General features: G+C 39.3%; 1 long non-coding RNA gene and 1 pseudogene across 1 annotated transcript; both read right to left on the bottom strand.

Moving 5' to 3' along the window:
• Nucleotides 1-15,624: 15,624 nt before the first annotated feature.
• LOC104860872 lies at nt 15,625-26,406 on the bottom strand. The gene is made up of 4 exons (XR_779828.3): nt 26,375-26,406; nt 22,831-22,891; nt 22,498-22,583; nt 15,625-20,043 (listed from the first exon to the last, which is right to left on the bottom strand). It is a non-coding gene; the product is annotated as an uncharacterized LOC104860872 (long non-coding RNA).
• An 846-nt stretch (nt 26,407-27,252) lies between these two features.
• Nucleotides 27,253-30,289, bottom strand: LOC104860871 (annotated as a pseudogene).
• Nucleotides 30,290-66,685: the final 36,396 nt, after the last annotated feature.

Genomic DNA, 66,685 nt, shown 5'->3' with positions numbered 1-66,685 from the left:
AGTAAGATGAGATCCCAGTTGTTGATTCTATCTGCTAGTTCCCGTGATACTGAGGATTTGTTCATAAAGTCTTTTCCTATACCAATGTCTTCCAGAGTTCTGCCTAACTTACCTTCCAGCAAGTTTAATGTTTCTGTTTTAATATTTAGATCTTTAATCCATTTGGATTTTAATTTAGTGCATGGCGAAAGATAAGGGTCTAATTTTAATCTGTGGCAGGTTGATATCCAGCCAATGGTTAATGTTAATGGTACCATATACTTTAAAAGTACCAATAAACTCAATGAAAAGGAATTCTCCTTTGCCCCTTTATATCCTTCTGGCTTTTTATGCACGCATATCTCTTCACATGCTTTTTTCTCCTGTGTCTCATTCATTCTCAATTTTCCCCCCTTCCCTTTTCATTTGTCTCCATTTAACTTTTTCTCTAATATCTATATCAACCATAACCTAAATATATAACATACCCTTTCCATCATTAGGATCTGTTGCTTCCATCCTATTTCCTCCTTCCCATACCACAGAAAAGAGAACTTAAAAAATTTTTAAACTTTTTCTCCCCATCCCTCAGCATAACCCAGTCCCCAAGTCCCTAGGCTTTAGATAACTGATTTAATAAAATTACTACTGAATGCTGTTTAATCTTTCTAATGATTTGCTGCATTCTGTTTGCCGGTATCATATTGAGGATTTTTGCATCTATGTTCATTAAGGAGATTGGCCTGTAGTTCTCTTTTTTGGTTGGATTCTTCTCTGGTTTTGGTGTCAGGGTAAGGCCTGCTTCCAGGAATGAGTATGGGAATATTGCTTCCCTTTAAACTTCATTGACATTAGATTTTCTGTAAATTTCTTGTGGAATTCAGAATTGAATTCATCAGGTCCTGGGCTTTTCTTCTTTGGTAGTTTTTAAGTTATATCTTCAATTTCATTGATATTGGGTTGTTTCAAATTTGTATATCTTATTTTAGCTTTGGTAATTTATTTATTTGTTTTGTTTTTTGAGACAGGGTCTCACTGCGTCGTTAAGACTTACCTGGAACTCACTATGTAACTCAGGCTGTTCTTGAGCTCAGTGATCCTCCTGCCTCAGCCTCCTGAATGCTGGGATTACAGGCGTGTGCCACCATGCCCGGCAGCTATTGGTAATTTGTATGTATCTAGGAATCTGCTTGTTTCTTCTGTGCTTTCCATCTTACCAGAAAACAGGTTCTTGAAGTAGGTGTTGATGATCTGAATTCCTGCCGGATCCATTGTGATTTTACTGTCTCATTCCTAATTGCATGAATTTGAGTCTTTCCTTTCTTTTATTTCATAAGGTTGGTAAAAGGTTTGTCAATTTTATTTAATCTTTCAAAGAACCAATTCTTTGAGTCATTAATTCTTTTTATTGTTTTCTTAGTCTTAAATGCATCCATTTCTTCTTTGACCTGTATAATTTCCTCATACAAGCTTTGGGCCTGACTTGGCCCTTCTTTTTCTAGAAAGTTGAGGTTCAAAATTGGGTTATCTGAGTTTATTGTGCTTTTCTGATGTGAGAATTCACTGCTATAAATTTTCCTCATAGGACTGCTTTCATTGTGTGACAGTTCTGGTATTATTATTTAACTGCAGAAACATTATTGTTTAACTGTAGAAACTACCTGACTTCTTCTTTAATAACATTTGTTATCCATGTTATTCAAGAGGGTGTTATTAAATTTATATGCAGTTTTTGTGGTTTGCCATCAATCTCCAATGTCATTGCACTATGGTCTGATAATATGCATGGGATAATTTCAATTCCTTTGCATTTACTTAAGCACATTTTATGAGCTAGTACGTGGTCTGTTTTGTTGAAAGAGCAGTGTGCAGCTGAGAAGGAGTATTCTGTTGTTATGGGGTGGAGATCTACTAAGTCCATTTGTTCAAAGGTTTGGTTTAACTCTGATATTTCTTTGTTGATTTGTCTAGATGACCTATTTGTGACAGTGCAGAATCAAGGTCCCCCATTATAATTGCAGTTGTGTTTATTTGATTTTCTGTGTCCATTAATGTTTGTTTTATGTAGTTGGGTGTGCTGGTATTTGGTGTGCATATGATTGTCATCTTATCCTGTTGGACTGATCCCTTGAGAAGTATGTAGTGACCTTGTCTTTTCTGATTAGTTTTGGCTTGAAATCCACTTTGTCTGCAAATAAAATAGCTACACCTGCTTTTTTCTGGTTTCCTCTCACATGGAATATTGTTTTTCATACTTTTTTTTTTAGTCTGTGCATTTATTTTTTAATGTCTTTCTTCTATGCAGCATATTGTCGGATCTTGTTTCTTGATCCATTCTGCCAGTCTGTTTCATTTGAGTGGTGAATTGAGACCATTCACACTGATGGTTATAATGGGTAGATATTAACTTATCTTTGTCATATTATTTTCCTGTTGTTGGTTCCCTTTCTTTCCCTTCTGTTTAATGGTTTGCCTTGCCAGTAGGTTTACCCTATTGGGATTCACGTAATTGTTGTTTTGTCTTTTTCTAGAACATCCCAAATACTTTTTGGAGTGCTGGTTTCATGGTCATGGATTTATTCAGGTGTTACCGTGGAAGTATCTTATTTCTCCATCAAATTTGAAAGACAACCTCGCAGATACATCAATCTGGTTTGGAGATAGTTTTCTTTTAGGGCTTGACATACTTCACTCTAAGCTCTCCTAGACTTAAGAGTTTGGGTGAGAAGTCTCTTGTGATTATGATGGGTTTTCCTTTATAGGTGATTTGTTTCTTTTTCTGTAACAGCTTTTAATATTCTGTTCTTGTGTTGGGTTTCTGGAATCTTTCTATTATATCCCTTGGTATAGATTTTTTTTTTTTTGATGATGGTTAATTGGAGTTCTATATGCCTCACTATGTCAAATTCTTTTTCCATGTTTGGGAAGTTTTGTCCCATTACCCCCCACATGAACATGGGGTTTTTTTAAATGTCATTTGCACTGTCTCATGCCTTTTCATTGACTCTGATCGATTTTGTTATTCTTCTTTGCATCATCTAGCAGCTGTTGAATTGATTTTTTTTGTGGTCCCTTGCTATTTTTAAGAAATAATTATTTTCATAACAGCAAACCTATCTTCTAGATCTGATATTCTGTCCTCACATTGTGTATACTTTCAAGAGAATCATTAATTTCCTGGATATATTTAAATCTGTTTCATAGAATCCAGTTTTTTTCTGTTGGGCATTCATGGTTTTCATCACTTTCCTAAGCTCCTCTATTTTTAAAAAAATCTCTCCTTGAAATTCACTAACCGTATTCTTCATTATGCTTATCACCTCTTCAGTTTTGTGAGACTTGATTTTTTTTCCTAGAGTCTCATTTATCTACTTTCTTACTTCTGCTGCTACCATTTCAGCAGGTTCAGGTGGGTGGCTTTTGATTTCTTTGACCTCAATGCTCCCTGGATTTGCCTTGGGTGAACTGGAGGTTTGGGGCTGCATCTTGCTTCCATGTCTTCTCATTTTCTATTTTTGAAAATTTGTATTATTTGTTGGTGCTTGTAAATTACTTATGGTAGGTAGCATTATCTAGCATCGAGAACTCCTTAGGAAATTATTACTTTACAGCTATGTATTCTAGGCATACCTGGGTTTTGGCTTTAAGTGTGTCCCAAGATCCTGCCTCTGAAATTATTAGGAAGTTGCTGTCTATTTGGCCTAGCACCCAATTCCCCAATGCTGTTCTATGGTATTGTTTATGACCCCAAACAATTTCAGTATTGGTATACAAGGAAGAAAAACTAATCATAACAGCTATGTCACCTTGAATAAATTAATATAATCAGTAATAACATTAGCATCAAGTGTAGTCTAGAAAATGACAAACTGTGGTAACTTAATTTGTCACCTTTAACCATGTGTACAAAATTTGTAGTTATATAACAAAATCTAAAAAGAAAGAAAATTATATACAGTAAATGTCCACTCAATAGAGTGATTTTACCCACTAGGGAGAAAATTTAAAGGGGGTAAAAAGAAGAGAAAGAGATTAGAAGCAAGGCTGTAGGACAAAGGGAGATTACCCAAGTTTTGGGAAACTGGTGAAGAAGACAGAAGGGAAAGAAAGAAGAAAAAACAAAAACAAAAGCAAAGCAAAACAAAAAAGCCCCTAAAAACAGTGTTCACACTTATTAAAAAACAAAAACAATCAAGAAAAGAAAAGCAACAAAAAAAGTGAGTGATTTCTCTGTGATATCACACCTGTGGTTATCTTGTGGGGCCTACAGTTTTGTGGTAATGTCCAATTCAGAGCATGTCTCTGCTGTCTGTGGTAGAAAAAGGCAGCAGAAAGAGTGCAGATTCATGCAAGCCTGCAGTAGGGATAAGGCTGGGTGCCATTTCTGGTGCTTTCTGCTCCACAGAAGTTCAGGCTGATCTTGACATCTGGTTGTAGGGTTGGGACCTGAGTTATTCAGCCTACAGAGTCTTAATGTCTCTTGCCAGCCTGACCTTGGCTCTCTGACCCTTGATATCACCCAGTTGTGCCTCACCCATTCCCTGAGATCTATGAGACGAAGTCAATACACTGCTGCTCTGAGTCCCAGGTTCAGTTGATCCCTCCCTAAAATGGCACCTGGCCAAGCACTCTCTCCAGGGTACACGTAGACTAGAGTCATTCTCCAACTGTTGTAGTTCACAGCATCCACTGCTCCATTCCACTGGTGTTTCTCCATGGAGACCTCTGGAGTCACCCACCTTCATTGTGTCTCTGTAGATTCAAGCCTCTTCTCTCATGCCTCAAGCCAGGAGTCAGGGAGAAAATTCAGTTTGCCTTCTCCTTTGTCTGTACTGAGGTCTGTCTTTTTACTTTCCATGTGGACTCCAATTCTCCCTTCAGATTCTTCCTGGGTTCCAGGGAACCCACTCTCTCCTTTTTGTTTTCCTCTCCAAGTTGTTATACTCAGTGTTTGGATTTCAAATCTCAGAGAAGCTGGCTTAATGCTATTTAGTGCTCTACCATCTTCCTAGAAGTCCCCCATTTTTCTTTTTCCAAACATATGAACTCCTCAAGGTTTTAAACTTCCCCACAGTTAGCTCCCTCATAGCCACCCCTGTCTTCTCTAGTATTATTTGTTAATCCTCCCCATCCCAAGTCTTTGGCTCTTTCATATCTTACCTAGCTTATTTTCCTATCAACAAGTTACAACAACCACATAACTTTCCTCAATCACAAAGTAAATCCCGTTTCTCCCATCTTACCCTCCTTCCCACAAAATATCCTCTGAAAACTCTCAGTACAAATCTTTCAACTCAACTAAAAGTACACCTATAAAAGCAGAACCCATATCAATCTTTTTTTCTCATCTACCACTATTTTCCTCTTCAAACCTCCCCCTTAGTGTCTAACCCTTACCATCCAACACCCTCTCATTCTCCCTATCCTACTCACCTACTTCATTGCAGAACCACAAATAATACCCTTGGTAATGTGCATATGTAATAGACAAAGGGGAAAGTAACTGAAAGGACTATCATATAGAAACATTTTAAGATTGAATCTGTGGATGCTGTTAAAACCAGAAGTAATTCTTTTGGCAAAAAAGAGGGACATTATTTAAAGTAAACAGAGTAAATACTAACACTTGACATAAAAAGCTGAAAATTATTCATGGTGAGGCAACATCCTACTAAAATCTCCATATAAGCCACAAAGCCTTCTCACTTCTCTAGTCCTAAACCTACAGTAACGCCCTCCCCAAAAGGGGAAAAATAGAGGGCCATATAATTTAAAAATAAAAGATACACATAGGAGAATGTGAAAGCAAAGAAATAGATATCTGAAACCCCTTAATTTTCCCAAGGCAGAGCAAAAGGTCATAAAAGAAGGAGAAAACAAAGGACTGGGGATTTAGCTCAGTGGTTCTGCTGCCTGCCTCGCAAGCACAAAGACCCGAGTTTGATCCCCAGTACCAAAAAAAGAAGAATAAAAAATAAAACATGTACACAAGAAGGAGAAAACAAATATCATGTAGCAAAAACCTATGAACGGGCCAGGGATTTAGCTCAGTGGTGCCGCTGCCTGCCTTGCAAATGCAGTGTCCCAAGTTCAATCCCTGGTACAAAACAAAACAAAACAAACAAAAAACTATGAACAGTTAATAGAAGGGATGAAGAAAGTACAAGAGTTCAAAGAGGAAATGAACCAAAAGTTCACAGCAATTTCATTCATAATGCCCATGGTGAATTTTGGGAAAGTAGGGAAAAAACTGGGTGAGCTAACCAAAACAGTTCAAAATTCGAATGACAGATTCAGCAAGGTTATGGAATCTTTAAAAAGGTATCATACAGGGCCAGGAATTTAGCTCAGTAGTTCCGCCACCTGCTGCTTCTCAAGCACAAAGTCCAAGTTTGATCCCTGGTACCCAAAACAAAAAAAGATATCATACAGATCATACAGAAATACCTGAACTCAAAAACTATATAGAATTAAAACAATGAAGAAGTGACAAATGTGAATACAGAGTATCTGATATTAAGGACAAAATAGTGAATTATGATAAAGAGCTCAAATAAGCCAAAAAAGCAAATAAGAGAACATGAGAAGACTATCCAGAATGTACTAGATGACAGTAAAAAGACCAATCTAAGGCTTACAGAAACTATGGAAGAAAATTTCCCAAAATAAGGTAGATGATGTTTATAGAGCACCAATTATGATTTTTAAAAAACTAATCAAAGCACATCCTTATGAAACCATCAGATCTCCAACAAAAAGAAACTTTACAAACAGTCCAAAAAAGGGCTGGGGTAGCTCAGTGGATCCAACGCTTGTCTGGCAAGCACAAGGACCTGAGTTTGATCCCCAGTATCAAAAAAACAAAAACAAACAAACAAAAAAGACAGTCGAGAAAAGCAAAAAAAAAAAAAAAAAATCATATATAAACCAAATAGGGCTGGGGATTTAGCTCAGTGGTGTTACGCCTGCCTTGCAAGAGCAAGCTCCTAAGTTTGATACCTGAAGAACAAAAAAAAAAAAGCTAAACAGATTAGAATTACAGCAGACTACTCAATGCAAACTCTAAAGGCCAGGAGAGCTTGAAATATTTCAAACCCTTAAAAGAAATAGTTTCCAACCCACATAACTTACTCACTAAGCAAAGCTATCCTGCAAAGTAGATGGAAAAGTAAGGTATTTCCATGAAAAAGACCAGCTCAGAAAATGTGAATGCTAAACAACCTCTAGAGAAAATACTTAGAGTATTCTTAACAGACACAACCAACCGAACATAGCTAAAAACACAAAGGAAATTAGTGAGGTCAATGGATAAACAGAAACAAAGCAATTGGGAAAAGAAAAACAAAGGATACACCAACAGATAAAGAAGGCAATGAGTAAATAACCAACACAGTAATAACCCTCAATGTTAATTGCCTCAACTCTCCAGTTAAAAGACAGACTGGAAGACTAGATCAAAAACCAGAATCCAACAATCGTCTGCATTCAAGAAACTCACCTAATCCAAAAAGATATTCATAGACTAAAAATTAAAGGGTAGAAAACAACATTTTATGCACTAGGACCCCCAAAGACAAGAAGGGGTAACAGTTCTAATATCAGACATGGTAAACTTCAAGCTAAAATTGATTAGGAGAGACAAAGAAAGTCACTGCATGCTAGTTAAGGGAACAACCCATCAAGAAGAAGTAACATTTATAAATATATATGCACTGAATACTGAATATATGCATCTATCTTCATAAAACAAAAACTGCTGAAATCAAAAGATCAGATAAACACTAGCACAATCATAATATGGGATTTTAACTCCTCACTTTTGCAAAAGGATAGATCAATTAGACAAAAAAAATTTCAGGACTGAATCACACCCTTAAACATATGGACATGACGGATATATACAGAATACCCTACCTCTCTACAACAGTGTATCCATTCTTTTCAGCAGCACATAGTACTTTTTCAAAAGCAGATCATATATTAGTCCACAAAGCCTATTTAAGTAACTATAAAATAGGATTTATTTACCCCATGCATACTAGCAGACCACTGTGTAATGAAAATAAAACTCAATGACAGAAGAAATTTTGGAAAAGGCAAAAGGTCCTGGAAAATTAACAATATACTCCTAAACAAATGGATCACAAAAGAAATTTAGTATTTTTTGAAAGTAATGATGATGGTACAACTAATTAAAACCTCTAGTACACTATGAAAGCAGTTCTAAGAGGAAAATTCATCACAACTAATGCTCACCTTAGGAAAACAGAGCAAGCTCAAATAGACAACCTTATGAGAAATCTTAAGATACTTGAGAAACAACAACAAACCAGGTCTAAACTAAAATTAAGGAGGGAAATTACGGAGACAAGAGTGAAAATCAATGAAATTGAGACTAAAAAATACCAAAAAAAAAAAAATCAATGAATTAAAGAGCTGTTTGAAAAAATAAAATAAATAAGCCCCTTGCCAGACTTACCAAGAGAAATTGAGAAAAGACTCACATCAATGTAATTGGAAATGAAAAATGTGGAATCACTACAGAACTTATGGAAATCCAGAAGATAGTAACTACTTTAAAAAATTATACTCCAACAAGTTAGCAAATTTTAAAGAAATGGACAGATTCCTAGATACACACAAACTACCAAACTAACCCAAGAAGACAAAAATGTTTAACAACCCAATAACGAGCAACGAAATGGACACACTAATAAAGAAGCTACCAACTAAAAAATGCTCAAGATCTGAAGGATTCACTGCTGAATTCTACAAACAAAACCTTTAAGGGCGTTTTATTGCCAATATTCCTCAAGCTCTTCAAAGAAATTGAAAAGGACAGAATGCTCCCAAACTCATTGATGGAAGCTAGTATCACCCTGATCCTCAAACCAAATAAAGATCCAACTACAAAAGAAAACTAGAGTCCAATCTCCTTAATAAACATAGATACAAAACTCCTCAACAAGAGGACATAGCACATAGACTGCAGCACAGTATCAAAAAGGTTTTAAAAAAATCATACATTATGATCTAGTGGTTTCATCCTGCAGATGCAAGGATGGTTCAACACACATAAGTCAATAAATGTAATACATCACAAAAATAGAAGCAAGGTCAAGAACCATATAATCATATCAGTAAATACAGAAAAGGCTTTTGGCAAAATCTGATAACCCTTCATGATAAAACCCAAAGAAAACAGGTATAGAAAGACCATACCTGAATATAATAAAAGCTATGTACGACACACCAATAGCCAGCACCATACTAATGGGGAAAAACTAAAAGCATTCCCCCTAAAATCAGGAACAAGAAAAGGATATCCAAAGGCACAGATTCCCAGTGATGAATGTCATTATATTGTATACCTAAAATGTACCAATAAACTTAATGAATTTTTAAAAATGCAAAATAAAATGATGATTGGATATCCACTATCACCTCTTGTATTCAACACAGTACTTGAAACATTAGCCAGACCAATTAGGCAAGACAAAAAAATAAAAGGGATACATATAGGAAAAGGAAAACTCAAATTATCATTATGTGGAGATGACACAGAAGACCCAAAGAACTCAACCAAAAAACTTACAATTAATAACAAACTTCAGGAATGTACAAGATCAACACACAAAAATCACTAGCATGGGTGTATATCACCAATGAACAGGATGAGAACAAAATTGTGAAAACAATACCATTCACAGTAGCTTCAAGAAAAATGAAAAACCTAGAAATTAACCTTATCAAGAAAGTGAAAGACCTCTACAAAGAAAAATATAATATTTTGAAAACTAGGATATCAAAAAATGGAAAGCTATCCTCTGTTTCTGAATAGGTAAAATCAATATTATTAAAATGGCCATACTTCCAAAACCATTATACAGATTCAATGCAGTCCCAATCAAAGTAACAGCAGCATACTTTACAAATCTAGAAAAAACAATCCTGAAATTCATATGGAACCAGAAAAGACCCAGAATAGCACAAGCAATTTTGGGAACAAGAGCAAAACAAGAGGCATAGCAATCACTGACTTAAAGCAATACTACAAAGCAGTATTGATAAAAGCAGCATGGTACTGGAACAAAAAGAGATATGTGGGTAAATAGAACAGAATTGAGAATACAGAAAATTCCCCAAATATTCAGCTATTTGATCTTCAACAAAGGGGCCAAAGCATATGTTATAGCTTGTATTTAGATGTTCCCCCAAAGCCTCATGTGGATGAGGTGGGGCTTTCTTTTTCAGAGGTGGCTGAATCTAGAGTGTGTGATGCTGGGACTAAGGGTGTCTGATTACTAAACCACTACATGTGAGTGATTGGTTTGGCACCTTCCTAATCTTGGTAGTCTAGTTGGGATAAAAGGGACAGAAAGATGCTATTAAGGCCCCTTGTTGCTTTTGTTACCTTCAGGCCACCATGAACCAACTGTTTCTCATCTGCAAGGCCTGCTTCCACACCACCCTGCCTTGGAGCCAGTTAATTATGGACTGAAACCTCTATGAACTAGCTAAATAAGCTCTTCCAACTTTGGGTGTTGGGTATTTTGTCTCAGCAACAAGAGAAAAACAACTAAGACAACATATTTTGGAGGAAGGATAGCCTACTCAACAAGGGCTGTGGGGAAAACATTACCTGTATGCAGAAGATAGAAACTGGACCATTATCTCTCACCATATACTAAATTAAAATCAAAATGGATCAAAGATCTAAACATTGCTGGGGATTTAGCTCAGTGGTTCTGCTGCCTGCCTCACAAGCACATGGTCCCGAGTTCAAACCCCGGTACCAAAAAAAAAAAAAAAAAAAAAAAAAAAAACACATCTAAACATTAAAACAGAAACATTAAATGTACTGGAAGATAAAATAGGTAAAACACTTGAAGACATAGATGTATGAAAGTATTTTCTAAATAAAACCTCAACTGCACATGAAATGACAGCAAGAATCAAAGGAGATTATAACAGGTTAAAAAGCATTTGCACAGCAAAATAATCACTAGAGTGAAGAAACAACCTACAGAATGGGAAAAAAAAACTTTGCTAGCTACTCCTCAGAAAAGTAGTACCTAGAATATACAAAGAACACAAAAAATTAAACTACCTAAAGATCCAGTCAAGAAATGAACAAGAGAAATGAACAGACACTTCACAGAGGAAGAAATACAAATGTTCAACAAACATATGAAAACATGCTCAATATTTCTGGCCATTAGAGAAATACAAATTAAAACAACACTAAGATTCCATCTTATTCTAGAAAGAATGGCAATCACTAAGAAATCAAAGTAAAACAAATTCTGGCCAGGTTGAGGTGAAAAAGAAACCCTCTTTCCTTGTTGGTAGGAATGTAAACTAGTACAACTATCAGGGAATCGGTATGGAGATTTCTTTTTTTTTGAGGCAGGGTCTCACTGTGTAGTTGAGACTGACCTAGAACTCACTATGTAGCCCACGCTGGTCTTGAACTCACAACGATCCTTCTGCCTCAGCCTCCCAAGTACTAGGATTACTGGTGTGCGCCACCACACCCAGCAGTATGGAGATTTCTTAAAGGACTGAAATTAGAAATTCCATATGATCCAAAAATCTCCTTGCTAGGTATCTTCCCCAAAGACTTAAGGCAGCATACTACAGTGATAAATACATATCAATGTATTTATACAACAGCACAACTCGCAATAGCTAAATCCTGGAAACAGCCTGTATATCCATCAACAGAAGATGGGATAAAGAAAATGCGGTATCTATGTGTAATGGAATACCAAACTGCTATAAAGAATGACAGATTTGAGACATCTGTATGGAAATGGATGCATTTGGAAAATATTATGTTGAATAAAATAAACCAGACACAACAGCTTAAATACCACGTAATATCTCTTCTTTGAATGATGCAAATTACAATGACAATAATAAGAATGGATAGACGGGGACAAAGAGAAGGCAGGGATATGGTGAAAAAATGAGAACCAAAATTGGTCATGTAGAGGTACAAGATCCCAATGCTGAATGTAACTGTACTGTATACTTAAAAAGTACCAATAAACTCAAAAAATAAATAAATAAAAAAGAAAAAGAAATTGGTCCAAGGGAGAAAGCATGAGAGGAAAGGACAAGGGAAAGGAAAAATAAGAATTAAGATATGCCATGTACAGGAACTTAATAACCTCCATTAATATAAATATATGCCATAACATAAGCTAAGATTAATATCAACAAGATAGAAAAATAGGATATGGGAGTTGGAGGGAAAGGGAAGGAGGATATTTTGAAAAGAAATAAGCTGTGGTATGTAGATGAAACAATTCCCAAAGATATAAACTGCATGAAATGCAAACATGCACCAAATAAAAATACTTTTTAAATTAAAAATCAAAAAAGGTTGGAATCATAGCTCCTTGTGAAGGTCCTCAGCTCAAAGACATGTACTGCTAAAAAAAAAATGAAATTTCTGTACAATTTCATTTTAAAATAAATGTATTTTCTCACTTTGCATCTTTACAAGGATTAAATGAGTTAGACTGATAGTATTTAGAAAACAAGTAGCACAATACCTGGTAGGCAGAAGGTACTCAATAAATGCTAGTTCCCTTCTGCCTTTGAATTCTTTATTAACCTTTTTTTCCCCTCAATTTCTTTCTTATGAAAATATTGTGTTTCCCACAAAGATTAGTCACATGAATTCTTGGTTATTGATTTGTGATGGTAGGAACACAAAGAATGAAATACAAGGTTCCATGAAGATAGAAAATAAATTTACAATTGAAAAGTCACTTTGTGAGATTTTTGTTGTTGTTTTTGATAATGCACAACTATAAGAATTTGTGAAGATCTTTTTTTTTTTTTGGTACCAGGGATTGAACTCTGGTCCTTGCACTTGCAAGGCAGGCCACCAAACCACTGAGCTAAATCCCCAGCCCTTAGAAGATCCTTCTAAAAAGCCAAAGCTAGTGTGTTTAGACATAGATGAACTCAGAGACTGACTGCTGTCTTGCTATTGAATTAGAACTATACTTTTGACAGTATAGCAGCCACATCATCACTTCAATCGCCCCATAATCCACTGTCTATGCAAATAAATAAAAATCCTTCATCAGGGGGCCAGGGATTTAGCTCAGTGGTTCTGCTGCCTGCATCACATGCACAAGGTCCAAAGTTTGATCCCTGGTCCAGAAAATTTAAAAAAAGAAATCTTTCATCAAATATTTCTTAATGAGCAATAGCAGATGTGTCATTTTCACACTTCTATATGTTACAAAGTAAAATATTTTTTAAAGTTTTTGAGACAGGGTTTCTCAATGCAGTGCAGGCTGGCCTTGAACTCACTATGTATCCTCACATGGCCTCAAACTTGTGGTGATCCTTCTGCCTCAGCCTCCTGAGTTCTCGGATTACAGGCATACACCACAATGCCTGGCCAAAGTAAAATGATATAACAGTAACTGAATCAAATCATTTCTAGTTTTAGAATCAACTGATAGCTATGATTTCAGAGTACACAACAGTTATCAAGTGAACTTATTTTATATTTGTTGGGTTTTCTTTATTTTTTTGGTACCAGGGATGGAACTCAGGACCTTGTGCTTTCAAGGCAGGTGGCAGAACCACTGCCCTGGCCCATTATTTTATATTTAATGTAATGTGCCATGCATATTTCACTGTCTCATGATATCAAATGAACTTAACAAGACGATTATGTAGGTCAAATTACTTAGTAAGTCCTTTTAAGAATTGTTTTTAGACCTATTACGACTTTTAATGGTGCAATTTGTTAAATGATTGGAATTTCTAGAATCCTGCCAGGAAGTGCCGGTCAGAAACACTTCCTCTGCCCTGGTGATCTATTTTTAAAATGTACTTCTCGCTTGTGGCGATTGAAACAAAAATGGCCATAGACGCTCATTCCTCATTTTTAATTATTTAAACTGCTTCCTTCTTGCCAAGTTATAACTTGAATATTCTAATTTCAAATAAGCTTCTGACCACATTTCTCTCAACTCTATCTGAAGATGTCCTGAGTTTTCTTTTCTTTTCCCCTCAAGTATTAAATAACCCTGCTTATTTTGTGTCAGAATCTATGGAAAAGTAGATATCACTACAATCTAAACAGTTTTTAAATGACTTTTAAAAAATTTTACAGAACAGTCCATTAAAGGGCAAAGTCAATGGAAAATGATTGAAAGTCAGACTTCGACCGTGGAATACACACTGTCTGTGTTGCCTTTTGACACAGCATTTTGATTTTATTCAGTTGGAGGAAACTTACTATTCAAGGAAAGTTCCTTTCAAATGACCCACCAGAAATCACATAGTAATCCTGCCCTTTGGGAATAGGGCCTCACTATATTGCTCAGGTGGTCTTGAACTTCTGGCTCGGGGGAACCTGTCTTAGCTTTCACAATGGCTGGGACTACTGCATCACCACTATGTCCGGCACATACAGTCGTTTCTTAATTTCTTCTCTTCAAAACTTATTTCATTATGTGACTGAAAACGCCTTCAAGGTGACAATTAATTGTAAAAGTCACTATCCTTTAAACACTCATTGTACATCTCTGGCTACCACACACCTTCCACTGCAATTCTCCTGCAACTCCAAAGTGTTAACATCTCGTTAGTAACCGAGCAGTAAGAGAAACCGCTGCCTCCCAAAGTGCAGCCTCTTACTGTAGAGCAGAGAGAGCATTCTGGGGCAGGAGAGGTTCCAGATGCGCCTGGGAGATGGTGGTTCTGTTGTTTTTGCACTTGTCTCTCACATATCTAGATGGCCCTGGATGTGAGGCCCCAGGCCTCTTGGAGCCCATGGTCACAGCTAGGAAAAGAGCCTGACAACTCTTGATACCTACTCCCTGGGTTCATTCTAAGGTTTAATGAGTTCAGAGTGCACATTCTCATTTTCTCCTTCATGTCTTCAGTGAGTTGCAGGTGAGGGCAGAGTAAAAGTGGGATATGGGAGTCTGCCTGGATGTCTGGCTGAAAGTCACTATAGGAGAGTTAATTTCTCTACTTCTTTGAGCTCACATAAACTTAAGTTACTGTATCTCCTTGGTTTAAAATAGTATTTAACTTAACATAATGTGTTCAGCCAAAATATTAGGATTCCCTAAACAGAAATGTTCCCCACTCCCCCCTCCCCAGGGCCTTTCTTTGAATTTTTTTCAGGTTTTAAAAATTATTCTTAGAGTAAAATCTCAGTAGCTTCTCTCAGTAAAACATCACCAAATCCCCCGCCACCACTACTAAATTGAGGATGTTATCTCTGCTTAGTGACTGTGCAGCCTCCCAGATACCGAGTGTGGCAACAAGTAAACATTAACATTCCTGTTAAATGTGTGCTGCCTCTTATTCCTTTCCTTACACAAATTGTCTTTTTGCTCCCCTGAGTGTCATCTAAATCGAGATTATATTAACTGTGCCTTACTTGGGGCCTGGAGTGCTAGAATTGTCATTAATAGGCACATGTATTTTTCACTTATACAGTAAATGAACATTGGACCTTTCAGACATGTGACAGAAAGTCACAGGCAAGGGGGTGAAGGGAAGGCAGGGATATGGGGAAAAATGAGAACCAAGACCTGTCATGTAAAGGTACAAGATCCCAATTATGAAGTAACTGGACTGTATACTTAAAAAGTACCAATAAACTCAAAAGAAAAAAGAAAGTTACACACATAGTGAACAAACCCAACCAGAGCTCCACACTTCAGTCCAAAACAAGCTTTCTTTTTCCCAATGGGCAAGAAATAAACAACTTTTAGAATGAAAAACCAACCCTCAGAAAACAGCAACATGAGCATTGCCTTAGATGACTCCAAAACATTTAGTCTATTTCCTGTTTTGATCCAATATATTAAGGTTCTAATTTTGGAACCAATATAATAGGATAACCAGGTTGGGAGAGACAAATACCCAAAATAGAAACCTCAAAACAGTACTACTCAAAATTCAAGTTTTTTCTTTTGTTTACCGAGACAAGTAGCTGGGGATATAGCTCAGTGGTACAGTGTCTGCCTGGCAGGCATCAGGTCCCAAGTTTGATTCCTGGGAAAAATAATTATCTAAACTTGCAATCTTGCTGCTACACTTTCCTATAATGCTGATTGCAGGTGTGTACCATTTAACCTGGCTGAAAACTCTTATATATTGACATATAATCCTTTCCCATGCATATGCACTATAGTGTGATAATTCTGTACCTGCATCATGATCAAATCAAAGCAATCAACATTCCCATCTCCTTGAACCCATATCATCCCTTTAGGGGAACCTCTGAAGTCATCTCTCCTAGTTCCTCACATAATACACAATGAACTCTTATAAACCACAGTGACGCTGCTGTGCTGTAGTACAGGACATCGTGTTAAGTAAGTCAGGTGGAAACTTGTGAGAAGTAAAGAGCACTCTGTTTTCCTTCTCTGCAGACATTTATGGCTCCCTGAAGAAGTGTTTGTTTCCCACATTACAGCAGAGGGCACCAGAGACTCAGCACAGCCAAGTTGGCCAGCACCGTGAGCTTCCACTGCCTCTTACTGCACTGGCCACGGCGTCCTTCACCACTGATGTTGGCACTCAAAGGACACGGACATCTCAATTTTAAAAAATGAAGCCCCGCCTCCCCCGATCATTCTCTGCGTGTAACACGGTACTGGGAAGGAGTATTGCTTCGGGGACCCCATCTTCCACTCTGCATGGATGGCGCTGTCTCAAGAGCCCGTGTCCCCATCAGCACGGACACATTTGTGCACATAGATGCGCATGTATCATTTTTCAATCAAAACTAGAAGGCCAAAATTATTACATAACAGCGATCTGCGTCCTACGGAGGGACCTGTCACGGTGATCCTTTGGGGCTTTGTGAACATCTGTTCGGTATCAGTCAGTCCCCCATGAAGAAATTATTCTTATGCTCATTTGAAAGACAGGTAAAGTAACGGTCAGACTGGTAAGACAACTCGCAACAGATAACAAAACCAGTCTTCACTCGTGAAATAATAAAGCTTGGGCTTGCAACTAGCAAAAGTTTTCAAGGTCACACAAGCATTCATGCATTTGGAATTTGTTATTTCAAATAGCATTTAAGGATGATATTAGCTACAAAGGCCAAAAATCTTCGACATAATGTACTCCTTTCCCGAAGCTCCTGGAAAGCTTCCAGGCCCTTTGTGCTGGGTGGCAGCTCCAGCTGATTCAGAAGCATCAGCTACCAAGGAAGAAGTACAAAGTGAGTCTGAGGGCTTCCCGGCCCTTTGCAATGTGGAAGGTAGATCTAGCTGCACCTGGATTGGGGAGATTCAATCCTTATCAGAGGGACGATCCCAAGGAGGCAGTCTGTCCTGGGAAGCCTCCAAGAAAGGATTAATTTCAGAAGAAGGCTCTTTGCTGCCTTATTTGATGTTTTCTCATTCCATTCCATTGAGGGGCTCAGAGTATGGATGGGGGCAAACTCAGGTTTACAAGGTACACAGCTATTTCTCTACAAGGCAACTCAGTTTCTTTCATGAGTGACATTTTACCAAGTGGGCAGAATGGTCACCTCAGTCAACTTACCATTTCCCTGATTTGATCTGTTTTGGGGCCTACAAGATGTCCAGGCAAGCCCAACACTTGTCTTCACCGCTGTCCATGCTGCTGGCATCTGGGATGGTGGCCAGCAGCTTACTTTGGTCTTGGTAAGGATGCTATCACATGGTCCTTATTCTCAACTTAAGTCCCCTCACTTACTCTCCCTGAGCAACCCCTCTGGGGCATATGGGAGTCATTTTGGATGGCCCTTGTTCCTTCTGGGCTGCAGGGAACTCTGGCAGCTGGGTGCAGGTTCATCTGCCTGATCACACAGCCATTTCTGACTTGGGCTGCTGTGTTCACAGCCATTTCTGACTTGGGCTGCTGTGTTCCCTGGGCTTGGACTGGGAAACGGCACCAGCCTCTCTAGGACAGATTTCTATCCCAGTCTGGGTTTTCTGCTCTTCCCTCCCAACTTCCTTTTACTGTACTCTCTTCTCCAGCCTCAAACCTACAGCCAGCTTTGCTCTGTGTGTTTGTGTTTTTCCTCTCCCAAATCTAAAGTGCAGGCCAGTAGTCCCTCAGGGTTTGGGTTTTGAGACACAAAGATTCTTCTCATCTTTCTACTGTGACATCCCTCCCTGGGGCAAGGATGCCACCTGGTCCTGGTGACTGAATGAGGGGGACTCTAGAGGGAGTATAGGGGGACCAAGAAATGTAAGGAGGAAAAAATTCATTGAAAATTCTGAATATCATTTTAGCCTATATGCAATAAAATCAATCTAACCTAAAAAACAGAGAACAAAGAACACGTAATAGAAATAAAAAACCAAATCCAAAGGACATTTAACATACAGAGCATATAATATGCAGTCTCTGCTGGGGATATAGCTCAGTGGTGTGCACCTGCCTGGGAAGTGCAAGATTCTGAGTTTAATTTCTGGTTCCCAAAACAAAACAAAACAAAAAAACGTACAGCCAAGAAGTATAATATTTAAGTGAGCTTAAAATTTGCCTGGGAATTTTCTGGCAGGCAAAAGGGGTTAGGGGAGGAGGAAAGATGACACAGGCATTTTATATTATTTTCAATACATAGAAAATATACAAATTCATTAAGAGAAATCAAGAGACTTTTTGTCTCCTCTGAATGCAAAAGAATTGTCACCTGCGACCTCACAGTCATAGCTATTGTAGCATGGCAGTGGGAGTATGTGTGTGAACTTGACAGCATGTCAACCCAGAGATTATCTCAAATGGCTCTTGAGTCCTAGTCATTCTAGATCAAAAGCTCGAGGTTACAGCAGAAGAGGCCATCTGGCTGGCTTGGCCTTCTATTAGCCTGCCTGCTTGCTTTCTTTTTTGTATTAAGTACTACAGTTAATGTCTGGGATTTTTAAATGCAGATAGGAAAAAAAAGATAAAGAAACTTCAAATACGTAAAACAGGCATAAGTGCAGCATCTCCCCTTATGCACCAGGGATACATTCACCATATCCCCAGTGGTTGCCTGAGACCATAAGATCAAGATAGTAGTGAACCCAACATACTTAGACTGTTCTTTTAGGCCAGTGATGGCAAACTCTCCACAGGCTGGGTGCCCAATCTACAAACCAAAACGCAGTTTTTTATCAGTGTCAACAGTGCAATTAAAACTTAAATACCAAGGTTTTCCTTTAAAAAAAAGCCACATACATTAACATCTTTCTCCTAAAACAAAAACAAAAACATGGTAACAGAGCTTCCAATAATACAAACAACTTTTTATGGAAATGTGAGTTTGTATTTGTCGTGCTTCTGCACAATTAATGTAATCTTCACCGTGGTGTGCATGCTGATAAGTCTGTCATACCTTGGCCCATGCTTTGTTAGAGACCAACACATGCAGCAATCACATCATCCTTCAGTCTATTTCTTGTATATGATTTGATATAATTCAAAGCTGCAAACAGCTTCTCACAAACTTGAGACAATCCAAACAAAGAAAAGCAATCCCAAGTGCTTTCACTGACTTAAAATTATTTCACACAGAATTGTACACTTAAGGGTTTCATTTTCAGAACTCCCAACTGTGCTGTCCTTTGTCATCTCTTCACACTTTATCTTCACTAGTATTTCAGGCAGGTCACAGAATTTGCTTTTCCAGACACAGCTTTCTTGAAATTCCAATAGCTCCATTTCCAGATTTCCAAAATCTAACCAGTGTAAGCAGGAAAGATCAAGTTCTTCAAATTGGCTTTTTCTGGAGCAGTAAGAAAACACAGGTTTGTCTCCATCTTACAAAACTGTAAAAATCTGTTACTAAAATTCTCCTTTGCAGCTGCTCCAATGCTAGAAAATTCCCGTAGATTTCCTGATAGCTTGTAGGATTGTTTGCAATGTAGAACTTTCTAAATGCATTTTTAGATTTGGAAAGTATTTCAATTGATGTTTCAAGGTCTCTTTCAAAAATGTGAAGTTTTCTCTCAAATGTTTTGATATCATAAAACATCCTTTCTGCTGTTTTCCCTATTCTTTGTAGTTTTTTGTCCTGTGTACTAAAATGTAGTGTAAAATCTGTAAAAAAAAAAAAAAAAACAAACAAACAAAAACATGAGGTTGTTAAGTCAGGCCATATCAGTGAGCTGTGGATATCCTGCCTGTTTTCATTCATAAATATCCTACTTTCTGGTTCTGCCGCCTGCCTCACAAGCACAAGGTCCTGAGTTCAATCTCCCCAGTTCCAAAAAAAAAAACACCCTACTTTCATCCAAGCAGGCTATGAATCTCTTTCCAGGACTTAATCCTTTGGTCAGTCACCAGACATTATTGTACATAAGTAAAGCATTATACTGTGCCTGAATCTCATCAAGTGTTTGAAACTGTCAAAAAATTATGAGCACAAGCCATAATGTAATTCAGCATTTTTGTGACATCTTTGAGGATATTGTCTTAATTTTTTGTTGCTTTCTCTGGAACAAAGAGCTGCTTCTTCTTTTTTTTTTTTTTTGGTTTTTTGAGACAGGGTCTCACCATGTAGTTGAGAATGACCTGGAACTCGGAACTCACTATGTAGCCCAGGCTGGTCTTGAACTCAAAGCGATCCTCCTGCCTCAGCCTCCTGAGGGCTGGGATTACTGGTGTGCACCACCATGCCTGGCCTCACAAAGAGCTTCTTGATGTATAATACAATGAAAGTGAATGATTGTTTTGCTTCTTTAACAAAGAATTGTCCAAAACTAGATGTTGCTTTCATACAAGATGCGCCATCCCTAATAATTGAAACCATTTTTCTGGACTTAGATCTTGCGATTAAAAAAAAAGCCTCCATCACAGCACTGTTGATATCTATCCCTATGTACTTCCACACAAAGACACTAGTTTCACCAGGGTCTTCTTTCATAATGTCACCAACAGCAAAATACAGAATTACTGCTACCTTTGCATGATCATTATCTGCACTTTCATCCAATCTCATGGCTGTCTTTTGTACGTCATTGGTGAGCTGCTGATTAACACCACTTGCTTTGCACAGAACTTGATCTTTAACAGTATTTCAACTAAGTGGCATCTCGAGATGCACTGCATAATTTTACCCTGGTTTAGGAAATCAAGTAAAGGGAAATTACTCCCTGGCAACATGGCCATTGTGATAAAATTCCGATTAGAAAGGGGCTTGGCATGTTTTGCTATGCACAGTGAAATTTGAAACTGGCAGCTGTCAAAATAATTTGCTTTAGAAAGGGAGCTGCAAAATTCTAGCAATGATTATTTCCTCAATTTCCCTACAAGAAATGCTTTTTTTTCTGTTTCATCGGGCTTGGCAACACTTTATGGTTGGTGTCAAAATATTGTCATATGATGTGCAACACACAACACTTTTATCACATAGAATACATAACACTTTCCCATTGTGTTCAATCACTTCAAATGACTGTCCAGATCTCTTGGAATGATCTTCCACAATCTATTTGCAGTTTTGCTTTAGTCACTTTTTGGTATTCAAGAATTGGAATCTAGGGTAGGGATTTACCTCAGTGGTTCCGGCGCCTGCCTCGCAAGCGGCAAGGGCCTGAGTTCAATCCCCAGTACCCCCCCAAAAAAAAGAATTGGAGTCTATAAAAACACAAAATGAAAAAAATGAAGCACTCCATATAAATCTATCACTATTTCAAAAACAGCTAAAGTCAGTTAACAATATAAAATTGGATATTCCCTGAATCAACAATCTGTAGCCAGTATTCTCAACTCTAGTTCCTCTTGAATTTGCTGACCACCACAGCAAAGAGCAATTTTCCACTGACCACCAGCTTTTGCCCTGCTCTGAAAAAGGCATCTGAATGCATTTTCTACCTTTTGGGGTTTCCGCTAAAATCACAGCCAGTCCAAGCAAATAAATGTATCATTGCTTTTCTTTTCATAAATTATTTACAAACTGCACATTCAAATAACGCCAAGAAGATAGCACAACACCAAAAGAATCTCAGTCTCTTAATTAGAACATCTCTTTGCTAAATCTTAGATATTAAATTTCAATTTTTTATAAGAAAACTTAAAGTAAAAATCCTGTATGAGTGAAAAAATGCATGTCTTAAAACTCATAGCCAGGGGCTGGGGATGTGGCTCAGTGGTAGAGTCCTGGGTTCAATCCCATGCACCATAAACAAGACAAAACAACAAAACCTGTAGCCAGCCTAAGCACATATATGCATGTATATACAGATATACACATATATCCATGGCAGCACACTGACTGGCTTATAGCAGTTGCAGCTATGAGTTGCAACTTGTCTTTGTCTGGTGCTGCTAGTACTTTCTGAACATGGCACTATGGTACAATTTCCAGTTTTATCCTATTTCAATGAAGTGTGCGTGTATATATACACATACATACACACACACACATATATTTTTTTTTTTTTGGTACTGGGGATTGATCTCAGGACCTTGCACTTGCAGGGCAGTGGAGTCACTGAGCTAAATCCCCGGCCCACAATGAAGTACATTTTTAATGTGTATGATGTCACTTACTTTTGATCTTTATATTGATAGTTTTGAGTCCTTCCATTCTGGTTTGATTTCTGTGTATTTTCGGCCAGAGTATCTGGTATTGACTGCTATTAGAAATGAATTTGAATCAGTGTCCCTGTTACATGAGATATTCTCAGTTCAAATGTTTCCCCACACCATGGTTAAAAAAATTAATTCCAAACTAAAAGTTCTCAGTAAAGTCATAATTCAGAACAATTCAGTATGAGATGCTCACACCAATTTTCATTAGCTATAAATAAGTGAAAAAGCAATAAAAAAAACCCTTCCATCATTTTTATTATTAACTATTTTTAATAATTTTATTTTACTCACTTTCTTCACAGGAGCTTTCTCCTCAGTTTCTTCATGATCATGATCAAAATCATCATCATTACTGGAAATGAAATAAGCCAAGATTATTTCCAAATTAAATAAGAACTTTCCAAATTTCGAGAAACTTGACAAAAGAACTAAAGGTGGGATATAAGAGATTTGAGTACCCATGTTCACTGCAGCACTGTTCACAAAAGCCAATAAGTGAAAACAGCCCAAACAGTTGGATAAAAAAAAAAAAAAATGTTATGTTTCACACATATAATAGAATGTATTCAGCCTTAAAATAAATTCTACTATTTGTTGCAACATGAATAAACTTTCAGGACATTATGTGAAATATACCAAAGGATAAACAGTATGATTCTACTTGCAAGGCATCTAAAGTAACAACTCAAAAAGTATAACTGCAATTGTCAAGGCCTGGAAAATGTCAAGAGTCTATCTATCAACAGGTAGCCACTTTTGCAAATTAGTGGACCTGACCATGATGTCTTAGTTTGACACCAGGTACAAACACCAAAGTGCATTTCATGAAAATTAACTTTGTGTGATGGCCACCATCAAGAGAGTATAGGCAATTCACAGAATGGGACAAAATACTCCTTAATCAAATTTACTAAGATACCTATTGAAGTAGGTAATTCTTATAACTCACAAGCTTAAGTACCCAAACTTTAAAATGGGCAGAGGATGTAACAAGCTTTGCTTTGAAGACACCAAATATCTAATAAATGCATGAAAAGTTGACCATTCTTAGTCATCAGGGAGCTGAGCAAACAGCTCAGGGCTAAGCACACAGGAGGTCCTGAGTTCAAACCCCACTGCAACACACACCAAAAATTACGCATCACCAGGCAAACAGAAAATCATACCCACAATCAGAAAGTACTTCACATCATTAGGAATACTGTTACACAAAAATAAAGGCAAACGTTAAGATATGGACAAATAAGAATCACTGCTGATTCTGGACCATTCACTGCTGGTCCAAGTATAATGAAATGGTTCATCCACTCTTGGAGAACGAGGTTGGCAAGTTCCTAAGAAGTAGAATCTAGAGCTAGGGATATAGCTCAGTGGTGCTGTGCCTGCCTGGCAAGCACAAAGTCCTGAGTTTGATCCCGGGTACTGTTTAAAAAAAAAAAAAAAGTTGAACCTAGAGTTACGATAGCAATTCTGCTCCAGCTATAAACTCTCAAAGAAAACATGTCTACAAATCCTCAGACTGGAGGCAGCAAAGACCATATGATTCCCTTTATGTCAAGTTTCTAAAACAGGCAAATCCATTCAAAGTTCACTAATGGCTGAGCAGTATTTCTAAGGTGACGAAATGTTCAAAATTTGTGTTAATAGCTATACAACTGTGAATATACACTAAAACCAATGAATTAATATACTATATATATATTTTTTTCTTTTTTATTGAGTTTATTGGTACTTTTAAAGTATACAGTACAGTTACATTCATCATTGGGATCTTGTACCTGTGCATGACAAATTTTGGTTCTCATGTTTTCCCCCATACCCCCATCCTCTCTTCATCCCCTCCACCCTTCAAATTAATACACTTTAAACAGGTAAATTCCTGGGAAAAGGGAAATCGAAATTACTGGAGGGCAGAGTCCAGAATTCAAAATTCTTTTCTAAACTAGTCCAAAAAATCCAAAAGTGTACCAATTTATGTAGTAAGTTCTCAGGGAAATTCTGTTGTCCCTGAATTATGAACAACTTCTGTTTAGAGAGAATGTTCCAAAGTCAGATTTCTTTGTAAGTCTGACAAAGTAAGTCTTCTTACATACCTTTACACAAATACACAATGTAAAAGCATAAAAAACAAACACACACAAAAATACTTTAAATAAACTATTTTTCATTTACAGTTACAATAAAATGGTGGTACAATACAACTGTAAGTGAATTGTTTCTACTTTTACAGCTACTTTAAAAATACAAAACCTGGCATATAGTAGATTGCATGGAGTGAACTGGCAAAGAGAGTTACTAACTGGAGAAGGAAGGGTAGGTAGGAGATGGTGGAACTGAAGGATCATCAGCAATAGATGGAAGACAAGATAGAATTTTGCTCACAACTGATGTTGATGACATAGGTTTTTTGATGGATTTAATTCTGTCTACCCTCTTGAAAAAGTGATCCAGTAATGTCTGAGTAATAGCACTTTTTTTCTTATCATAGACGACTCTACAGCCCTGGATGGCTTTCTGCACGGCTGCTGTGACCTTTGTGTATCAGTTCTACATTGCAGTCCTGTACCTCAAAAACTAATAGTGCCCCTTCAAGTAAAGAAAAACCCCTTGCCATTTTCTGTGTTGTGAATCTCTTTGGTAGGTCCGTTCCTGTCTGTGAAAGTTCACAACTCAATATTTGTAAGTTGGGGATTTACTGTATTAGAAAAAAACACGAGTGCCAGGGATTTAGCTCAGGGCCACTGCACCTACCTCACAAGCGCAAGGTCCTGAGTACAAAAAAAAAAAAAAAAAAAAAAAAAAAAAAAGGTCCCAAGTTCAATCCTCAGTACACAAAGAAAACAAAAAAGAAAAAGAAAGAAAGACAGGCAGGCTGAGGATTTATCTCAGTGGTTCCATTGCCTGCCTCTCAACTGTAAGGTCTCAAGTTTAATTCCTGGTACCCCCCCGCAAAAAAAAACATGACAAAGGTTTATAAAAAAACCACTATGGACCAACAGCTTTATCTATTAGGATATTCCTTATCAAAGTTTAAAAAGGGACACTTAAGAAGGCCACATATATCAATACAATCATACACTATCAAGTGAGATACATTCTTAAGAACGTGTTGATACACAAACTAATGCATCCTTAAGGTGTCTATTATTTTAAAAACCTGATTTGGACCTTAGTATGATCTGTATTTACATTTTTTCTGCCAGGGATGTAGCTCAGTGGCACCATGCCTGCCTTGTAAGCACAAGGTCCTGAGTTCAATCTCTGGTGCTGCATTAAAAAAAGGATTACATTTTATCCTTGTTATTACACTCAACTCAAAGACTACTTAGACAAGCATAACAAAAAATGTAAATCCTTAGGGACAAAGCAGAAAATTAAAGGTACTGGAATTTACTGATATTGTTGTAAGACTAATTAAGAATAGGACTTTATTCTATTGTGTAACTGTTAATTACTATAGTTTGATCTAGTGCAACAAACACACTGACTCTTGTTTCCAACCATGTTTTAAATTGGCAAGAAAAGTTCAACATCCTTTTAGAATCACATTCTGTCAACAAGGAGTCATGGAACCACAGGCCAAATCTTTAGTTTCATCAAGAGAAAGGTATTCAAGTAAATTTCAGAAATGCTGCCTGCACACCCTACCCTTCTGAAGATTCATAATGCACAGCATGATTTTCATATCTCATATTCCCAGCATACTTTTAGCTCCACTTATTTAACTCAAACTCAACTAACAGCCACTTACTATTTAGAGGACCTAGTAAAAGAATTTCCTAAAATTCTCACCCATGTATATAAGCATGTCAATTCCTTAGAGTACAGTACTTACTGTTCATCACTGTCATCATCATCATCTTCTTCTATATCAGCAGCAAATTTTATTTTTTTCTGAAAGAAAAATACATAATTATGGGTAGGATCCAATCTTAATCCCCAACTGAAAGCTAGAATACACAATTTGTAGTAAAATTATTTCCACCTACAGAACCTTACTACCATCGCCAAGATTAGATAGCTTTCCAGACATAGTCTTCCTCATCTGATTCTGCATCTCCCTGCACAGCTAAAATAAAGATGCTATGAAACTCCAACAAGCAAGAAATCAGAAAAAACAATGAACACTGCTAACATACAACATTAAGTACTTAAAATAACAAGATTCTATTTAAAAAAATAGCAAATGGGAAAATTTGTTGAAAATGAATTCTTTGGAGATAATGTTCACTGCCAAAACCAGACCGTTCCAGATATAATCACAGTACAGCTAAGTCCCAGACTTTGTGAATATTCAAGTTGCACAGACCTCACATTATGAACACTGGGAGACGGAACATCACGGAGTAGCTCACAATCTGCCGGACATTATCAGTTGTGCTGCTGTGTGCTTACTGTACAGTCATCTATGAGAAAAAAGAGCGATTACTCAGACATCACTGGATCACTTTTTTCAAGAGGGTAAACAGATCTGAATCCATCAAAAAATCTGTGTCATCAACATCAGGTGTGAGTGAAATTCCACCTTGCCTTCTGTCTATTGCTGATGATCCTTCAGCTTCACCATCACTCACCTACTCTCACTCTTCCAGTTAGTAACTCTCTTTTGTCAGATCATTCCATGTCATCTGCTATATGCTAGGTGTTGTAGTGTACTATAACACCATTTTCAGGTAACTGTAAAAGTAAAAAAAATTTCCTTATAATATTTTTATATGCATGTTTGGCTTTTTTATTCTTTACATTGTGTATTTGTATCAAAGGTGTATAAGACTCAATTTGGCAGACTTATGAACAAACATGACTCAGAACATTCTCCCAGAATAGAACTTGTTGGTAGGACAGGAAATTACTGTACTATAACCCCAACTGAACATATTATAAAGACAGCAATACTAGAACCAATCATGCCTTTTAAGTCCAAATTAGGAACCAAACAATTTCAATAAACAGAAAAAGTAGCTTAATACACCATATAAAATTATCTACTAAGTGCTGTCCACTAATATGCATAGGCCCTGAACCACACCACAAACTTAAAAATCTCAGGTGTAATTTAAAAGCCCCAAAGGGAAACCTTAAAGGAAATTTTAAATTTAAACACTGTAAACATTTACAACAGGCATTACAGGTAAACCCCATACAATCAAACCAAACTAGTAAACCTATTTTCACCCCTCTGACACAAGATGCAACTGTGACTAATGGGACAAAGAAACAAAATACCCCCTTATTTCCTTGATGCAAGCTAATTGATACCCATCTTTAACAAGATCAAAACCTCCACATAAAATTCTAAGTTCACTTGTCCTTACCATTGGCTATACAGACATTTTCAAAGCTGCTAGTGTTACTTTAATTGGGCTGCCTTCGTAATTCATTGCTTCTGCTTCCACAATGTGCAATTCATCCTTTGCACCAGCCCCTAAACTGACCTGTGAACAAAAGCCAAGATCTACATGATACGTGTAGAGGTGAGATATAGTCAATACCTTGTTACAAAAAATACTTGTAAGCAGTCAAGGAAGCAAGTTCTTAAGCCATGTGACTGGGAACTAAAAGGTTGAGACTTAAATATTAAGTAGTTTATTTTGAAAGCTTAAATACCATTCATAATGACAATTGATGCTCATTTTCATCATTATCCACCTTAAAGTAATAATCTTTGTCGGCCTTTAGTTGACAACCTGTAAAGAAAAGGAAAATTGTAAAACAGAAAAATAACACCAAGGTTTAGGAGTTAGAAACTAAAGAGGTGAAGGTTACCTTGTGAACTAGTTTTTCACTACTCTAGCTACCAGAGGGCAATGCAGAATCTCCTTTCTAGATTCTTATACACAAATACACCAGATAACACCCATTAAAAAATCTTGATAAATTCCACTTTCTTGTTATACTATTTCATTCTCCACTACAATGAAATAGGTAATTAGTACCATTCTACAGATGGAAAATGCTCATTGCTTTAGTAGGAACTGATCCAAGAGCTTCCAAGTGAAAAGGTTAACAAAATTTTTAAATTGATAAGAAATTTTAACTATTGAAAATGGGTACAAACAAATTTAATGTAGAGTGCATGGATCTACTACCATTCTATGAATGAAAAAATTATTCTAAAGGTTATCAGAACTACAACTGACCTTGAGAGCGTTTCACTTAATAAGCAGCTAAGAGTTACTGGTACATAAACACTGTACTCAAATGCTCAGTTAACAAATCTCAGCACGGCTAGCCAACAATATGAAACCTGGGCAGGATTTACATGTCCAAGTAAAGCACAAAGAGGAGGTTTCCACAATAAAATTTACCGAGAAAGAAAACCAAATAGGACTCTTGTAAGTATGTAGTGTAGTTTGAGTGTGGAGAGAAGGTGGTCGCCTGAAAGCCCTTGTCCTTCAAAGTTTACAGTCCTTGGCGTACAATTCAACCTGCAGCATTCTTCTCATACCCTGTGCTCCATGCCGCGCTCAAGATAGTAGCCTCCATTTTCCTTCCTCCAAATTAAAAAAAACTTCTACTTATAGAGCACCATTTGGACTCAAGCGTGTTGGCTCCAATTCTGCTGAACTCTGTGTAATATTTGTTAAGTCGCTTTACTAGTATTGTCATCTGCATCACGGAGCAATTTCCATCTACGGCAATGAGACAGAGAAAGTGCTCTCAACATGCGAATTAGCATCATACAAGATGTTGTAGGCACTGAACAAAGACCTTCAGAATACTGGCACTACCACCCAACTCACCCAAGATTTCTCATCCAACAGTTCTCAACCAAGCCAAGGGACCCCAAGCTCGGAGGTGACAAGACACCAGCGAGGCCCGGATGTACACTGAGCCCACACGCCCGCCCTCCCCCAACCACGTGGCAACCACGTGCTCCCAGGGCCAGCGGCCTCTACAAGCCCAGCAGCGCTTCCCCTCCCCCTGTAACTAACCGAGGCACCCACAAAAGTCTGTCCCCGAACTCTACACTAGTAGTCGAGAGAACAACGCCAGACTCCCTCTATTCCCTCCCGACAGCAACCTCATAACCTCATCGAGGGTCCAGCTGTAGCGACAGCGATTTCTATCACAATCCTACACTCTTACACACCTAAAAAGAAACCGCATGCACCGGGATCTACCTCTTTCCCCAGAAAAAGGCGACCCTTCAGCCAGCCGGGTTTTCACCTCGGCTTCTAGGCCTTGGGCCGCTCACGCCCCAGGCTTCAGGCCGCCGGCTCGCGCCTCCCACCTCCCATTCGCTCAGCCTCCAGGCCTCGGGCCGCTCCACCCTCCTCCCCCAGTCTACTTAGCTTTCTCCACCGACCCAAGCCTCAGTTGGATTCCCGCCCCCCCCCAACCACCAGGCCCTGCTCCGCCTCGTTCTAACATTCTCTCAATGCAGTTACCGAAAAGATAGTTCTGGGGCCTCAGAGGGCTCATGTCCATATCCATCGAATCTTCCATGGAGTGATGCAACGCACTTAGGAGGGAGAGAACGCGGACGGAAATATACAGCTAATGGCCCAAGAGAACCTCCGCGTAGGACGGAATCACGCCAGGGAAAGGACGCGGGCTCCTCGAGATTATATATAGTTTCCTGCGATCTCGCGAGATTTTTCCAAGTCCCGCCTCAGCGCGCGTGCTCCAAATCCCCCCTCCCACACAGTCGCTCTAGAGCGCAAGCGCTCTTCAACCCCTCTCCTTTCTACCTCGGCCCCCCACCTCTGCCAGGTACTTCACGGGCTCCCTTTGAGCAAGCGCACTCGTACTCTGGCCCCACCCCTCCGCCGCCGTCGCCTTTGCGCATGCTTGCTTCTTCCTCGTAGCGCGCTCGCCCCCGCCAACCCATCCACGTCCTCTCCGACTCAGACGCGCTGGCTCCGCGCCCACACCCTGCGCAGCCCACCCTGCAAAATGGCGGCTGCGGTTTCTAAGTCTCTTAGGTACGGAGGATTCGCGAATGGAAAATGAGCCAGAGAGTAGCTCGGTTCACCTTTCTCCATCCTCTAGTGCCCTGCAGGCCTACGAACTGGCAAAGTCACGTTAAGGTTGTCTTGCCTGAAGGCCTCGTTTCCCCAAACGTAATGCTTGGGGTGCTAGAGGCAGCGGGGACCTCGGGTTATTCTTTGTTGAGTCCTAAAGGTGTAGCTACTGGCCAGACTTGCTCAACTATAGGTTTTATAGCCTCAGCCTTTCTGAGGAAATATGTCTAAAACCAAAGTTCTCACTTTTACGTCATTTGGGGACCGGTGGAGAGAGGACTGAGCCAGTCTCTCCTCCAAAGAGCAGGATAATATCCTGAATGTTCACAGGATGTGCAGCCTCTGAGATAGTGCAGTTTATCTTTAACATTCCTAGTGAAAGGACGCACGTGATTTGTGGGAAATATATACACCTTAAATACTGTCTTTTAAAGGTCAAAATGAGAGTGAAAAGTAAAACATTTTGAATCAATTTAGGACAGGTAGACAGCCGGTCACCCCAGTGCAATTAGAGACACACAAAAAGACAACACGGCAAAAACCTATAGGGTGAGTGTATTTGAAGGAAGGGGGAGTATTTTCAGGGATATTGGTGATGATCTTTTACTGTGATTTTTCAAAATCTAAGCATTTACCATATTTTTCCATCACACTGTATGTATATATGCTATTTTCCAGCTTTTTTTATACTTGCATATTTGGATAGTTGAGTTTTTTTTTCCAACTTCTTAATCTGACTTATCTTTCCATGACATAACACATGCAGGGCCACTGTGTTCTTTTTAGGAGTCCCATAGTGTTCCATTAGATAAATATGTAAAGTATGTTTTAGTTCCAGGGTTTTAAAATTTTCTTTATTTTTCAAATGAAGGCTGTGTACACATTTTATGAGGAAATGTCTAAATGCGAAGAAAAACAGAATTCTATGTTAAATATTGATCTTCAGTTACCATGCTGTGGATGTAGGCAATCTTGTCTCATATATACCCTACCATGTACAGATTTTGGTATCTTGGGGTGGGGATGGTCCTGGAACTAATCTTTTGTGGATACCAAGAAACAACTGTACAGCTGTATTTTGTATATCACATCATCACAAGGAGATACATGAGGATATGCTAACGCTAGTGGTTAATAGCTTTTCCACTGTACACCTATTTCAAAACATCATGGTATACTTACATCATAAATACACAATTAAAAATAGATAAGCATTTCCCCTCAAATGCTGGTGTGCACATTTGTAAGTGTTCAAATGTAGGCACATGTTTGATTTCTCGTGGATAAGTATGTAGGAGTGAAGTCTAGGTCATCTGGGAAATCCACATTTAAGACACTCCAAACTATTTTCTGAAGTTATGCTCCTTAACATTGCCACTGCAGTGTATGAGAATTGTAGTTTCTACACATCCTGGCCAATATTTTCTCAAGTTGAGAGATTCTTATAAGTATGTAGTGATGTCTTGTGATTTTAACTTACATGTCCCTAATGACTGATATCACCTTTTTTGTGTTTATTTGTTGTGCATGTATCTTCTTTGATGGAGTGTCTGGTGAGAGATATGTATGTAGTTTTAATCTATGGCATGTGCAGAGCCAGTTTTTCTAACACCTTTTATTACAGGAGCATAGCATTACTTTTGACATAAAATCACAGAACATGGGTGTGTCAAGCCCACATTTATTCTTTTTTTTGTTTTTTTTTTTTGGTATCAGGGATCGAACTCAGAATCTTGCATGCCTGTGAGGCACCTAAATCCTGCACCCCCATGTTTATTCTTTAGATTATTTCTATTTATTAATTACTGACTTTAATTTTATGAGTTTTATTATATTAAACAATAAGTGCTCAACAGGAAAAAATAAGAGATAAAGTATTACATTCTTAATATTTATTGAATGTTTATAAAAAGCATCAAAATTTTCAACATCGACTTTTTTGGAGTACAAAGTCTAAAAAAGAACAACAAATAAATTCCTATGTGAACTCCATTGAAAATAACAACAAAACTCTACCTCAGAAAGAATCTTTGCTTCAATTGTCACACCCAAAACAAGTCTACACAAATGACAACTTCATGTTTCAGTTCTCTTCCTGTTTTGTCAGGAGCTTCCTACTATGCTGTACAATGTGCTCTTAGCAGGAAAATCATATCAATAACATAAAATATCAAATAAGGAATGAGTACTTAGAATAGACATCAACATTTTCACATCAGTGGTTTACTTGCTTACAAAACCTAAAAGATGACATCAGAAATACAAACCTATATGAGCTATAATGTAAAATACAAAAATGTCTACCACTGAAATAATCTTTGCTTCAATTGTCACACCATAGGCAGTCTTCACACATGAAAATGACATGTTCCATACACAAGTATTACTTACACTGACAGCACATAAGTTTGGTTTTCCTGTCTTTTCTCGTAGGCATAACTGACATCTTTTTGGTTTTCCTGTTGTCATAGTAGGTCTTTGGGATTATGTGCCTGCCTGTACCTCTGTCAGCTCACCAGTATGTTCCACAATTATTTTATAGTTCCCTGTGTGGAAACATTTTGTTTTTCCTCTGCTTTAAATGATCTTTTATGAGTTCCAGTCCAAATTCTTTAAGAAAATTTCTCTGTAGTATTTTGCACTTGTTTTTTTGTTTTGTTTTGTTTTTTTGAGACAGGGTCTCACTATGTAGTTGAGACTGACCTAGAACTCACTATGTAGCCCAGTCTGGTCTCAAACTCATAGCGATCCTCCTGCCTCAGCCTCCTGAATACTGGGATTACAGGAGTGTTATTTTAAAAGATTTTTATTATTATTATCATTATTTTTGGTACCAGGGATTCAACTCCGGACCTTGTGCTTGTGAAGCAGGTGGCAGAACCACTGAGCTAAATCCCTGGCCTCACACTTGTTATTTTCTTTATAAATTATCTTAATTATTTATGCCACACATATTTAGGATTGAGTAAAATACAGCCACTGGCCAATGTTTTATGTTTCAAGTGACATCACTGTGGTGCATAACTCATCAATAACATCTACTCTGCCTTTGGTTTTGTTGTAGAAGGTTTCCCTCTCAGGCTTCTGTTTTGTTTTGTTTCTGTACTGGGGATCAAATTCAGGACCTTGCACTTGGGAGGCAGGCATGCTGCCACTGAGCTAAATCCCTAGGCTTCTGTTTTATCCAGATTTCCCTAATGTGAATCTTTTTGAAATCCAAAGATTATACCATATAATTCTGTGTTTTGAACTTGCAACATTTCATATGAGATTTCTGCTCTGTTCCTACATACAGACGTTCCTACACTGATTATCTTGTGCTCTGTTAGAAAATGTAACATCAGTTGGAAGTTGGTAAACCAATTGTCAAATCTCACATTTCTGATTAATTTGGGAGCAACAAATCTGTTCACACATCATTTGGTTTATTACTATAGAAATAAAGACCTGATGGCTGTTCCAGGGTAAATATCTAAATTGAAAGCATAGCAAGTCTTTGCATCTATAATGGCATAAATTTGTATTTTTTATGTCATATCTTTTTTTTTTTTTTTTTTGTACCGGGGATCAAACTCAGAAACTTGCACTTGCAAGGCAGGTGGCAGACCCAGTGAGCTAAATCCCTGGCCCCAATGCCATATCTTGACCCATCATTTTCCCGTAAGTCTTTTACATTCCTGTGATTACCCTGAGAAATCTCTAAATACAGCAGACCTGTGAATGCTTTCAATTCAGGTAGTGAGGTATCATAATAAAAACATGTTTTAGTATAGCTACTGGAGCATACTGAACATTTTACTTGTATTTTAGCCTTTGTGTATTTCACAACATCTTGTAGCATTTCATCTGTTACAATTTCCAACACTGAATGGCAGGGCTGGCATTCTATCCAATATTTTTCACCCCTGCCAAGATCCTCTCTATATTTTTGTACCTATTTCTAACTTTGGATTGTTTCATTTGGTTGTGTGACCATAGTGCAATATTTTAACTGGTCAGATATGCCCTCATTTGCTGTTTTCTTCATATTCTGAATCAAGGAGGACTATAGTCCTTGTGCCAGTATCAGCTGATTCTTGTTCCATTTCACTGTAAAAGGAACTTTGGCTCACATGGTCAATATTAAAGTCATCACCATCGTCATCATACACCCACACCACTCTTCTGTTATAAAAACCTGATAGGATGCAAGTGCAAGGTCCCAAGTTCATCCCCAGTTTAAAAAAAAAAACTGATAGGGTTGGGTGAAAGGGTTGAAGGGAGGGCAGGAGTATGGGGAAAAAATAAGAGCCAGCATACATCATGTAAAGGTACAAGATCCCAATGAGGAATGTAATTGTATTGTTTACCTTAAATGTGCCAATAAACTTAATGGAACAAACAAACAAAAAACAAAAAACCTTGTACTTTACCATTGTGGATCATTTTCATTATCCATGCATGAATAATCCTGAACTTGCCAATCTGTTTTTTCTTGTGCCATAGTACTGAATTTGGCTACTTTCACCAGAAAAAAATCAAAAGAAAAAAAAATTTTTTGAAACAAATCCTAGAGTGTTGTGGGTGTATTATATCCTCTGTGATGCCCAGGTAAACATATGCAAAATCCCTTGCACAGAGGATTTCAATATGATACTTTTGCACACAAGTGCACACACCTTGCTATTCATTGTACCAAGTGGGTAAACACAGTTTCCTTCCTGTATCCCTCAGAAAAGTACTGAGATGCACAGCTGGCTACTATTATGCTAAAGTAAAAATTCACAGTAGAAAAGTAAGGGATATGTTTATAAAACCCAGTGTTATGCTCAGTAGGGACTGTCTTCAAGTGAGGATATTTGGCCCCTTTGTCAAAGATAAGGTGGCTTAGTGTATTTAGAGTTGATTCTGCATTTTTTATTCTGTTCCATTGATCCTTGGATCAGTTTTGTTTTACTTGTACCATGCTGCTTTTTTTGTTGTTGTTTTTGTTGTTTATCATTATTGTTGTTTTTATCACGGTAGCTTTGTAGTATAGTCTCAAGTCAGAGATTGTGATGACCCCTGCTTTGCCTCTTTGTTGCCCAGAATTACTTTTGCTGTTCTAGGTCTCTTTTGGTTCCAAGTGAATTTTAGGATTGTTTTCTCTAATTTTGTGAGGTATGCTATGAATATTTTGATTGGAATTGCATTAATTCTGTATAACAATTTTGGAAGTATGGCCATTTTCACTGTATTGGTTCTTCTTAACCAAGAACAAGGGCTATCTTTCCATTTTTAATATCTTCTTTGATCTCCTTTTTCAGAATACTGTAGTTTTCAATGTAAAGGTCTTTTACTTTCTTTGTTCAATTTATTTTTTTTCCTCTTTGAGTTTATTGGTACATTTTAGATATACAGTACAGTTCATTCATTATTGGGATCTTGCACCTTTACATGACAGGTCTTGGTTTTCATTTTTTCCCCATACCCCTGCCCTCGCTCCACCCCCTCTTCCCTTCCCCATTTACAAACACTTTATTTCCATTTTTTCATAGTTTTTCTTTTCCCTTATTCCCTTTCCCCTACCCTTCCTACTTTCCCTGCACCTTTAGCCCCTTTCTTCCTATTTCACATTGTCAATTATCTCATTAGGATCTTATGTACTATTATAGTTTATTCACACCAGAGAAACTATTCAGTATTTACACATGTGGGACTTATTTATTTCACTTAGAAGTATATCCTCAATATGTATCCATTTTCCTATGAATGACTAATTCCTCATTCTTTATGGCTGAGTATTCCATTTTATAGAAAAAACATATCTTCTTTATCCAGTTTCCAACTGATGGGCAAATGGGCTGTTTCCAAGTTTTAGCTATTACAAACTGTGCCGCTATAAGCATAGGTGTGCATATATCACGTTGATATGATTCTTTTAATTCTTTTGGAAAGATACCCAGCAGAGGGACGGCTGGGTCAAATGGAACCTCTAGTCCCAACTCTTTGAGGTATCTCCATATTGATTTCCATAGTGGTTGCACCAGTCTGCACTCCCTCCAATAATGGAGAAGGGTTCCTTTTTCCCCACAACCCCACCATCATTTGTTATTGGTTGATTTCTTAATAGCAGCCATTCTTTGTGGGGTGAGGTGGAATCTCAGTGTTGTTTTCATCTGCATCTCTCGAATGACCACTGATGTGGAACATTTTTTCATATATTTACTTGCTGCTTTTACTTCTTTGTTTGAGAAATGTCTGTTCATTTCAGATGCCCATTTTTGAATTGGGTCTTTATATTTGGGGGAGCTGATTGTTTTGAGATCTTTATATATTCTAGATAATAGTCCTTTGAGGAGCAGCTGGTAAAATTTTTTTCCTACATTGTAGATTGTCTCTTAATTCTGTTGATGGTTTCTTTGGCAGTGCAGAAGCTTTTTTGTTTTGTTTTTGTTTTGTTTGAGATAGGGTCTCACTATGTAGTTGAGATTGACCTGGAACTCACTATGTAGCTCAGGCTTGTCTCGAACTCACAGCAGTCCTCCTGCCTCAGCCTCCCGAATGCTGGGGTTACAGGCGTGCGCCACCACGCCCGGCTTTTTTTGTTTTGTTTTGTTTTTTGGGCTTTTTTTTTTTTTGCAGAAGCTTTTTAATAAGATGAGATCCCAGTTGTTGATGGGATGGTACTGGCAAAGAAACAGACCTGAGGATCAGTGGAACAGATTGGAAGACACAAAAACAACTCCAGATGTACTCAGCTACATTCTCTTTGACAAAGGAGCTGACCATCCTCACTGGATAAAAGATAGCCTCTTTAATAAATGGTGTTGGAAAAACTGGATCTCAACTTGCCAAAGATTAAAAGTAGAGCCTTATTTTTCACCATGCACTAAATTAAAATTCAAGTGGATTAAAAATCTAAATATTAAAACAGAAACACTAAACTTGCTGGAAGATAAGTTAGGCAGAACTCTTGAAGACATTGGCATAGGAAAAGACTTTATGAACAAATCCTCAGTAGCACAGGAACTAGCAGAAAGAATCTTTGTTCAATTTATTCCTAAGTATTTCATTTTTCTTCATGCTATTGTGAAAGATGTAGTTTCCCTAATTTCTCTCTCAATGAGTTTTTTATTTGTGTACAAGAATGCTATTGAGTTTTCAATGTTAACTTTATATTCAGCTATGCTACTGAATTTGGTTGTTGAATCTAGAACTCTTTTGGAGTTTTTGGGGTCTTCTATGCAGAGTATCATATCATCTACAAATAATGATAATTTAACTTCTTTCCTTTCCTTATTCCTTTTACTTCTTTATCTTGTCTAGTTGCTGTAGCTAATGTTTCCAAAACTAAGAGTGGTGATAATGGACGTCCTTGTATTCTTCCTAATTTTAAAGTGAAAACTTTAAGCTTTTGACCACTTAGTATGGTGTTGGCTGTTGGTTTGTCATAGATGGCTTTTTTCAGATAGAGGTAAAGACCATCTGTTGCAATTCTCTGTAGGGTTTTCATCATGAGTGGATGTTGGACTTTGTCAAATGCTTTTTCTGAATCTATTGAGCTGATTATGTGGTTTTTATCCTTGATAAAAACTGATCTGTTAATAGGGTGTGTTATATTTATTGATTTGCATATGTTGAACCATCCCTATATCTCTGGGATGAATCCTACTTGGTCATAATGTATAATAGTCTTGATGATTTGCTGTATTCTGTTTGTCAGTATCTCATTAAGGATTTTTGCATATATGTTTATTAAGGAGATTGGCCTGTATTTCTCTTTTTTGGTTGGATGCTTCTCTGGTTTTGATATGGTAATCCTTGATTCCAGGAATAAATTTGGGAATATTGCTTCCCTTTCAATTTCATTGAAGAGTTTGAGGAGTAGTGATATTAGATTTTCTCTAAATTCTTGTAGAATTCAGTAGTGAATCCATCAGGACCTGGGTTTTTCTTTGTTGGTAGTTTTAAAATTACATCTTCAATTTCATTAACTGATACTAACTTATTTAGAATTTTTATATTTTCTTGTTTCAGCTTTGGCAACTCACATCAGTCCACTGCTTTTGTATTTTCCATCTTATTAGATTGTAGGTTCTTAAAGTAGGCATTGATGCTCTTCTGTATTCCTGCAGGATCAATTGTGATTTCACAATTTTCATTCCTAGTTGCATGGATTTGAATATTTTCTTTCTTTCTTTCTTTTGGGTAAGGTTGGCTAAGAGTTTGTTAATTTTATTTAATCTTTCAAAGAACTAAGATTCATTAATTCTTTGTTTTCTTAGTCTCAATTACATAAATTTCTTCTTTAATCTTTATAATTTCCTCCCTCATATGAGCTTTAGGCTTGACTTGCTCTTCTTTTTCTAGACGCTTGAAGTTCAACATTAGGTTGTTTATTTGAGCTCTCTCTGTTTTTCTGATATGGGAATTCACCAGTATAAATTTCTCTCATGGGACTGTTTTCATTTTGTTCCTTAAGTTTTGATATGTTATGTTGGCATTATCATTTAATTGCAAAACCTATCTAATTTCTGACTGTGAGGCTGGGAACCAATTTGCTCAGCCCACCACACTCTGGGTGCCTCCTTCCAGTTTGAAGTTGGCTCCCTGACTTTGGGTGTCTCCCATGGCTGTGCCTCACCTTGACACTGGAAACCACTAGATGGAGCCAACCCACAGCTGCTCTGAGTTCTGAGTTCAGTTGGCCCCTTTCCAAAATGGCAGTCAGTCACCCTCTCCACACAATACCTGGACCACACTGGAATTAATCACTCACCAGACAGTGCAGTCTACAGCATTCACTGCTCCATTCCTCTGGTGCTTTTCTCTGTGGAGACCTCTAAGGTCACCAGTAGTCACTGTGTCTCTGCAAGTTCAACCTGTCATCCACACTGGAAGCCAGGGCTCAGAGAGAAAGTGCCTTCTCTTTTTTCTCCTTATGGACTCAGTTCTTGCTTCAGACCCTTGCTGTGTCTCAGGGATCCACTTCCCTCCTTCTTCTCTTCCTCACATTACTATATTCCAGTGTCTGGACTCCAGATCTCAGAGAGGATGTTTTTCTGCTGCTCACCACTCTGCCATCTTTCCAGATGTCCATTCAGTTTTCTTCCTCTCTTTATAAGTTGAATGTCTCAGGTGATTTTTATGGTAACAGAAAACTGATGGCGTAATTTTGTTCTGTGTCAGTGGTTTATTCTTTCTGTGTCAAGGTAACTGACTGGTTAGTGAGAGAAAATTCTTTGTAAAAGAAGTCCAGCTATTAAAATTAGGGCACAGTTGAAACTGGGAATGAGTACAGAATTAGAATAATCCCTCATGAAATACAATCAATCCAGGTCTGCATCTCTAGGATTATTCAAATCATTAGTGAATATGTTAGTGAGAATTTTTGTAAGGCTACCTGAACCCACTGATCAACTTACTTATTTGTATAATTTTGCAATACTAAAGGCTTCCACAGAAATGAGCTATATCTCCAGCCCTATTGATTAATTGATTGATTGATTGATTGAGGCAAGTTCACACATTACTAAGTTGGCCAGGTTGAACTGGATCTTATGATCCTTCTGCCTCAATCTCCCAGAATACTGGGATTACAGGCATGTTCCACCACCTCAGCTAGCAATCAATTTTAGATTCCCTGGAATTAGATAACACACATCTTATATACCACCAAGGGACACTTAGAAAATACACAACACTTTGAACTCTCATTGCCAAAACAAAAGAAGAAACAGAGGCCAAATCTATTGAAGTCTTGAGAATAACTACCAGTTTTCAGGAATTATCCAAGATAGTAGGACAAGTTAAATGGTATCAAGAGAAAGTAAACAAATCCATAATTTGAAATATTTTACATTAAAAAATAACCTGCCAAGCTGGGCATGATGGCTCACACCTATAATCCCAGCACTTGGGAGGCTGAGGCAGGAGGATTGCTATGAGTTCAAGACCAGCCTGGGCTACCTAGTGAGTTCCAGGTCAGTCTCAACTACATAGTGAGACCCTGTCTCAAACAAACAAACAAACAACAACAAAACCTGCCAGGTGTATTTGTGCATACCTGTAAATAGTGAGACTGTCTCAAACAAACAAACAAACAACAACAAAACCTGCCAGGTGTATTTGTGCATACCTGTAATTCCAGCTACTCGGGAGACTAAAGCAAGAAGATTGCAAATTCAAGGCAAGCCTGGACAAGTTAGCAAGACCTTATCTCAAAAGAACAATATAAAAAGTCCTGGGGGCCTGGCATTTAGCTCAGTGGCACCGAACCTGCCTTGCAAGCACAAGGTCCTGAGTTCAATCCCCAGTACTGAAAGAAAAAAAAGTATTTTGGCCATAGCCCAGTGGTATGGTCTCAGGTTCTATCCCCAGTACCACAAACAAACAACACAACCTGAACTCCATAATAAATGAAAACACAAAATAAAGGATATAAAATGAAAAGAAAGGTAGGTGCTGTGTTAAATAAAAGAGATTTATCACATCAAATAACCAAGTAACTTTGTTGGATTCTGACTCAAATAAGCCAAATATAGAGAAACATCTTTTAATATTGACTATGTGGGTTACTCACAACCAGTTGAAGACTTGTGATTCGTGATCACAGATATGATGTATAATACTGTTTCCCCCATCTATATGTTATACAGAGTAAGTTAGGACATTAATATAGGATGGTAATACATTTTATCATTTGCTGTGTAATCAACACTGAATCAACACATGATTACACTAGAAGAGGAACAAACATCATTTAGAAAGGAGCTAAAGGTGTAGGGAAGGTGGGATGGGTAGGCGAAGAGTAAAAAGGGAAAAGAAAAAAATGTGAGAGAATGAAAAGATGAAAAAGTGTTTGTAGATGAGGAGGGGAGGAGGGGGTGAAGGGAGGGCAGAGGTAAGGGGAAAAAATGAGAATCAAGACTTGTCATGTAGAGGTACAAGATCCCAACAATGAATGTAACTGTACTATATCCCTAAAATGTACCAATAAACTCAGTTAAAGCTGGAAAAAAAAGAGAAATGGATACAGTGAGATTTGCTTCTCCTTTTTGTGATAATCATATTTTTGTTTGTTTTATGAAGCCAGCCTCATAAAAAGGTGTCTGCTTTTTTTTTTTCTGGAACCAGGGATTGAACTCAGGTCCTTGAGCTTGTGAGGCAGTCACCAGAACCACTGAGCTAAATCCCTGGCCCAGAAGGTGTCTGCTTTTACCCTGATACCAGAGCCAAATATAGCACAAGAAAAAAAATTACACACCAATATCCCTGATAGATATGCAAAAATCCTCAATAAAATACTAGCAAACAAAACTTGAAGTCACATAAAAATGATTATATGCAATTACCAAGTAGGATTTATCCCTGGCATGCAAGAATGGTTTCAATATATACAAAGCAATGGGCTACACCACATTAACAGAATGAAAAATAAAAATCACATGGTCATCTCAATCGATGCAAAAAAGGCATTTGACAAAATTCAGCATCCATTCATGATATATATGTATAAAAAAAGAACTCTGAACATAATAGCCTGTGCAGGAATTTACCCTAACATAGTAAAGACCACATTGTCAATGGGGAAAGCTCCAAGATCTTGTACAAAGCACAGTTAGTCCCCTCTCTTCTGTTCAGTATGGCAGTAGACGTTCTAGCCATAGCAATTAGAGCAAATTTTTATTTATTTTAACTTTATTCACTTAAAAAAAAAAAAAAGACAGGGTCATTCTATGTAGCCCAGGCTAGCCTCAACCTCTCAGAAATCCTCTTGCCTCAGTCTCCCAAGTCCTAGGATTACAGGTATGCACCATCTTGCCTGGTGTGGTGATTAATTGATTGCCAACTTGAGTAGGGACACCCAGCTGAATTGAATCTGCATGGTTCTGGGCGGGGAAGATCCACTTTAAGGAGGATGGTTGTCAGACAGTATAAAAGGACAACAGCAAGGAAGGATCTCAGCTGATTTTTCTTGGAATAACTTCGTTGCAGTTGGCTTTCCCTGGAGAAGCTTCATTGTGACTTCTTTTCTTCAGAGGAGTTTCAACAGTTTCTCTCCAAAAGAGTTTTGGCTGTTTTCTTTCTTCAGGGGAGGGTGCTTTGATCCTTATGTTCATCTTGGATGTCATTTCCTGGATTCTGGCACAGATCCTTCAGGCTTTTGGCACAGACACTTCAGCTTCCAGCACTGGTCCTTGGCCTTTTTGGCATAGATCCTTTGGTCTCTCTCACTGCAGATCCTTGGGCCTCCTGATAAGGACTTGCACAGGACATTGCCATGGGCTCTAAACCCTCAGATGGATCCTTCTGGTCTTCAGCGTTCAGACAAATACTTTGTACTCTTCTACGTCTGATTCTTGTAAGCATTGATTAGTACAAAATTGGTACTGGGAGGGGCTCTAGAGAAACAATTGTAAAGATGAAATTTTTAAATGATTTTAAGGGTTCTTGGAGCTGATTCTCTAATTTGATGAGACCTAAAGATGCCATGGTCCCTCCTTCTAATATTGTGGGGAATACTGATAGCCCTTGGTGCGAACTGTTAAAATGATCCACAGTGTAGATCCATTTGAGTATCTTAACTCACCACTTCTGAGATACAAGGAATTTAGCAACTCTGTATATGCGTCTTTTAAAGATTTTTTTGGCAGAGTGGGAAATATAATGATGCCGGCTGGTTGGTTTCACCATTTTTGGATAAATTAGTGAAGGAAAATAATGAGCTCAAAAAAAAAATAATAATGAGCTCAAAATATAGATGGGAAATCTGAGGTCTTCTGACTGGGAGGACAAATTGATAAAGGAAAATAAGGAGATCGAGGATGCAAATTCCCAGCTCCAGAAACACACACAAAAAAGTACACAGGCAATTTTATACTCTGAAGATTCTGAAGTAAAGTGAGAGCACTAGTTGCAAAAGAATGGAATCCTGTAAATGGAATGGAGGTGTTTGGAAGGATCCCAAAGAGGCTGAGGATGTTGAGCCCTTAGACCCTACTGAGACTGTTTTGCCAGGAGAGAAGATGTCCCTACACTCAGCAGTAGAGATATCCACACCTGCACCCAGTGGTGTGGGGAATCATTAAATCAAAAACTGAAAAAGAAATATAAGGCAACCAAATCAGCAAGGAAGTAAAATTGTCTCTACTTAAACATGACAATATTATATGGAAAACCCTAAAGATTCAACAATAACAACAAAAACTTGTTAGAACTAATAAATTCAATAAAGTTGCAATGTACAAAATCAACATTCAAAAATCAGTGACAAATCTATACATAAACAATTATTTGACAAGGAAATCAAGAAAAAAATCCATTTTATATTAGCAACATAACCATTAAACCAGTTGTGGTGGCACCTGCCTGTAATCCCAGCTACTCAGGGAAGCTGAGGCAGGAGAACCTCAAGGCTGGGCAATTTAGCAAGATCCTGTCTCAAAATAAAAAAAATAAAAAGGGCTGGAATGTAGCTCAGTAATAGAGTTGCTAGCATGTACAACGCCAAGGGTTCAGTTCCCAGTAACACACACACACACACACACACACACACACACACACACACTACTTACAAATAAATTTAACCAAAGAGGTGAAAGACCTGTACACTGAAAAATCAAAAAAACACCAATGAAAAGAAATTAAAGAACACATAATAAGTGGGAAAGCCATTCCACGCTCATGGATTAAAATATTTAAAATGCCCAAACTACCCAACATGATCTACAGATTCAATATAATCCCCACTGAAGTTACATTGGGTTTTTTTCCTCACAGAAATAAACAATTCTTGAATAACCAAAGTAACGCTGAGCAAGAAGCACAGAGCTGGAGGCATCACACTACCTCACTTCAAAATATATCCCCAAACTATCGCAATCAAAATGGCATGTTACTGGTACAAAGACAGACATATAGACCAATGGAACGTATTAGAGGACTAACCAGAAATCAATCCATGTATTTATCATCAATCAATCTTCAGCAAGAATAGTAAGAGCACACAATCAAGGAATGACAGTCTCTTTCATTACTGGTGTTAGGAAAGGTGAACACCCCAAGCAGAGGAGTGAAATTGTACCTTTATTTTACAGCAGTCACAAGATCAACTCAAGATGGATTAAAGATTGAAACATAAAAGTTGGAAGAGCAAAACTAGAATAAAACAAGAAGAGAAGCTTTTTAACCTTGGTCGGGGCAATCTTTATTCTTTGAATATAACTTCAGAATACTGGCAACAAGAGAAGAGAGATAAGTGTGACTGTATGGAACTGAAAAGCTTCTGTGCAGCCAAGAAGAACAGAGTGAAAAGGCAAACTATATACAAGGAGAAAATATTTGCAAAATCGTATGTCTGATAAATATTTAATATCCAAAATATGTAAGAAATTCAGCACTAGGTGAAGGGTTTGAAAGGACATTTCTCAAAGACATATAGCAAGCCAGCAAATAAATGAAAGGGTGCTCAATGTTGCTAAGCCAGGACCTACACCAGGAAAGCAGCTGTCATGGAAAAGACAAAAGACAACGAGAGATGTTGGGGATGTGGAGGAAAGGGAACCCTTGCACACAGGTGCTGGGAATGTAACTTGGGGCAGTTATTATTGACAACAGTATGGCAGTTCTTAAAAAATTAGAAACAGAACCACCATATACATGATCCAGCAACTCCACTTCTGGATATAGATAGATCCAAGGTAAATAAATCAGTGTCTTGAAGACATATCTGCAGGGCCGGGGATTTAGCTCAGTGGTTCCGCTGCCTGCCTTGCAAGCGCAAGGACCCAAGTTTGATCCCCGTACCAAAAAGAAAAGATACATCTGCAGATTCAAGTTCACTGCAACACTATTCAGAAGAGCTAAGATACAGAGTCAACTTAAGTGTCCATGGACTGAAGAATGAATAAATAAAATGCAATATGTGTGAACACGTTTCTTTACATACACTATGTATGCATGCCTGTGTTGGCGGGATATTATTATTCACCTGTGAACAGAATTCTGAGTTCCTGCCATTTGCAACAACATGGATGAACCTTGAGGACATTATGCTAAATGAAATAAGCCAGGCACTGAAGGACAAGTATGGTAGCACATGATCTAACCTGTATGTGAAATCTAGCACAAGGAGAACGGCGTTTGCCAGGGGTTGGGGGCGGAGCAGAGGGGTGGAGAAATCTTATTCAAAGCAGGTAGTTTCCATTATGGAGAATAATTAAATGTTCTGGAGTTTTAATGTATAGCATGATGGCCATCATTAACTATACTATAAGGTGTGCTTAAAATTTATATTCTCGGGCTGGGGATTTAGCTCAGTGCTACTGCGCCTGCCTTGCAAGTGCAAGGTCCTGAGTTCAATCCCTGGTACCGAAAAAAACAAAGAATTTATATTCTCACCAAACACACACTCATGTATGTAGGTGGTGGATATATGAATTCGCTTTAATTTGTATTAATTTAATATATGAATTAGCTAAAAAAGTTATCTTTGAGTTGTGGGATTAGCCTGTTGCTAATTTTTTACATTTTTATTTTCAGTGTTATTGATTGAAACCAGAGTCTTGTGCATGCTACACAAGCACTCTACCACTGAGCTACACTCTCAGCCTGTTTTAATTTTTTGAATTCTATATGTGTTGACAAAATGTGTATTAATTGGGGTTTAGGATGTTTTGTTTTTATTTTTACTTTTGCTGCTGTTGATGTTTGGACACATAGTCTCAAGCTTATGCTGGCCTTGGACTCGTGACTCACTTTCCTCATCCTCCAGAGTGCTGTGATTACAGGTGCACACCCACACCCTGGTTTCATTTCATACATTTTATTTTGTTTATTTATTTTTGGTACCGGGGATTGAACTCAGGTCCTGGCTTTTGTGAGGCAGATGGCAGAACCTGGCCCAGTTTCATTCATTTTTAGTACTATTTTATCTTATTTTTTATTTTTTTATTTTTTTGATACTGGGGATAGAACTCGGGATCTTGGGCTTGTGAGGCAGGCAGCGGAACTGCTAAGCTAAATCCCTGGCCCTACTATTTTATTTTTTTATTTTTTGGTACTGGGGATCGAACTCAGGCCCTTGTGCTTGCAAGGCAGGCGGAGGAACCACTGAGCCAAATCCCTGACCCTCATACATTTTAAATTAGAGTATTGTTTGAATTGAACTAGCCAAGATAATTTAGAAACTATTTTTGCTTTTGCCATATTTAAGTGATTAGCACATTTAAGAGATCAAGATTTGTGATCAAAGGAGCACCCTGAACAAGGAAAAAGTTGCCATCCAGAAATGGTACTAGAACAGCCCCCACCCGATATGGCACAGATGCACTTCCTGTCTGTCTCCCAGGAGGCAGGGACAGCACAGGAAAGCAGAGGGGAGTCAGTGAATCACATCCTGAGCTGGCCTGCAAAGGCAGAGTGGCAGGACTGGGGGCCATCCAATTTCGATCCAGGGAACTACAACCAGTGTATAGCAGCAGAGAACAAGCAAGGAAAGTTATCACACCTTAGAAACCTAACCTCAGATCCTGTGCTCCCTGCCCTGTCCCATGGAAGCTGTGGGAGTTGAGAGCAATCTGTCCTGCCTGGCTAAAGGTGGCCCAGGTGGATGAAAAGCACTGCTCGTTGCTCTTTCCCCAGGCACCATCTGGAGATAACATGTTGTTGACCTTATTCTCTTTTTCACAGCTTTCCCATTTTCTTGGTGAATTAATATACAGATATCCTGCTTCCTCTGTCCATTTTTTAATCCATTCAGTAGAACTTCATGAAGGCCTCCCCTGTGCCTAGTGAGAGAAACCTCTGAGACTCCTAGGTTTTGGGACTGAGCAGGCAGTTGAGTGAGTGGTGATCCATTAACAGAGATGAGAAGAGCAGAAGGAAAGTCTTCTTTGGGCTGGGACAGATGAAATCAAGAGGCAGAGGGGGGATGGCTAGGTGCAGTGGTGCACACTTGTAATCTCAGCTACTCGGGAGGCTGAGGCAGGAAGATTGTACATTCAAGACCAGCCTGGGCAAATTAGCAAGATGCTGCCTCACAATAAAAAAATAAAAGAGTGCAGTGCAAAGGCCCTGAGAGGACTAAATGCAAACTGCCGTGGATGTGTGATTAGATGCAGGTGTTCAGGAACTCACACAAGAGGGTAGGACACAAAGGGAAAGCCTAATAATATAGGCAGCTAAATTAGATAAAAATTAATATACAGTCAGAGAGGGACTATGCTCTCGATGAAGTGGACAAAAAAAATAAAGACGTCAGAATTGTGGCTGGAGGCACATCTGAAGAAGTCCCGGTCTCAAGAAAGATGCAACACCCAGGCCTACATGCCTCCCCAAGGGTAAAACAGTAGCTTGGAATTATACTATAATCAGTATCACCTGGTCCAGTAAAGTCCGGCTAGACATCAGTTACCCAGGTGGGTGACCAGAGGATCTGGACCCATCCCTTCCCAAAAGTGCCTTTTTCTTTACAAGAACCCTTGTTACATAATCTGCCTCCCTAGCGCATCACTATTAATTAAGCAGCTATACTTGTAATTTTATTGGTTGATTATAGTTTCACTTGTGTTATACCTACTTCACTTTTTGGCACTGGGATCAAACTCAGGACCTTGCTATTGCAAGGTGTGGTGCCACTGAGCTATATCCCCAGCCCTGTACCTACCTCTTGATTTTGCTCTATAAAACATTCTTAAGAAAGTGACTTCGGTGGCAACCCACTTTTGGGTCCACTCCTGTCTCTCGGGAGCTGTCTGTCAATTACATTTTCCTACTCTTAACCTCAGTCATTCCTTAGAATTCACTCTTTGATTTCCAGTGACATGAACTCTGCATATTTGACATCTAGTAGCTTGGGAGTTACATTTTTCCCTATAACACTGAGAGGTCAATCAGTGAACTTGGGTCCCCGAACCTGCTTGGACGTGGATTCCCCGCCAGTATTCAAGTTCTGAACCTTAATAGCTGATCGCCTGATGCTTGTCTGTGATGATCCTTTCTCTCCCATGGTGACTCTGGTTTTGTTGGAATAGCGCGATAAGTTCACAAAGTGACAGCAGAGGGCGCCATGAATCTAAACTGCTCCTCAAGCACTAAAAGGGTGTTAAGAGGCACTGGTCCGTTTCAGTTTCTATTAAAATAATGAGATATATACCTAGTGGCCTATACCAGATATTAGCTTGTAATTTGAAATAAAGTAGAACCTGTAATGTTTTGTCTTGAAATATAACTAACATCATCCTGAAGTGCTAGTAATAGAAATAACAAGTAAAGAGCAAATTAGTGATTTACATGTATGTAGTTTATGATCTCATAAGAGGTCTTTAAATACACAAGGATTAACAAAGAGCCATTTTAACACAGATAAAGTTTATGCCTAGCCATATTCAGAGTAACATTCTGATCAAGTATTCTCATTTAAGAGTTAAAAGTGGATAAAATGTGGACACTGCAATTGCAGTGAATGCTCTCATTGGCAAATGACATTAACAAATTTCCCCTCACAAACAGATGTGAAGTCGTACCGATGATAAAAGTTACTTACAGGACTTGAATGACATGAACCAAAGGAGAAAGAAAAGGACAAAGTAGTATGATCCCAGATGTCCCAATGTTATGATCCCTGGTGTCACAGGCCTGTAATCCCAGCATTCTGGGAGGCTGAGGCAGTAGGATCACAAGTTCCAGCCCAACCTAAGCAATTTAGTAAACTAGAAAGACCGGGTCTCAGCATAAATATCAAAATAAGAAGAGCTGTGATCATAACTCATTGTGAAGATCCTGGGTTCAAGGCCCTTACTGCCCCCAAAAAAGTAAGTACCTGTACAATTCATTTCATTTAAATATAAATTTATTTTCTTACTTTGCATCTTTATAAGGATCAAATGAGTTAGACTAATAATATTTACAAAATACTTAGCAAAATGCCTGGGATACAGAAGGTACTCAATAAATGCTAGTTCCTTTCTGTGTCGGCATCCTCCATTGATTTTTCTTCTCAGTTTATTTATTGTGAAAATATTGTTTTCCCCACAAAGATTAGTCACATGAAATATCAGTCTTGGTTATTGATTCGTGATGTTAGGAATGCAAAAGATAAAATACAAGAGTTCCTACAGATAGAAAGCAAACTTACAGTTAAAAAAGTCACTTTGTGGGTTTGTTGTTGCTGTTTGTTTTTGATAATGTGCAATTATAGGAATTTGTGAGGATGATTTTAAAAAGCCAATGTTCAGCTTTCAGAGCCAGTTTGCTTAGACATAGATCAACTCAGAGACTGACTGTCGCCTTGCTATTGAATTAGAGCTGTATTTTTGACAAGTATGGCAGCTGTGTCATCACTTTAATCACCCCATAATCCACTGTGTCTCTTTATGCTAATAAATAAAACATTCTTTGTTAAATATTTCCTAGTAAGCAATAGCAGACCTGTAATCTCCACCCTGCTATATGTTACAGAGTAAAATGATATAACAGTAATCAAATCAAATCAAATCAAATCATGTCTAGGAGTTTTATAGACAACTAATAGCTGAGATTGCACAGTGCATATCAGACACCAATTGAAAGGTACTTTTCTCTTTAATATAATGTACTATGCATATTTCACTGTCTCATGATATCAAATGAATTTAACAAGATGATTATGTAGGTCAAATTACTTAGTAAGTTCTTTTAAGAATGGCTTTTAGACCTATTACGACTTTTAATGGTGCAATTTGTTAAATGATTGGAATTTCTAGAATCCTGCCAGCGAGTGCCGGTCAGAAACACTTCCTCTGCCCTGGTGATCTATTTTTAAAACGTACTTCTCGCTTGTGGCGATTGAAACAAAAACGGCCACAGAAGCTCATTCCTCATTTTTAATTATTTAAACTGCTTCCTTCTTGCCAAGTTATAACTTGAATATTCTAATTTCAAATAAGCTTCTGACTACATTTCTCTCAACTCTATCTGAAGATGTCCTGAGTTTTCTTTTTTTTTTCCCCTCAAGTATTAAATAACCCTGCTTATTTTGTGTCAGAATCTACGGAAAAGTAGATATCACTACAATCTAAACAGTTTTTAAATGACTTTTAAAAAATTTTACAGAACAGTCCATTAAAGGGCAAAGTCAATGGAAAATGATTGAAAGTCAGACTTCGACCGTGGAATACACACTGTCTGTGTTGCCTTTTGACACAGCATTTTGATTTTATTCAGTTGGAGAAAACTTACTATTCAAGGAAAGTTTCTTTCAAATGACCCACCAGAAATCACATAGTAATCCTGCCCTTTGGGAATAGGGCCTCACTATATTGCTCAGGTGGTCTTGAACTTCTGGCTCGGGGGAACCTGTCTTAGCTTTCACAATAGCTGGGACTACTGCATCACCACTATGTCCGGCACATACAGTCGTTTCTTAATTCCTTCTCTTCAAAACTTATTTCATTATGTGACTAAAAATGCCTTCAAGGTGACAATTAATTGTAAAAGTCACTATCCTTTAAACACTCATTGTACATCTCTGGCTACCACACACCTTCCACTGCAATTCTCCTGCAACTCCAAAGTGTTAACGTCTCGTTAGTGACCAAGCAGCAAGAAAAACCACTGCCTGCCAAACTGCAGCCTCTTACTGCAGAGCAGAGAGCATTCTGGGGCAGGAGAGGTTCCAGATGCGCCTGGGAGATGGTGGTTCTGTTGTTTTTGCACTTGTCTCTCACATATCTAGATGGCCCTGGATGTGAGGCCCCAGGCCTCTTGGAGCCCATCGTCACAGCTAGGAAAAGAGCCTGACAACTCTTGATACCTACTCCCTGGGTTCATTCTAAGGTTTAATGAGTTCAGTGTGCACATTCTCATTTTCTCCTTCATGTCTTCAGTGAGTTGCAGGTGAGGGCAGAGTAAAAGTGGGATATGGGAGTCTGCCTGGATGTCTGGCTGAAAGTCACTATAGAACAGTGTTATTTAATTTTTCTACTTCTTTGCATTCAATGGATGTAACATTCACAATCCTCTCTAAGCCCATCAACCACAAAAACTTAATTAGATATTATATCTCCTTGGTTTAAAATAGTATTTAATTTTACATAATGTGTTCAGCCAAAATATTAGGATTCCCTAAACAGAAATGTTCCCTCTACTTTTTCCCTAGGGCTTTTCTTTCTTTCTTTTTCTTTTTTTTTTTTTTTTTTTTTTTTTGCAGGTTTTAAAAAAATTAGTCTCCTTAAAGTATGATTTCAGTAGTTTCCCTCTGTGAAACATCACCAAATCCCCCGCTACCACTACTTAATTGAGGATGTAATCCCCACTTAGTGACTGTGCAGCCTCCAAGATACTGAGTGTGGCAATGAGTAAACATTAACATTCCTGTTAAATGTGTGCTGCCTCTTATTCCTTTCCCCCCACAAATTGTCTTCCTGCTCCTCCGAGTGTCATCCAAAGTGAGATTATATTAACTGTGCCTTATATGGGGCTTGGAACGCTGGAGTTGAAATTAATGGGCAAATATCCTTTTCACTTACAGAGTAAATGAACACTGGATCTTTCAGCCATACTCAGGTGTGACAGGAAGGCTCAGGCAGAGGGGATAAACCCAATCAAGAGCTCCATACTTCATTCCAAATCCAAGCTGTTTTTCACCTGATGGGCAAAAAATAAAGGAAGCTTCAGAATGAAAAAATAATCTTCAGAAAACAACAACATAAGGATCAGAGTACCAATTTAGATGTCCAGAATATGTTGGCTGTTTCAATTCCTAGTATTTCTTTTATTTCCTGTTTGTTCCAAGACATCCTAGGTCTATCTTTGGAACTGCTATAACACGATACCCCAGGTTGCAAGAAAACATGGCCACAAACCAAAAACCTCCAAAACAGTACTAAACCAAATTCAAGTTTTTTGTTTGTTTGTCTGTTTTGTTTTTTGAGATGAGATCTTGCTAAACTGCTCAGTCTGGGCTCAAACTAGCCATCCTCAGGCCTCAACCCCCAAGAGTGCTGGATTATAGGTATGTGGCACCACACCTGGCTGAAAACCCTTATATATTGACATACAATCCTTTCCCATGCATATGCACTATAGTGTGATAATTCTGTACCTGCATCATGATCAAATCAAAGCAATCAACATTCCCATCTCCTTGAACCCATATCATCCCTTTAGGGGAACCTCTGAAGTCATCTCTCCTAGTTCCTCACATAATACACAATGAACTCTTATAAACCACAGTGACGCTGCTGTGCTGTAGTACAGGACATCGTGTTAAGTAAGTCAGGTGGAAACTTGTGAGAAGTAAAGAGCACTCTGTTTTCCTTCTCTGCAGACATTTATGGCTCCCTGAAGAAGTGTTTGTTTCCCACATTACAGCAGAGGGCACCAGAGACTCAGCACAGCCAAGTTGGCCAGCACCGTGAGCTTCCACTGCCTCTTACTGCACTGGCCACGGCGTCCTTCACCACTGATGTTGGCACTCAAAGGACACGGACATCTCAATTTTAAAAAATGAAGCCCCGCCTCCCCCGATCATTCTCTGCGTGTAACACGGTACTGGGAAGGAGTATTGCTTCGGGGACCCCATCTTCCACTCTGCATGGATGGCGCTGTCTCAAGAGCCCGTGTCCCCATCAGCACGGACACATTTGTGCACATAGATGCGCATGTATCATTTTTCAATCAAAACTAGAAGGCCAAAATTATTACATAACAGCGATCTGCGTCCTACGGAGGGACCTGTCACGGTGATCCTTTGGGGCTTTGTGAACATCTGTTCGGTATCAGTCAGTCCCCCATGAAGAAATTATTCTTATGCTCATTTGAAAGACAGGTAAAGTAACGGTCAGACTGGTAAGACAACTCGCAACAGATAACAAAACCAGTCTTCACTCGTGAAATAATAAAGCTTGGGCTTGCAACTAGCAAAAGTTTTCAAGGTCACACAAGCATTCATGCATTTGGAATTTGTTATTTCAAATAGCATTTAAGGATGATATTAGCTACAAAGGCCAAAAATCTTCGACATAATGTACTCCTTTCCCGAAGCTCCTGGAAAGCTTCCAGGCCCTTTGTGCTGGGTGGCAGCTCCAGCTGATTCAGAAGCATCAGCTACCAAGGAAGAAGTACAAAGTGAGTCTGAGGGCTTCCCGGCCCTTTGCAATGTGGAAGGTAGATCTAGCTGCACCTGGATTGGGGAGATTCAATCCTTATCAGAGGGACGATCCCAAGGAGGCAGTCTGTCCTGGGAAGCCTCCAAGAAAGGATTAATTTCAGAAGAAGGCTCTTTGCTGCCTTATTTGATGTTTTCTCATTCCATTCCATTGAGGGGCTCAGAGTATGGATGGGGGCAAACTCAGGTTTACAAGGTACACAGCTATTTCTCTACAAGGCAACTCAGTTTCTTTCATGAGTGACATTTTACCAAGTGGGCAGAATGGTCACCTCAGTCAACTTACCATTTCCCTGATTTGATCTGTTCTGGGGCCTACAAGATGTCCAGGCAAGCCCGACACTTGTCTTCACCGCTGTCCATGCCGCTGGCATCTGGGATGGTGGCCACCAGCTTACTTTGGTCTTGGTAAGGATGCTATCACATGGTCCTTATTCTCAACTTAAATTCCCTCACTTACTCTCCCTGAGCAATCCCTCCGGGGCATATGGGAGTCATTTTGGATGGCCCTTGTTCCTTCTGGGCTGCAGGGAACTCTGGCAGCTGGGTGCAGGTTCATCTGCCTGATCACACAGCCATTTCTGACCTGGGCTGCTGTGTTCCCTGGGCTTGGACTGGGAAATGGCACCAGCCTCTCTAGGAGAGATTTCTATCCCAGTCTGGGTTTTCTGCTCTTCCCTCCCAACTTCCTTTTACTGTACTCTCTTCTCCAGCCTCAAACCTACAGCCAGCTTTGCTCTGTGTGTTTGTGTTTTTCCTCTCCCAAATCTAAAGTGCAGGCCAGTAGTCCCTCAGGGCTTGGGTTTTGAGACACAAAGATTCTTCTCATCTTTCTACTGTGATATCCCTCCCTGGGGCAAGGATGCCACCTGGTCCTGGTGACTGAATGAGGGGGACTCTAGAGGGAGTATAGGGGGACCAAGAAATGTAAGGAGGAAAAAATTCATTGAAAATTCTGAATATCATTTTAGCCTATATGCAATAAAATCAATCTAACCTAAAAAAAAAAAAAAACAGAGAAGAAAGAACAAAGAACATGTAACAGAAACAACCAAATGCAGAGGACAGAACAGCGTTTCACATACAAGTCTACCAAATAATTGAGCTTAGAATTTGCCTCAGAGCTTCCTGGCAGCCAAACGGGGATAGGAGAGGGGAAGATGACATAGGCATTTCATGTTCTTATTTTTAAAACATGGAAAATATACAAATTCATCAAGAGCAATAAGGAGGCTTTTTGTCTGCTCTGAATTCCAAAGATCCGTCACCTGGGACTTCACAATCACAGCCGTAGTGGGGTGGTGGCAGTGAGCGGAGTGTAAATTTGACAGCATGGCAATTCAGAGATTATCTCAAATGGCTCTGAGTCCCAACATTCCAGATCAGACACTTGAAGTCGTAGCAGAAAAGGCCATATGGCTGGCTTGGCCATCGATTAGCCTGCCTGCTTGCTTTCTTTTGTATTTTTAACAGCTGTAGTAAATGTTTTGGATTTTTAAAATGCACGTAGGAAAAAAAGAAGACAAAGACACGTTAAATACCCCAAACAGGTATAAGTGCAGCATCTCCCCTTAGGCACCAGGGAGACACTCTTCAAGACCTGCCATGGCTGCTCTCTAAGACCCAGAGGTAGAAGATGGTACTGAGCCCTGCACACTCAAACTATGTTTTTCCCCATAAGCCTTCTAGCGTTTCCATTGGACTCTTACTGTTTCCCTTCATAGGCCGCACCCTGGTCGCCCCGCTCGTTTCTTGTGTCACTATTCTTGTACTTTGGAGCCACTGTTATGTGAAGTAAGGGTCACTTGAACACAAATGCTGCAATATCACCTCAGTGGATCTGATAATGAAGCGACAAACAGGCAGTGGCACATAAAATATAGATACGCTGGAAAAGAGATGATTGGGGCGGGACACAATGGGACAGCATCAGATTTAATCATACTACTTAGAAGGGTGCACAATTTAAAAGTTATGAATTGTTGATTTGTGGAATTTTCCATTTATTATTTTTGGACTGTGGTTGACCTTAGGTAACTGAAACCATGGAAAGTGAAACCACAGATAAAGGGTGGGTACTATACTGAAAAATCTGTTGCCCTCTTAGTGCTGTCTCCCATTCTATCCTCCAGAGTTGAACTATGCATATATGAAGTGTATTTAGCCCCTCCTGTATTTTTTTTCCAGTACAGGGGATCGAACTTGGGACCTTGAACTTGTAAGGCCAGTATGCCACCACTGAGCTAAATCCCCAGCCCCACCTCTCTTGTATTTTTATACTATGCACACCACTCAATACCTTGCTTTTTCACCTTGCAATAGGTCTTAAGATAGTTTCGCGTCAGTCTTTTCCAATGGTTACATAATATTTCATGATATAGGTATTATGTCATTAAATGTCTTCTATCTCTCTGTCTCTCTGTCTCTCTCTCTCTCTCTCTCTCTCTCTCTCTCTCTCTCTCCCCCATCTCTCTCTCTAGGGTTGGAGCTATATATCACTGAGCTATATCCCCAGCTCTTATCCTATTTTATTTTATTTTTTTGTGAGACAATGTCTCCATGGGTCTCTAAGTTACCCAGGCTGGGCTTAAAATTTAAATTCTCCTGCCTCAGCTCCCAGTGCTGAGACTTTAAAATGATGCCACAGTAAGTTACTCTGCACAGCCTTCTTTGAACAAAAAGAGAAGAGAACAAAAAGAGAACTATTAGCTAAAAATTCTTTTGTGAAATCATCACCTCTCCCCCCTCTCTCTCTAGGGTTGGAGCTATATATCACTGAGCTATATCCCCAGCTCTTATCCTATTTTATTTTATTTTTTTGTGAGACAATGTCTCCATGGGTCTCTAAGTTACCCAGGCTGGGCTTAAAATTTAAATTCTCCTGCCTCAGCTCCCAGTGCTGAGACTTTAAAATGATGCCACAGTAAGTTACTCTGCACAGCCTTCTTTGAACAAAAAGAGAAGAGAACAAAAAGAGAACTATTAGCTAAAAATTCTTTTGTGAAATCATCCAATTAAATAGAATAGGCATTTTAAGTTAGGAGCGATATTGCAGAGTCCCACTACAAAAGGTTAAATGATTAACTATCCTATCAACAGGATGCCTGACTTTCCTTCTCCTGCCAATATAGTATACCATAAAAGAAATGTATTTTGCCAAGTGGATAATATTCTCTTTCTTGATTGTTATCATTGTCCTATATATTTATAGAGAAGGGAAACTGAGCTAATGAAAAATGCTCAAAATCAGGATCATCTAAATTATGCAGGCAGGAGCAGCTACATAATTTGCAGGGTCACTGAAAAATGAAAATGTGAAATCCGTGGCAGAGCACTGGCCTAGCATGCATTAGGCCCTGGGTCCCACATCCAGCACAGCAAAAAGTATACAAAGAACATCAAGGCAACAGGAAAGTGCTCAGGTGAGGCAGCCTCTGGTGGGCATGCGGTCTGGTTCCACTCTCATGAAACTGCTCTGCACAAAGAATAGAACAGAGCAACAGATATCAACCGGTCCCTGAAAATGCCAAGACTGAAACCTCCGTTAGGATAGAGAAGCATACCTGAAAAAGGAAATATGAACCCGTCCTTGCACGTAGCCTTCACATTGTGGCCATGTGGGGATTAACAGGGATCAGACCTGTGCACTTCTGAGGGCTCAGTCCACAGAGCTCATGGCCGGGGAATTATCAGTCAGACCACAGAAACCTGCTGTGATCACAGAGACAATTTCATACGGGTCTAAGTAGCTAGCCCTTTCTCGTTCTGTCCAGACTCCCCTGAAAAGCCACCTCTGGGATGAGGATTTGGTACCCTCAGTTTATGTGGCAGTGATTCTGCAGGCAGCGGAAAGGAGGAGGAGGTGACAGAAAAGGAAAGCAGCCGATTTGAGGTGTACTTTTGAGCTTGTCCCCACTGGGTTGACTGGTGCTCAGCCTCTGGAGGGGGTCTTGTAGGAGATGTCAGATCACGCTTCTCAACAGGGGCACACAGCTGGGTATTAACCACCATCTTGCTGCCCATCTCTGGTTGAGGGCAATAGCTCTCCAGCCCTCCTGTATGCCCTGGTCATCAGGCAAGAAAGCTTGTGTTGCCCATGTCCATGATCAGCCCCCTTGGTACTGACTTCCCTGAACCCACACAACTGTCACTTGAAAAGGTCACCCACAAAAGGTACACAGAGCTCACTCAGGCAGCAGCTCCTGCTTCAGCAGTGTCACAAGCCATGAGAGTAAATGTCCTCCAGCTTGGCTTGTTACTGAGACTCAGTTTTATACACAGTGGACACCACTCTATGAATGGAGGAATCATAGAACCCCCTGCTGGCCCCTGGGGATTGAGCACACCCAGGCTAGGGGAGGGTTTTGGTTCATTTCTGTTGCTGATGACACAGTACTACAGACCAGGTCAGTTATAAAGCAAAGAGATTTATTTTAACTCATAGTCTCCTCCAAGGTTGAGGGGCCAAATCTCTTTGCTGAAGGAATCTGAGGCAGCGTAGGCCTTCAGATGACCAGAGGTACAGGACAGAAATGTAAGTGTGCATCCTTTGGTCTCTCTCCACTTGTTAAACCATCAGGATTCTACCATGACCTTATCTAATGCTAATCCCCCCAGATGCCCCACTTCTAGACACCATAACTGGGCCCCATCCTCCCAGTACTTTACAAAGGGGATGAAACTACAATATGGATTTTTTTCTTTTGCGGCGGGTACTGGGAATCTAAGTCAGGACTTTGCGCTTGCGAGGCAGGCAGCAGAACCACTGAGCAAAATCCCCGGCCCTCCCATATGAATTTTGGAGGGAATGAGCCTGCTTCAAACCATAGCAGGGAGCCTGATACAGGAAGAAAGGAGTAGCTTGGCAACATGGGAAATCCAGGAGTCTTTGCCAGATTTCTTTTGCAATATTTTGCAAACTGGCAATAGATTACGCAGGCCTTTGGAGGTGCAGACACCAGGATTTCCCCTTTACTAGGTTTGCTGTTTGTAGACTCCTCCTAACACAAAGCACTCATTTCTCACTGTTCACCAGCAGCTCTCAATGAATGCTGCCCAGAATCACAGACTTTTTGTCCCCTCTATGGAACCCACAGGCTCCTTTTGGAAAGTGTGTCATTTTGTGGCCAATTCCTACAATTCTTCATCAGCACCCTTTTTTTGTGGGAGCAATAAATCCTTTGATTTTTTTTTTTCCTTAAAGAAAGTATTAGATACTGGAATTACATTTAAGTAATTTTGAGAGGCAACATATTTGGGGGGAATCTTTGAATAGTAAACAAGTTTAAAAGAAGCCAAATAATACATATGCATCTTTAATATCTCAGTAAGCCTGCTTCTAAAAGACTTTTTAAAGTTTTGATCTGTATTAGCCCTGTTTGTTTTTAGGAGCTAAAGACAAACATGGTCTATCTGGAGTGGGCGATTCTTTAAAGTTATCTGCTAGCTCCTTCCCTGAGGTCTATCCTCTCCAAGTTGCCTGTCGCCTCCCTGGAGTCAGCTGGCAGTTTCAAAGCCAAGACGTCTGAAGGAGGCCAGAGGAGTGAGACAGGCAGAACAGCGGGGCAGGCGGGCAAGTGCATCTGTGGTCTCGGGTGTTTCTGCCAGCACTGACACTCTGCCACCTTTTCTCCCCCCTTCCACAAGAGTCTTCTTGGAACTGCATCCAGATTGGTCTGTGGCTCTTTCTTTTCCCCAGTCCAAGGTCTTCTCCTTCTGGAGGGCTTCCACGATTAACTCCTCACAGCCAAAGCATCCTCAGGTTTGCAGGGCAGGGCTCTGCATCATGTGGACCTATGTGTGTCCCTCTGCTGATGCATTTATGGCACAGTTGGCCACACTACTAGATAGTAGTCACCTTCACTACTGATTCTACAGCTGGGAGATGCTGGCAGATAGATGCACACCAGGTATCCATAGGGCAGATTATACACGCGACTGCTGAGCTTCAGAGAAGGAAACTTACCCAATGTCACAGAGCTACCATTGTCTGAGCTGAGTCTCGAACTGGCATCGCCTGGTCTCATTCTCACTCAACTTCCCTGCTCGGGGTGACTTGAGCATTCATGGAGAGCTGGAGTCAAGTCACTCTCTTCAGTCCCTCTGTCTCTGTCACTCAGGCCCTCCACCCCTCCCACCACAGAGCTGCCTCCATCTGCAGGAAGCTTCTGCAGCCCTTGCTCTTTCTATCACTGTTCTTAGAGCTTTCTTTACAGCCTGGGCTCTTTGGTCCTGGTCTCATCTCCAGTTCCTCCTCCCTTGAGAACCAAAAAAGACTTCCCTAGAATTTAATACCCTGACCCCACACCTCTGGTCCAAAATCTGTCACTGAGCTGCATCCTGACAAGAGGCTGGCCTAGCTCTAGACGTGGGATCTCCCACCATCACGAGTGAGCCTTCTTCACCTGCCCAGCGGCTCAGCAGTATCACCCCTTCACATTCCCCCAAATACCCACAGAACCTTCCCCGAGGTCCCCACGCTTCACATTCTTAGAGCACCTGCACCACTGGCTAAGAGCTGAGATAAATGTCTCTTCTCTTCCTTTCCTCTGAGCCCAGTCCCAGTGCATTTGTAAACATCTGTCTGCCCAACCCCCTACGAGGCAGCCCTTCTAGGCAGGTAGTGTGTGTGTGTGTGAGCATTGCACATATATGTGTTTTCATTTCTCTTGTCTCTAATTGACAAGCAATAATTGTATATCTTTACAATGTGAAGTTTTAGCTATGTATACATTAAAGAATGATTAAATAAGCTAATTAAAATATTCATTACCCTATGTACTGTATTTGTGGTGAAAGCATTTCAAATCTACTCCTTTAGCAGTTTTGCTACACCCAATATATTATTATTAACTACGGTCACAACAGATCATTGAAACTTATTTCTCCTGCCTCACTGAAAACATAGTATTTGACCAGGGTCTGCCTACTTCATATCCAGCCTCTGGTAACCTCCACTGTACTCTACTTCTGTGAGTTCAACATTTCAGCTTTCACATATAAATGAAATCATGTAGTATTTGTCTTTCTGTGCCTGGCTTATTTTACTTAACACAGTGTCCTTCAGGTCCATCCATTTTGTCATAAATGACAGGATTTCCATCTTTTCCCAAGACCTAATGGTATTCTATTTTTTAACTCTGTCATATTTTCTTATCCACTCATCCATTGGTGAAAATGTAGGCTGCCCCCACCAGCCTGGCTACTGGGAAGTGTACAGTGAATATGGACTCCCTCTGCCTGACTCTACAGTGCTGGGGATTGAACCCAGTGCCTCATAAACATTAGGTAAGTGCTGTACCTGAGCCACACCCCAGTCTACAACATGAGCTTTTTTTTTTTTTTGGTAGCCTTTGCCACTGGTCACAAAGTAGGCCAAAGGGTAAGGGAAGAGGAAAAGTTTATTATATCCAAAGGTAAAGGAATTGACTTTGATGTCTGTAAGATGTTAAATACATCTGGGAAGGTTCCAACTGCAGGCCTTTTCTGGCAGGGGAAGATCTGGACAGCAAATTTTGATGGAGAAAGGGGACAACTGGAAGTCATCATTAGGAGCCAGGCATGGTGGCATACACCTATAATCCCAGCTACTAGTAGGATAATCACAAATCTGAGCAACTTAATGATATACTGCCTCAAAATAGCAACACTTTGAAGAAAAGAGCTGGAGAAGTAGCTCTGTTATAGAGCGCTTGCCTGGCTTGCCACCAGGCCCTGGGTTTGATTGTCAGCAGTAGAAGGTAACTGGATTTAGGCATCTAGTCTTTAAACCTCCTCCCCTACATTGCCTTGTTGTGCCTAGCTCACCAACTGGTCCGAGATGGTTCTTGGCACCAGGCAGGATTTTTGTTCTCTAAGTAATTTCCCAGGTTTCTGCTCTTTCCACTGAAATAAGTCTCTCCCCCGTGCCAGAGCCCCTCTGTACTGTGACCATCTAGGGTGAGTAAATATAGCCTGTACTTAACATGGATCTGAATTCACTCATTACAGGAAAAGCTATCGGTGTTGACATGTAGGGACATCCATTTTAATTATGGAAAAGGGCCTCCTTATCAATTATTTATATCCCATTGAAAATAATACACTGAAAAAAAAGAAAAAAATTAGCTCTCTCTTTTGCTTTGAATATTTGACACAGGGTCATCACACTACATGCATACGCACATGTGTGTACATGTGGATGAAACGTGAAGTCTCCACACCCCTTCGGTTATTCTGTTCTCCCACATTCTAAGCATGCTACCTTTTGAGAAGGGATAAAACAGCAGAAATGAAAGTGCTGGCTGTGGTGGAGAAAAAGCCATGGAAAAATGAAGAGGAAAATCTTACGACTTAGCATTATGAATTTCAGAGCATATTTAGTTAAAGTAACTGATACTCAGATCATGCTGCAGAGCTAGTCAAAACAAAGTGAAAGACTGAGATAATTATCCAAATAATTCAGGGTAAAAATACCTTCTGAAGCAACCCAATAATTGGGATAAAAAGGCTTCCCTGGGCGCTTGTGGTCTAGAGTTGCTTAGCTAAGTCTTCCCTTTGTGCTCTGTGCATGTAACACAGCCATTTTGTCTCATAAACGTTTTATGTTCAGTGTTTCCATTCTGGATTCTGAAAATCATAGGAAAGTAGCCCAGTGCAGAGCATCAGAAAAAACACAAGAGGAAGAATGGCCCTGCTTAGTTCAGAGTTCTAGCTGTTGGTGTCTTATAGGGGTTTTTGGTGTTTAAAAAAATGGTGTCCTATGTATTTAGAATAGCAACAGAGGTCTGGTGTGTAGTTCGGTGGCAGGATGCTTATCTACCATTTGTGACATCCTGGGTTCCATTTTTAACACTATAAAACAATAAGAAAAAAAACTCAGGAACCATATGAACTGAAGAAAAGTTTGGGCAGCAGGATAATGGGTCACTTTGTTTTGTCCTAATATTCTGTATGTTACACATTATAATGGGACAATTCAAAGTATATTCACTTATTTTCAAAAAGCATTTAATGCTTTGCAAATGGCAATGTGACACAGGAAAAAGTAAAAGTTTCCTCCCGTGCCAGCTTGCTTTCTTCAGCTGTGGCCTGAGGAAATCATTAGTTTGGTGTCTATCTTTGCAGACATTTGTCTTCTGTTATGTAATTCTGTTATGTAAGGCACCCCTGTGTGTGTGTGTGTGTGTGTGTGTGTGTGTAATTAGGTATATACATTATTTGCAACTAAGCTGTTTCATTTTCTAATGCATTGAGAACATCTTTCTGTGTCAGTATCTATCCATTTTCCCCATTCTTTTTGATGGCTGCTATAGTATGATTGATTTTTTGTGACTAATCTCTAAATGATGGACATATGGTTATTTCCGGGTTTTCAGTCGTGTCCATTGATAAGATGAACATCCAGGAATAGATAGCTTTAGACTACATATTAGGCTAGTGTTCCTAAAATGTCTTTTTAAAAAATGAGGTGAAATTCACACAGCACATAACTATTTAAAAGGCATTTGGTATATTTGCAGTTGTGCAACTTCTCTACCTATTTTTAAAACTTTTTCCCTGCACCAGAAAATACCCTGTACTCATTAAATAATCACTCCTAATTTTCTTCCTTCTCCTGTCTTCTGGTACACTAGTCTCCTTTGTACCTCCACTGGCTTACCGGGGGCATTTTACATAATGGAACCATCTGTGGCCCTTTGTGACTGACTGCTTTCTCATAACATCATCGTTTCAAGGTTCATTCATGTTGTAGCATGTAGCAGGATTTCATTCATTTTTAGGGCTGAATAATACTCCATTGTGTTTACTTATTCGCCCACGGATGGACTAACGCTGCTCCTCAGAAGAAGTAGTCCAAGGAGCAGGCTGTTTCATTTTCTAAGTGGCTCAGCCTGTTTTGCTCCATGCACTGGAAAACTTCCATCCAAGAACTTTTGTTGGTTTTTTTTTCCCCCTCTTTTAATCAAGGGTAGGATAAAAGAGCCATCAGCCCTCAAGTGCCTCATGATATGGGGTTTCTTGAATTGGAGAGAATGTTAGGAAAGTAACTGGCTTGGTCAGTTTTTATTGCATGTGCTAAAAAAGAATCAGCTCACTGTACAAAGGATTCCCGCTGCTCCTAAGACCTGGCCCTTGGGGGCTGGAAAAATGGCAACAATAATAACCCCTTATACTTCAGCCAGTGCTGCATAGGCTTGGTGGCAGGGATGCGGGTGATTTTCTGCAATACAATACAATACATTTATCCAGGGTCAGTATTTCTCCTGTTAGCACTGTAAAGTGAAGCTGTATTCAATTCTCCCTTTCACTTCCTTTTTTCTCTTTGGTCCTCTAAATCTTTCATTCTTTAAAAATGCCTACTATGTGCCAGGCCCCAAGGATCTAAGGAAGGTAAGAAATGTCATCTCATGTCAAGGTAGGGAAGATGAAGACACAAAGGGAGAATTTTGCCTCTTTGGGCAAGCCAGACACTACAAGGACAGGAGTGCACAAAACCAGCCAGTGAAAACAGAAGCATCCAGGTGCCCCTGCTGAATCTGAGCACCCACTCAGTGGACATCATGTGGACCAAACATGCAGATACACAGCGGGCTCAATGGTTCACGTTGGTACTGCTGTGCAGGAGTCACCGTGCACTGAGGTTTTCACACACCTGAGTTCAAATCCTCTCCTCTCAGGAGCTGTCTAGCCTCAGCCTCCCTGGCTTCTCTCCCTTAACCCCAAATGAGGACCACATTGTGAATACAAAAAGGTGCATGTGCACAAACGACACAAAATCAATAATAAATACCATTCTTCCTCTTCCCAGGTTCCGGTGGCTCATTTTCCCCATGGCTTTAGAACTAACAGCAGCCCAGCTTCTTTCTCAAAGTCACGTTCCCAATTAGAGTAAAAGATCACTGATGATCCAAGAAATGTCTGGGAAGGACCTGGGGCTGGCCTGTGCTGATCCTACCTGCTTTGGAGAAAACCAGTTAACAAAGCCCTCTACATCCATGCCTCAAATTCCCCTCCCCTAGCACAGGGGGCTCTGTCCAGCTCCGAGGGAACTTCTTTTAAAGGCAGAACTCCCCATCTCTAGCCTGTGCTCCCGGGAGCAAATCACCCAAGCCTGGCCTCCCACAAATGGCTATAGCTACCGTTGTACTCTCTTGACAAATTGAGCCCCGAGCCGTTAAGATGTCTTCTGTTAGAACTTTCTAACAGTGTCATAAATCTTTTATTAACATTTGGTATTATACTAATTAAAACTGTTCTCTGTATGTATTATTAATTTCCCTAGCACTTCTTGCTGGGGTGACGTTTTTAGCTAGCTAAGCAGAATGTAGCACAGTAAATAAGAAGAAACTCATTTCCAGACAATTAGCCTTGCAGAAAAATAAGTTGGCTAATGGAAGGCATGATGATTACAAATTTTACCTAAATAAACAGGGTATCTTAATGGTAACTCTTCAAGCTAAGTAAACAGATTGGGGTGGTAATGTCCTAAGCAATACTTAAATGTAACTGTTTAATAAATTGGTAAATTACTCATTTCATCTTAGAACAAAATGGTAATACTGTAGTAATAACCTAGTATATATTCCGTAAATATGAAGCATTATCACTTTAGCTCTGTAGAAATCACCACAGTGATATGTCAGCATTGATCTAAAACTGCAGCATTTTATCTCAAGTTTATTACCCATTTTTGAGAATCGCTGAGATTTTCAGAGCATAATGGCAATAAAAGAAGAATTTAAAAAGCGCTTTAATGTGCATAAGTTAATCAGAGGTATCCTCGGGGGGAAAAGGAAATTTGGTAAAACATGAATTATAAGCATCATTTAAACTTACTTTGGACACTAGAGATAATAAATGGCACCATAATTTAGAAATAGCTTTTAACATCAATGACGGTAAGTACCACTTTACTGTTCATAAGAATTGCAGAGCAATGGTGCTGACGCCAATTTTATTAGCCATTTTTTTCTTTATAAAAGCAATCCAGCCCTTTCCACAACTGAGGAGACAGGAGCAAGAGTTACGTGCTAATATGCAAAATGCATTTAAGTTTTTTGAAATAGAGAATAATAAATTGTGCCAAAAGATAGAGTCTGGAGACAAATGAATGATCATTTAAAAAGAATAAGGCACTCTCAGAGTTTACATATTTGGGGAAACTTGATAAAAAAAAAGCCAACAAATTGTTCATACATTTTCCCATTTGCTAGAGCATGCGGGTGTGCTTTCAAATCTGGGAGATGAAGCCATAAATCCCAGCTATTGGGAGGTGCTGCAACAGGAATATATTTCTGTAAATTGTAGCCATTGACAAATTGCTTCTAAACTACATACTGGGCAGGTTCAACTATCTCTTCAGAGTGCTCAAAGAACCTTCCTGCAGGGAAGCCTCAGACCCCAACCTCTACTGAGCAAGACCTCACTGTGGGTGAGACAGCTGCCAGGACTCCATGAGCTACCTACTAAGTACACTGTGCCGTGCTGAGCCTCATGAGTCTGCGGGAGAAGCCTGTTTGAAACACTGCACGGCAAGGTTGATTTGTGCGGAAGGAACAAGTTCAAGACACCAGTCCAGATCCTGCTCTTCAGGATTTAATAACACCACGTTTAAAGTCTCTGGCTTTTCCATCTGAGCTTGAGGACCTAGACAACAATCTGCCTTACTTGACTTCAAATCTTAGAAGCACCAGAGTAATACAGATATCCTCCCTCTGCTTTTGAACATGACTCGTGTAACAGGCCTGGCATTTTGTGAAAGGCAGCTCCTTCTGGAGGTTGATGGGAACAGATGCAAAAGTGCAATGAGGAGCTGGGAGAGGAGAGAAGAGTGAAGGGGAGCAAACAGGAGGGGAGGGGAGGAGAGGAGAAGAGAGGAGAGGGGAGGCCGGAGAAGCTCCCAGCAAGGCATCTTTGCTGTGTACTCACGGGGGGGGGGCACAGAGTGGGCCTCTGAGCCCTGTGCCCTTGTATTCCTCTTGCCTCCAGATGTTTTGTCTGCTCACTAAATATCAGTGACATTCCTTCCCTCAAAGAGAGTCCAGGATGCATCAGGTTTGCCTGGCCTCCTCCTCCTCCTCCTCCTCCT

This window comes from Fukomys damarensis, unplaced genomic scaffold (genome assembly GCF_012274545.1).
Source record: "Fukomys damarensis isolate Sample0158 unplaced genomic scaffold, DMR_v1.0_HiC HiC_scaffold_9, whole genome shotgun sequence".
In the NCBI taxonomy this organism is placed as follows: domain Eukaryota; kingdom Metazoa; phylum Chordata; class Mammalia; order Rodentia; family Bathyergidae; genus Fukomys; species Fukomys damarensis.
The sequence above is the reverse complement of the archived record's forward strand: the minus strand, read 5'-3'. Positions and strand labels throughout refer to the sequence as shown.